General features: G+C 33.5%; 3 protein-coding genes and 1 pseudogene across 5 annotated transcripts; 2 read left to right on the top strand and 2 right to left on the bottom strand.

Annotated features, from left to right (window-relative positions):
• Window positions 1-392: 392 nt before the first annotated feature.
• Window positions 393-1,466, bottom strand: LOC122293567 (annotated as a pseudogene).
• Window positions 1,467-18,046: 16,580 nt separating this feature from the next.
• LOC122294153 (two-component response regulator-like PRR37) lies at window positions 18,047-25,964 on the top strand. 2 transcript variants are annotated; one of them, XM_043102651.1, is made up of 11 exons: window positions 18,047-18,204; window positions 19,144-19,598; window positions 19,743-19,904; window positions 20,031-20,164; window positions 20,347-20,496; window positions 23,193-23,376; window positions 23,477-23,906; window positions 24,000-24,027; window positions 24,353-25,105; window positions 25,405-25,478; window positions 25,594-25,964. In XM_043102651.1, the coding sequence occupies exons 2-11, from the start codon at window positions 19,238-19,240 to the stop codon at window positions 25,670-25,672; spliced, it is 2,355 nt and encodes a 784-aa protein (XP_042958585.1). In that variant the 5' UTR covers window positions 18,047-18,204; window positions 19,144-19,237; the 3' UTR covers window positions 25,673-25,964. The 2 variants fall into 2 exon arrangements, with proteins under 2 accessions (XP_042958585.1, XP_042958586.1); XM_043102652.1 differs by lacking the exon at window positions 18,047-18,204 and having other exon boundaries at window positions 18,233-19,598.
• An 8,921-nt stretch (window positions 25,965-34,885) lies between these two features.
• LOC122294834 (probable serine/threonine-protein kinase PBL5) lies at window positions 34,886-39,142 on the top strand. Of its 2 annotated transcripts, XM_043103822.1 has the most exons (6): window positions 34,886-35,168; window positions 35,518-35,573; window positions 36,004-36,278; window positions 36,590-36,779; window positions 36,893-37,284; window positions 38,563-39,142. In XM_043103822.1, the coding sequence occupies exons 3-6, from the start codon at window positions 36,261-36,263 to the stop codon at window positions 38,872-38,874; spliced, it is 912 nt and encodes a 303-aa protein (XP_042959756.1). In that variant the 5' UTR covers window positions 34,886-35,168; window positions 35,518-35,573; window positions 36,004-36,260; the 3' UTR covers window positions 38,875-39,142. The 2 variants fall into 2 exon arrangements, with proteins under 2 accessions (XP_042959756.1, XP_042959754.1); XM_043103820.1 differs by lacking the exon at window positions 35,518-35,573.
• Window positions 39,143-39,445: 303 nt separating this feature from the next.
• Window positions 39,446-50,016, bottom strand: LOC122294833. The gene is made up of 3 exons (XM_043103819.1): window positions 49,003-50,016; window positions 47,984-48,529; window positions 39,446-39,960 (listed from the first exon to the last, which is right to left on the bottom strand). The coding sequence occupies exons 1-3, from the start codon at window positions 49,915-49,917 to the stop codon at window positions 39,859-39,861; spliced, it is 1,563 nt and encodes a 520-aa protein (XP_042959753.1). The 5' UTR covers window positions 49,918-50,016; the 3' UTR covers window positions 39,446-39,858.
• Between the last annotated feature and the right edge of the window lie 19,700 nt (window positions 50,017-69,716).

The raw sequence follows: 69,716 nt of genomic DNA, 5'->3' as shown, positions 1-69,716 counted from the left end.
CAGTTCAGCGTGAAAACCCACTACCAGTAGAGAACCCAGCGCATCGTAAGCCTGCACTAACATCCCCACAATAGATCTCACCCCTCACTCTGTAACACACCGAGTAATGATTGATAAAATAAAACACTGCAATGACTCACTTCGAGGAGAGCACCTACAAAGAATAGAGGAAGAAGACGAGGATAAATAAGGAAATAAGATTTGATTACTTTCGGCATGAAATATTGTAGAGCCCTGCCTCCTTTGATGTCTTAACAATACTGTCCCACATATGGGGCCTAGACTAAAAGCTCACTGAAACAATTGAAATAAGAATTACTTTAAAGGGCCCAAGCCCATTAACCCAATACAGCTACATCCAATCAAACAAAGACGTAAACCTGTAATGAAAATTAACTAAATAAACGCGTAAGGTGGCCCATGGCCCAACAAGCATATAAACCCAAACTAGTTGATGATGCCTTGTAAACGTTCTCGGACTGTGACAAACCTCTCCCTTCAGAACACATAGCCCGCAAGGTGCAGATATGTTTCTTGAACAAGATACTGACCTCAATTGTTAAGATCCTGACATCGGTTATCCCACCACCTGAGTAAAAAACGAGGATTTTCTTTTTACAGAACCTAGTCATATTCCCAAATTCCATGGCTCCAACACAAGCAACTTCTACTTTCTCGATGAAATTCAAAAGTCTAACATTCTTATTCAGTTGTGCCCTATGTGAAACCCCTTGCAAACAAGCAAATACTAAGGCAATGCTGTTTGTGCTAGTTTCACCACCTTTCTGGTGAATCCTATAGTGCCAGGTCACGATACCACGGGCAGCTTCTAATTCCATGGTCTTTCTATCTGGACATATCAGCACAGAAGTCATCAATCCAAGAGATCCAGACCCAGTTAAGAAATCCTTCTGGACATCACCTAGCTTCATAGTTCCTGCATGTCCATACATAACCTCCTTCACTCTTTAGAGCATGAGCCACCATATCATCAATGAGTCTGTATTCATACCATATACTAGTAGCCTCATACTTTGAATTCCACTGGCCTCATAAATCTCTTGAAATATGTCCTTGAATCTTTCATCATATTTCTTTAGAATTTTATTTTTTGAGCCAAGATATAGTGGCCATTTTTTTTCACGTACAAGGTTCTTAGAAGCCTCAGCAAAAGCACGCATAGACTCCTCAGTGTTGTACATTAACAATGCCACTATCCCGGCACCCGTAAAGTTGAAAACCTCGAACTCCTCTAAATTTTCACGAGAACTCCTCAAGACAGGAGGCCCACCTGCATATTCAATCCTTGGGTTCTCACTTAAGCCTTTTCTGTCATAACCACTGTAAGGTTCATACTGGTCAAGTCCTTGCCCAGCAGCCCGAATGAGAGAAGTCTCACCCTCTTCAGCTTTTGTATCAACATCAATTTCGTTGCCAGGTGTTAACTTGAAATTACTTTTGTCCATCACCTGAAATAAAAATGTCAGGAAGTTCTATTCTAGTAGATCAGTGTCTTCAAGAGATAGGTTCTACTGCTCCAGTTTCTGAGCCCCATGTATGGGGTGAAATAGGGAGTACAGTTGGATCGGGTCCTTAAAATTGTAGAAGAAACCAAGCTCGAATTGTGTATTCAACTCTTTTGCAAAGCTTTAAAACTCATTCCGTATGCTCACAGAGAAGAGGCAAACCCAGCAATGGATTAGAAATATAACCAGGCACGCTTCTTGTAGCTGAACCCGCTGCCTCTTTATTGACCATTACTACAAGTGCTTAACCTTTTTTCTTAGCACTCTTTAATGTTGTTCTTATGAACTGCGTACTGAACTGTTTGTATGTTATGGTTTCTTCCTTATTATTAGTTCAGATGTGAATATTTAAAGTATAATTCATGCATGGCTGTTGTATGTTATTTTGTATTAAACTTTGGACAGCACTTTATGTACTGAGTTGTTATTGGAGCTATGAGTCTATTCCTGATTTTGTACATGAATATTTGAATCAAGGATTGACACCACATTTGATGAAGATCCCTTTTTTATCTAGTACCCTGATGACTAGCAGCCATGATAATGTTGGACTCCAAGCAACACAATTGACAGGTGAAAAAAGGCCACCTAGTAAGAAAACACAATGAGGTGTGTCTTTCACCGTAGAGGAGGACAATCTCCTCGTGTCAGCTTGGCTCAATATTAGCATGGATGCTATCCGGGGGCCAGATAAAAAATATTCACAAATGTGGGAGAGAATTAGTGATTATTACAATGAGTATAAAAAACCTAGTATGGCAAATCATTCTGGAGGGTCATTGACCAATCGATAGTCGGTGATCCAAAAATGCACAAAAAAGTTTTGTGCTGCTGTGGCCCAAGTAGAATCATTGCATCCAAGTGGTGCAACAGAGTAAGACAAGGTATGAGTTTCTAACTAAACTTTGGTTCTGAATTTTTTTACTGAAATTCTATTATCACATTCTTACTACATTCGCATATTTAAATTGAAAGAGCCAAAATCATGTATAGAGAGACTGAGAAGGCCACATACAACATGGAACATTGTTGGTGTCTATTAAGACACCAACCAAAATGGCAATAGCATGTTTCCATATTTTCAACAAGGAGGAAACCACATGGGAAACGCGCTGCTATTGCAGACTCGACTCCACTAGGAGACGACACTTTAGATGACAACGTAGAGGTCATTTCTGAGAGACCTCCAGGCAAGAAGGTTGCAAAAGAAAGTGAGAGAAAGAGGAAGGTTGGAGAAACTTATGATGCTGAATTTGCTGAGGCCTTAAATGGCATGAGAAATGACAGAGCCATATACATTTCTGAGAGAAGACAAGAGATTAGCAAGAGTAATTCTGTGGCACACGATTTACTAGTGGAGAAAAAGAGGAAGAATGATATGTTAAAAAGGAAGATCAATATGAAGTTAATGAAATTAGATCTTGCTGGGATGAATAGAATGCAACAAGAGTATTTCTTGAATATTCAAAAAGAGATTTTTGAGGAATCACGGAAGCGATTTTCATCTACATCTCCACCTCCATCTCCATCTTTTGATTTTGAAGATGTGTAGCCATCTTTGTTTCAACTTGTTATTATCTACTTAATATTATTTTGTTAATAGAAACACAATTGGTTTTAGTAGTTGGGCAGCCACATGTGGTGTTAAATACATGTGGCTGGGCAGCAACTATTGCTAGCTATTTTGTGGCTTTTTGTTGGACTATTATGTAGGGCTGTTGGACAGACTTTATGTTAGAGATGCTGTTATTTTGTAGGGCTGTTGGGTTGTTATTATGCATGTAGATGCACACAAGTTATTGTTGGAGTTAGAATATTGTCAAAAATCTGATGTTGTCGATGCACACAAGTTGGGTTGTTATTTTGAATAGCATTAAGTTGTCACATGTAAATGTTGGGTTGCTATTTTATTATATGTTGTTAGGCTGTGATTTTCTCATATGTTATTTTATTATATTTTGAGTTTATTATATTATAGATATGAAATTATTATGGATTATACATATGAAATTTTTATTTATATATGAGATTTTGTCATCTATATACATATAAGATTATTATATTATATATTGTTAGATTATGAATATGAAAAGGAATGGGATTATTGGAGGTTATATTATATTAGAAAAATAAAATAAAAAAGTAATTAAAAAATAAAAATTATAAAATAATAATATTTTATTATTATAGAGAATGTGAAAGCTAATCCAATGTAGATTTTAAGAGCATTGGCATTGATTTGGTCAAATTCATTTTTAAATTTGGCCAATAACAATCCTTTTTTACATTTGCCTACTCTATTAAAATTCAATCCCCACATTAGATTAGCTATTCATTCTCTATATGATAATAAAATATTATTAAATTAATAAATTTTTTATTTAATTTATTTTCTCACATTTTGTAATTCTACCAATTAAATGTTAATAATAATTATATTCTAATTAGATTAATATTAAAAAAAAGTATTATTAAATGTTAATAATAATAATTATATTATATTACAATAATATTATTATATTATAATCAAATCAATATTAAAAAAGTATTATTAAATGTTAATAATAACTATATTCTAATTAAATTAATATTAGAAAAAGTGTTATTAAATGTTAATAATAATTATATTATATTAAATTAATATTACAAAAAAGTATTATTAAATGTTAATAGCAATTATATTCTAATTAAATTAATATTAAAAAAGTATTATTAAATGTTAATAGTAATTATATTCTAATTAAACTAATATTTAAAAAAGTATTATTAAATGTTAATAATAATTATATTCTAATTAAATTAATATTAAAAAAAGTATTATTAAATGTTAATAATAATAATAATTATATTATATTATATTAATATTACAAAAAAGTATTATTAAATGCTAATAGTAATTATCTTCTAATTAAATTAATATTAAAAAAAGTATTGTTAGATGTTAATAATAATTATATTATATTCAATTAATATTAAAAAATATTATTAAATGTTAATAAAAATTATATTCTAAATGTTAAATGTTAATTATATTAATTAATTTAATTTATTTGTTTGGAATAAATTAATATTTTAATATTTGATGAATGAATAGTGGTCTTCCATCTTTAGCTAACCACTATAGCAAAAGTCCAAATTATTTTAGATTTGCCTAATCCAATGTGAATGATTTTTGAGTCAAATTATGTAAAATTTGGCCAAGCATCACATTTGGCCAAGCCAATGTGGATGCTCTAAGAGTTAAGTGATTAGCTAAAAAATAAAAAGTTACATATTCTTCAAATTTTGAAGATTAGGATAGCCAATCCAATGTCAATGCTCTAAGGTACAACTTCCTACTATCTTATATCATATTTTCATTCGTAAACAAAGAAGAATATCCTTCAAACATATTAGAGTTTCACTATCATTTTGAGCCTTTTGAAAATTACCCAGTTTACTACACTTTTTGGCAAAATAAAATAAGTAAAAATAATTATTCATCAGTACTAGACGTAATTTTTAAATATATTGTTTGACACTCTTCCATTTTGTTTAAATAAAATATATATTGAAGAAAAAATTAACTTTCATGTGTTTGAATCCTTGATAGGGTCAGTACAAGGTAAGCCGGTGTAGAAAAAATGTGCCGATCGACAATCAGGCATTCTCCATATATCATTTTATGTATGCATTCTCAGTGAACTATTTATTGGTAGAGTGAACTCTTTTATATGTGTATTTTCTATTTTATATATATTTTATATATATATATATATATATTAATAATTGTAGTAGTGATTATATATAATCAATTATTTAAATTTATAAAATTTAGTATAAATAGCGGTCCACTGGCACTCATTACGCCGGTTATATGCTTGTACATATAAAAGTGGAGTAATATGACTCCAACGTGGCATTCTATTTATAAAAGTAAGTTATTCTTGGCAATAATTGAAATAAAAAATAGAATCTCGAGGTGTTATGTTTATGAAGCAGTAATTCTTTTAAAAGTAATGTTTTATGGTAAACTATTGTAACTTTTAAATTTCTTTTCTTTTCTTACGTATAAAGATATAAACCGATTCAAGATTCCATCCAAAGATATTATTTTAACCTTTATATTATGGGCTTTGCTACATGCAGTCAGAAAATATAGTCGGCGTGCAATCGGCTATAAGGAATGAATAAAAAGAAATTATAAAAAAATTATTTTATATTCAGGAGGACCTATATGAATAAAAAAAGGTTATAAAAATATTTTTTTTTTCATGTAGATCCCGTATTAATTCACTTTTTTCTCCACGACTGCACGCCAACTGCATTTCCCGACTGCAAAAAATATTTCTCTTATATTATTTCATCAAAATAAACCGCCTTATAAACCGTTTTGAATTTCTCCACTATGAAACCCTGTCTCTCTCTAGATCTCTCTCCCTCACACTGCAACACAATTGGTCTTTTGTGACAGAGAAGAACGTCACAAAAAATGACTAAAATGTCACTAAAATCATTTGGTGACAGTTTGAAACCGTCACCTAATGTGCGTCACAGAAAATAATTGGTGACAGTTTACTATTCAACCGTCACAAAAAATATTTTTAGTGACGGTTGGAGATCTTCCGTTTGATGTCACGTTCGAACGTGGGATTTTTTGTGACAGTTGAAATCTGTCACAAAATATAACGTTCGAACGTCCAACAGAGAGTTCGAACGTTAACCCAACTGATTGACATTCGAATGAGAAAATTTGACGTTCGTTGGTTATAGATCGAACGTATCATATTTACGTTGGAACGTCAAACAAAACGTTCGAACGTAAATCCTTTAAACATTCGAACGTTATGTTCATTTTGAGAGTAAATATGTTCGAACGTTGGGTTGAACATTCGAACGTTATTTCGTAATTTTGTGTAATTACATTCGAACGTTAGTTCTAACGTGAACCAACATTCGAACGTTTGTTATATACATTCGAACGTATAGATCAAAAATACTATTTTCATAAAATTAAAAAATATACAAATGTTATCATCATATTACAGCATCAAATAATAAAATAACAATATTTTATATAGTTGTAAAATTAGATATTAAAAGTTATATACAATGAGAAAACTGAATTGATTTTATTTCTTCTTCTTTCCTCGCCCACCGCGATTCTACTGTAGTGACATAACACGCCCTATCTGGACTCTCATCTCCCTCTGCACTTGTTCTTAAACTTCACTGCACATTCTTTCCTTCTGGTCTATATGTTACTCCTGCAAACGTATCTCTAAATTAGACTGTTGCTCTAAGAGAGACTCCAACTCTTGTTGTCTTAATCTCATATACTCATTTGATAAAAAATAAATGATGCAAAATAAGTAACATTTAAAAGAAATAAAAATAAAAATTAAATTAATGAAATGTTGCTTAATTTAATAAATTATTCCCAACATATTCAATAAAAGTTCACAAATTTATTCAAAATGATATCATATATTTCCACAATATATAAACATATTCACAACTAAATTTACAATATTTTACATATTCCCAACAATTTTAATAAATAATGTAATATACAAATTCACAATATATAAACATATTTCCCATAGACTAAACTAATTCACAAATCAAATATACATATGCACAATAATAACTAATTCACAAATACCAAAACATAGTAAAAAAAAATAACCACAACATATGTTTCAAATCCACGTACACAATTGTAAAACATATTCATTTTAATCTATAAATATACACAAATATTTATATTTTCATTTTAAAAATAAGCATACACACAACACAATTTTTCATTTTAATTCATCATATTACATAATTCATATCACCAATATTTGCTTTTAATTCATCAACATAAAAAATTCAATTCCTTCTAATTCATCAATAATATCCAATTCAAAACATATTCACAATATATACAATCAAAATTCACTACTCAACTCACAATATTATACCCATATCTAATCCTTCAAAATCTACAATCAACTCACATTATACACATCAAAATATTCATCATTATCCACAACAAAAGCACAACAAAATATATAAACATCTTAATAAAGTTTAGAAATATACCTATCACTCACAATATCCTCTTACAAATCACAAGTTTTGAACAAGTCACAAAACCAATCCTTCAAAAAAATCACAACACTAGTTAGTTAAAGACATATATATAAAAAAACACAAAATAAATATCATAAAATTGCAAAACATTTAAAGGAAAGAAAAGTTTTTCCTTACCAAAATCAATGGAGAGAGCAAAAATATTAATCATCTCTCACTCTACTCTCTCTCTCTAACCATCTCTCACTCTAACACGCACACTTTCTCTCTAACCCACAACCCTCTCTCACTCTCACTCTCTCTTTCACGCACGGGAGAAGAAGAAGAAATTATTCTGCTTCCTCCTGTGCGTTTCTTCATTAAAATCAATCTGATTTGATATGACGTTCGAACGTTTAAAAATAACGTTCAAACATTTAAAAAGTAACATTCGAATGTTAAATTTTAACGTTCGAACGTTATTTAAAAATGAGTGGAAAATTTCTCGCATTTTTTCACGTTCGAACGTACATGCATATACGTTCGAACGTTTAAAAAGTAACATTCGAATGTTAAATTTTAACGTTCGAACGTTATTTAAAAATAAGTGAAAAATTTCTCGCATTTTTTCACGTTCGAACGTATATAAAAGAAATATACTCTATTATTATAAATAATATATAATAATATATATAGTATATTAACTATATATAATATTAACTATATACTATAATATATACTATATATATTAACTATATAATATTAATATATTAAAATGACTATAGATATAATATATAATGAATATATATACTATATATATTATATAATATATACTAGACTATATATAGTATAGTATATAGCACTAGACTATATATATAATATATATTATATACTTAACTAGTATATAATATAGTGTATTATATACTACAGTTAACTTATCTAATTTTAATATTAAATCATTGCGTTTCAAATTCAATCTCTTTAAATTTGTAATAATTATTCACAAATGATGCATTATTTTATTTAAAAACTACATAAAATTTAAATTATAGTCATATTTACGAAATATTATATCTAATGTTCGAACTTCACCCACTAACGTTCGAATGTATGTGAAAGAAATGTACTCTATTATTATAAATAATATATAATAATATATATAGTATATCAACTATATATAATATTAACTATATACTATAATATATACTATATATATTAACTATATAATATTAATATATTAACTATATAATATAATATATGTAATGATTATAGATATAATATATAATGAATATATATATACTATATATATTATAAAATATATACTAGACTATATATAGTATAGTATATAGCATTAGACTATATATATAATATATATTATATACTTAATTAGTATATAATATAGTGTATTATATACTACAGTTAACTTATCCAATTTTAATATTAAATCATTGCACTTCAAATTTCAATCTCTTTAAATTTGTAATAATTGTTCACAAATGATGCATTATTTTATTTAAAAACTACATAAAATTTAAATTATAGTCATATTTACGAAATATTATATCTAACGTTCGAACTTCACCTACTAACGTTCGAACGTCACTGATTAACATTCGAACATTACTGATTAACGTTCGAACGTCACTCAACATTCGAACGTCACTGATTAACGTTTGAACGTTGGCACCAAAAAATATTACGTTTGCACGTAAAAATCTTTAATGTTCGAACGTTCATGTAACGTTCGAACGTAAATTTTCCTACATTCGAATGTTAGACGAATTCTCATCTAGATTTAGTGACGGTTTGTATAAACCGTCACAAAAACTGATTTTTTGTGAGAGTTTAGGGACTGTCACTAATTTTAAAGCGTCACTAAATCTTAATTTTATTGTAGTGTCATACACTTGGAAGTGTTATATTTATGGAGCGGTAATCCTTTTAAAAACAATGTTTCATTATGAACTATTGTAACTTTTAAATTTCTTTTATTTTCTTACCTATAAAGATATAAACCGATTCAAGACTCCACCCAAATGCACTATTTCTACTTTTATATTATTTCGTCAAAGTAAACTACCCTATAAACACTTTCAAATTTCTCCACTATAAAACCCCATCTCTCTGTAGATCTATCTCCCTCTCATATACAGCATACACAATAATCTGCACCTTGCATGGGTTATAGGCCAGTAAATATAAAATGGCACCCTTTAAAAATTTATATTTTTCGCATGCTTTTTAAAATTCTTTAAAATTTCTATATACATAAAAATGTCTCTTTGATTTTTTTCTTTAGTCCTAAAATTTTTTATAATCCTTATATATTATCTATTTTCTATGGCCCCTTCAAGTTTATATTAAAACTAAGTTTATAAGAAATAATAACCTTATTAATATGGATTATAATTTTTTTATTATTATATAATATTAGGCTTCTTAAGATACAATACAAAGTGAAATAAATAAAAGAAAAATCATTTAGTGCTGATGATTTATATGAAAAATAATTTAGAAGTTTTATGATCTAGACTTAATTGAGCAAGATTTTTTTTTTTTTAAATTTAAGATCTCAATTGTAGTATTATTATATGCTTAATATAAAATATCTAGATTTCATATTAAACTTAATAAACTAGAATGAAAGATGAGCTTCTTACTTGATGGTTTCAATGAAGAAATAAATTCTAAAAATTTCATTTCAAAAATAATAATGGATGAGTTTTATTTTATGAAACACTGTCGTCAGAAATCTGAAAACAAATCTTAAGTTTTGTTTTAAGAATTTTGTTTCTACATGTATATATCAAATTATTGAGATCTAATATATATATATATAAATATACATATTTATAGTTTAATGATTTTACACGAAATTAAAATTAAGATTTATCTCTTTTTATTTTACATAAATATGTCACACATTAGAAAAATTGGCCTCCCCTCAATAAAATTCTTGGTTCTGCCATTGTAGATGAAACAATAGACAAAATGCAAATCCCATCCCAAAACCAAAGAAAGATACTGCTAATTAGTCTATAAGCACCCTATTAGAAAGAAAATCTAGATAAGAATGGAACTATGGACATGAATCTTCTATTCATTCAGCATGTTGTGCTAGTATAGGTGTGCTGTGTCATTCCCTTGCCTTCCCACATTAATGATATCAACCATCTAAAAACAGTGAACAAACGTTGAACCTCCATTACCAAAGACTCATGAGATGTAAAATTTCTAACTTGAGAATTTATGGCTTCAACAATCATCCAAGTGTCCCCTTCCAGTTGTAACTTTGTAAATCCCAAGTATAAAATCATCTGTAACCCTCTTAATGCTACTAAAGTTTCAATATCATCCATTGAAAACTCCTCAACTTCCTTCCTATTTGAAGCAGACAAAACAACCCCTTTTTCATCTCTAAGGATATTTCCACTCACGCGGCTCCCATCTCCCTAAAGAGAGCTCCATCAAAATTCAGTTTTACATAGTCAATTGGTGGCGATTTCCATGACAAAATCTTTTCATTTTTCACCGCTTCTCTATATTACTTTATAAAATTAAAGCTAGCTACATGTTCAATACAATGATCAACACATACTTCAATGGAGCCATCTGTTGTCTCAAATAATTAGTTAAACTCAAATTTTTTTAGACTTGTAGTATTCTGTCATGTGACTCAACTCTAAAAAATTAAAGCTCACATAGACTAGGTTTTGTCACAAGTACATGCAAATTCATCATGTTTACATTGACACTCTTGGACCATTTATGGAAGAAATAGATACAAGAGACCTTAAATGATTCGGACATGACTGAATATTTTGTAAAGAAGAAGAGAAATGCTTACAAAATATGCGGTATATATAAAACGTACTACGTGGTACGTAGTTTAAAAAAAAAATTGTCTTCCCCAACCATGTCCAAGACTGGCGCCATTCCAACTTTAATATTTCTCTTTGCTCGTCCATTTAAGTCCTATTCTTCAAGTCTTAGAAAATGTTGCAAGAATTGTAAACTGCTTCTTTATTTGAAAAATCCAAATTTTAGTTCCACCATTTTTGGCTTTTCTTCTTTTCTGGATGTATGTTGACTTTCCTTCCATTCGATAGACATCATTATTTTTCCTATATATTCAAGTCATTTTAATCTAAAAAAGTTAAACTCATCTCAATAAAACTTATAAAATATTACTATTTATAACTTAACTCATCACAACATCCAAAGGCAGCCTTACTCGTAAACTCCCAAAAAAGTATATGTCATCCCATCCGCTTTAATACTCAAAGCACTATGTGGAATGGGTGTCAAGTCTAAATATACCTAAAGGATTAACAATACACTATCTCAAATGGGCTTATTAATTTTCTAAAGAACTTCACAAATCTTCCTTTTTTTCAACTTATTGTCATTGCTAACAAGAAAATAATCTTCAAGTACTACAGCACAAAAAAATTACCAATGTAAAAAAATACCTTACAATGGAGGTTGCCCTCTTAAGCTTGACAGGGTCATAAACTCTCTGAAAATGCTATAATGTCTATTTAACATTAATGCTTAAAGGACCAATATGAAGAATGGCTTGCAAGTCTAGCATACCTCAAGAGTTCTATCTCAGATGAGCTCAACTATGTTGTAGGGCCTCGCAGTGGGGCCTTGCACCCCACTGCCATCCGCCAGATGAGGGGGGCGGGTGGCCTCGTTTGCATCTAGTGCCCCCCCAATGGGGGCGGAGGTGGGGGCAGGGGCCGAGATAGGCTCAACCCTGGCCTTCAAAACCCCCTGCCCCACCCCTCCATATATAAAAATAAATAATATATATTTATATATAATATACATATATTGTAAATTTATAATTAAAAAGAATACTCCAATCATCAAAACGATGCTGTTTTGTCATTAACAAAATAGCATTGTTTTGATGACTGGGATTTTTTTTTTTAAACAACTCATATCAAAACAACCCCTTTTTGTTAACCCTTACCCCACTCCCATGACCCCCACTTTTCTTTCAGTCTTAGAATCTCCTATCCCTCTCATCTCTCTAACCCTCACAATCACCATTCTCTCTCCCGCTCTGTATTTCATCTAATACATTTGTCGTACGCCTTCAGCACTCAATCCATTCTCCAAAACTGTGCAAATGGACTCTTATGGTAAAATGTGAGGTTTGTTGCGTTGGTGCAAGTAGTGATTGTAATTTAAGACCCCAAATATAGATGTACTTTCTAACTATTATCTATATATACATACATATATTACATTACTACGTCATTTTTTTAATTTGTCATGGATTTTGAAATTTAAAGATTTTCTTATAAAAATATATAAATATAGACTCTTCAATTTCCTCACCTCCCTTCTCTTCATGGTTCAGAAATTGGAAATTTTTGCACATAAAGAAGTCGATCTCACAGAATATTTGCTAATTATAAATGCATAGACTATAAATAATGTTTACCCAAAAGGTCACATTGATTCTTGAGAATGTTAATGTTTCAACGAATAGTTTATCCATGAGTTTTAAAGAGTATTAACCAATTTCAATATTATAAATAACATATAAAAAGCATATGCATGCTTTTCTATATCAACTCATCAAGGATTATCATTGCAACTCACTATATGGATTTTCAAATCTAATTAATTTGAGTTTATTAATTTGGAGTTTTCCAAAATCCTAAATTAATTCATGATTTTAGATTGGAACCCTTAATTAATTTGGAACTATTGAAACCTCGATATGAAACCTTGAATTATCGAAACGCTGTTTTGGGGTGTTCATATCAAAACCTTGATTAAATTAGGGTTTTTGATATGGAAACCCCAATCTGTTTTGGTGTTTTGATATGAAACCTTGATCTATTTGGAGTGATTTTGTATGGATTTAATTGTTGGTGTGATGTTTGCTTCATTTTAAATTTTTGTCAGTTTTGGAAAATTGAAAATCCATCAGATTTTAGTGCTAGCTTTTCTACCTTTACCCCAACACTTAACCCTACCGGATCTACAGACGCTATCCCTATCCCTATAGATGCTAGCCCTACAAAACCTTGCCTTGCCTCCTTTCCCCCACAAAGCAAGAAACATGTTTCAATATTTTAGACCCACTTGATCAAATTAGAGAGTTGTGACCCCAATAACCCCCAAACTAAGTATAACCATTATGGGAAAGTGTATAGATGTTACTATAAAAGACATGGTATATCCCAATTAAAAGTACACTTAAAAAAACAATGCAAAAAAAGTCCAATATTAAATCATTACAAGATAAGAGTTAATTTAGACTAGAGATTGGAATTAAAAAAATGGCAGATGAAAGTAGTGGGGGTGCAATATTGAAGGGGTATGCTAAGTATGTTTTCGAGGAGTGTAGGAGATACTTAGCTCATATGGTCATCATGGATGAGCTACATTTTCAATTTGTGGAGAAGAAATGGTTCCAAGTATATTCTAAGTAATTAGAACCTAAGTTTAATCTTCCTTCTCGCCACACAGTGGCAAAGGATATAAAAAACATTATATGTCAAAAAAAAGAGTTGTTAGGGGGCCAATTGGCGAGTCAAATAGTTTGCATCACACCGATACTTGGACATCCATCTAAAATTTTAATTATATGTTTTTTACTGTGCATTTTGTTGATTGTGATTGGACATTACACAAAAAAAAATTAAATTTTATCAAATATTCAATCACAATGGTGAGACGATTGAGAAGGCCTTGGAGGCCACAATAAAGAGTGGGGGTTAGCTAGAGTTCTGACAATTATAATTGATAATGCCTTGTCTAATATTGTCGTATTGAGATATCTTAAGACTTATCTTAGAGAGGCAAATAAGATAATTTTGGGTAGTGAGTGTTTGCATATGAGATGTGTTGTACATATTCTGAATCTAATTTTCACTGATGATTTGAAAGATCTCGATGACTTGATTACCCGGGTCAAAACTGCTATGAGATTTGTGAGATTTTCTCCTGCTAGATTGGAGAAATTCAATGTTGATAAGAGGTCTGCGGGCATAACATCCAAGAAGGGCCTATGTACTAGTGTTCCTACAAAAAGGAACTCACCATTTTTTATGTTGGAGGCGGCCCAAGAATATAAGTCGGCATTTACATTATTGAGTGATGAAAACATTCAATATATTATATATTTTGATGAGCACAGAGGATTAGCAAAGTCTATTGATAATGATTGAGAGGTTGTTGCTACTTTTGAGACTTTTTTACAAGGTTACAATGAGGCTATATAGTTTTTTGTACCCTACATCTCCTCATTTATGTTAGCAAATATGTAGTGTAAAAGAAAAATTGGATGACATGTGCGTGAATGACCATATTAGGATGCGGGAGATGGCATTGATGATGAGGGTGAAGTATGACAAGTATTGAGGATATTTCAGTAAGTCTAATATTTTGTTAAATGTGGCTGTTGCTCTTGACCCATAATTTAAGATTGATGGCATAGTATATGGATTGATAATTGTGCACGGGAATGCATGGGCGAAACTTAAGGGTTAGGGAAACCCTTGCTAGATTGTTTGATGAGTTTACAACCTTTAGGGTGGTAATATTCTAGCACCTATACCTACCCCCCACCTCCTACGAAAAGACGTAGGTTGAACTAGAGTGAGAGGTTGAAGCACAACCCCATATATAGTCTGTCATTCAACAGAGGCTCACTCAGAGGTGGACAAATACTTGGCAATGGATCTTCAACCATTTGCACAAAATTTTTATATATTAGTTTGGTGGAAAACCAATGTTGTGAAGTATCGTTTCCTTGGAGAGATAGCCTGCATTTTGGTCATCCGTAGTCTTAGAATTGACCTTTAGTATCAGAGGGTGCATATTGGATCGATTTCAGAGTTCATTATCTATTACCACTATGGAAACATTGATTTACACTTAGAATTGGATCAATGGGACCCAATTCATGTTCTAGATGTTCTTGACTTTGAGGAGGCCGACGAGAAGGAGGGGAGTGATTAGCCTGGATCTGTTAATCGTGGATTTCATTTTATTATTTTTATTTATTTGTATCCATTTAATCGGTATTAATTTCAAATTTAATTATTATAGTGATACATGAGATGACGTCTACGACTACCTCCGCTGCAGTATGACTTTGTGTTTGTTGGATCCACCATTGCCATTTGTCATTAGTTTGCACAATTTTTCCCTTAATTGCTTTTTGAATTTATATAATTTTTGGTATCTAATTATTTTGCTTGTATTTTTTCTAGCTTTTGTAATCTCAATGTCATATGGAGAATCGTAATCCTAATGACCCAATGATCTATTCTCATCTTGATCCTAATGACCCAATCTCATCTTGGTTAGTACTTTGAATGTTTGTAATTTTTACATTTCTAATATATGTTTTTATTTTTAATTTTTGTTTCACGTTTATAATTCTAATTTGTTTTCTTTTTAAATTATTAATGTTTCAGGTTTTATGATTTCGATTTTCAAAATCTCACAATAATCAGCACAACTCATTAACTTTTCTACCACCATAGCCAACCCAAATTCCATTAAATTGTTATTTTTTTGTTAATTTACTTAATTAACTGTTGTAATGTTGCTACAATAATACAATTTATAATATTTTTAGATGAATTTGTAATTTTATAATATTTTTCTATTAATTTGTATAATTGTAATAGCGTAATTATAATTATTAATTAATAGTTGCAACTTAGTAGTATATACTGGTGCCGGTGGGGTAGGGGGTGGGCGCTACTCGTTCATGGGGGTGGGTTCCTAGGGGAAACCACCAACCACTGCCCATGCGGGGGTGGGGGCGGGGTGGGGGCCACCCCCTTTGTAGGGTGTAGGTAGCACTCCTATTGTGTTGCGCTCGAACTTGATTAACAAAAAAAAAATTGTTTATTTTCTTTTGATTAGTGTAAAAATTTTATATTTTACAATAAGGTTTTACAATTTAACATTCAACCAATTAGTTTTGATTGAAAGAATTATTATAATGTAGCTTTTTATAATACAAACGAACAAACGCTTTTAAATTAAAAAAGTAATTAACATATTAAATAAGAGTCTAATTCTTTTCTTGATTTTCTCTCTATATAGTTTTCTTGAATAAAATCTAAATCTTCATATGCTAGGCCACCTCTCCTCCCAATCTTTCGCCTTATCCTTCTGCAACTCCAAAACTTTACACAGTGCTAGGATCGGCGGTACATAAGATAAATCTAATAAATTAAACCATATATATATAGATAGATAGATAACCTAATAAGTCATAAGTTCTAATTGCAACTATAATTATACATATACTATAGTGTACTAGTCATAAATATAACATAAGTATATATTTACTTATTTTTTTAATTTTTGAAAGGATAAGTATATATTTATAGTGTACAATTTATTATACATATATTACAATATGAAAATATAATAATATGCAACTATAAATGATAAGTAATAGTTATAAATTACAACATTTGTTATCATTTATGTAGAATAACACCATATTTTGTCTAAGGTCAATGATATGATTCCTTGACTAAAGAAAAATACTATTAACTTGCATTATATGTATTATATTATCATCTTTTAGTTAAAGCTAAAGTCAATAAGCTATTGTCCCTATAACAAACATAAAATATGCTAAATAAAGTAAACTATAAATAAATTAATAATATATAATTATATATAGAATGTAGCTAACATGTAATAAATATGAACATATACAATAATCCATATATTACGAGCTTTATAATAAACTCAAATGGGCTAAGTGAAATTTATATAAGCTCGGTGCATCAGATTAAATCGCCTAAATCAAACCGAGTCGATTTTATGTGAATGACCGTTTTAATATTCTAATCAATATTAATGTGTGTGATTGTCCCGTTTATTAAATCAATCGAGTTCAAATCAAGTATATACTAATTGAGCTGAAATTCGAGTTGTTCATGAATTGCTCTATTGATTTGCAGCAATCTCACTTTTCTTTTACTAAAAATTCTTTTAAAAAAAGAATAAAAAAAGGTTCAATAGTAATAAAATCGGCTGTATGGGATTTTTTTACATGGGAAGCAAATGCACCAATGTATTACCAAATCGAGTAATATCCAATGACAAAGATCTAAGGACAGAATCGTGAATTGCCTGTCTGGCCCTACGACAAGACAAGGGTACTCTTGTCATGTATCGAGATAAAGACAGACGCGACTAGGACTAGCAAAACTACCTGAACCTCGAAGGACGCCGTCTCTATTTTCCAGCTCCTTCAACAAGAAGGGACCTTTAGCCACGTGTCGAATCCCAGATCTGGAAGGATCGTATAAGATTCGTCTCACTCCTCTTACGGTTCGAGGTTTCGATTTTGTCCAGCTCATACAAAAGGATGGCCCTGATTTTTCCCCGTTGGATGGTCCTACATCATACGTGGACTTCAGAACCGCTTCAGACCTCCATTTGTTACACGTCAGCATCCCCACGAAATAATATCTTCCCCCAATCTCTCTCTCTCTCTCTCTCTCTCTCTCTCTCTCTCCTCGGTCTCTGCCTCTTAGCTTCTTCCGAACTTCTTAGCCAGTCAAGCCTTTTATTCTGATAAATCGAACTTTCCGGGGTGGTTTGCTGATGCTCATCTGTAAAAGCTTCGAAGGTGTGGTTTTTCCGGTGACGTTTTTATAGTTAACGTCGGAATATTCTTTTACTGTATTTTTTTTTCCTTCTTTTGAAATTTTAATGTTGTCCTCGAGAAAAAAAAAAAAATTGTTTACTTTTTAGTGGTAGTGCTCTGTTTAGAGGCTGAGAAAATGTGGAAAATTATTAGATAATTTAGGGCTTTCGAATCTTCAAGTTACCCCTTCATGGGATCTGAGAAAGTAAGAGACTTCAATCTAGTATGGTTGTTTCGATGAGTTTTTGAAAAACCCAGGCGTAAACTGATTTCTCGTAAGATCTTATTTTCTGTTACTTTGCTTCAGATTTGAGAATCTCCTCTCTTCTTCCACCCTGCCTCGAATTGGGAATTCAAAAAATGATTATTGCTTCTTGTCAGAATATTCGAAAATTAATGTAGATGTTTACTTGGACCGCTTGACCATCTATATCTTTTTTCAGCTTCCACTCCTAATGAGTAATTTAGGGCTTTTAAAGGATTTTGGTGGCGGCAGAGCGAGGGTCTGGGTTGACTTAAAACTTTTCACTGAGATATTTCTCTGAGATATACAAGGGTCGATGGTTGTTTATTACAAACTTTATTTGTTTGGTTTTTACTGTCCTTTTCATTTCCAGAGCTATTAAGGTTCAGAAATCACTCTTGTTAACATGTTCTTCTAGATTGTTGTAGTTTTATATTTTTGATAAATCATCATAAGCTGGTTGCCTTAGATTGATTTCCCTTGTTTTGGTTACATTGGTAATTTCTGGATTGTTGTAATATGGGAGCCGGTTTAGGTTTATATGTCAATTTTTTGTTGGACTAGGATGGATGGGGAAGTGGTTATAATTTCTACTTTCTCGGGGATCTTTCATGATGAACCATGTCATGAATCGTCTCTTTGGTTAAGATTGAGTTTAAAGGGGTTTGTGCTTGCAGAGGTTCATTTTCGAAGACAAAATGTATGGCTTCCTTGCTACAGTACACAAGGGTATGATTCCTAATTACTTTCCTGTTTGAATTCGGTTGGTTGATGGGGGCTGTTCCAGCAAACAATGATGATGTTCGGGGTAGAGGGTTGGTTGAACAAAATAGCCATATAAGTTGTGATCAAATGCAAGTGACTAATGAGGTAGTTGGTGAAGGCCAAGGTTTGCAATCGTTAGAGGAAGATGAGTTGAGAATTAATGGGGTAAGTCAAGAAGTAAGCAATGGGCCCAGGGCTTTGATTCAGGTTCACGATGGGTCTCAGATACTGCAACAACAGCCTCAAGGACCTATTATATGTTGGGAGAGGTTTCTTCCTATCAGATCTTTGAAGGTTCTGCTAGTGGAAAATGATGATTCTACACGCCAGGTTGTCAGTGCCCTGCTTCGAAACTGCAGCTATGAAGGTTGTCATTTGCTTTTCCTGCTATGGTGAAGTTGTTTTGTCTCTGGCTAGACTGATGCTTCATCCAATGAACAATGAAGTTGTGTTTCAATCTGATGGTTAGGTTTTCCTTTATACTGCCTAATTCTTTTTCTGGTCTTTGCAGTCACTGCTGTTGCTAATGGTATCCAAGCATGGAAAATCTTAGAAGATCCAACTAATCATATAGATCTCATCCTAACAGAGGTTGTCATGCCTGTTTTATCTGGAATTGGACTTTTATGCAAGATTATGAGTCACAAAAGTCTAAAGAATATTCCTGTGATTAGTAAGTATCATGTAATAGTATTTTAGCCTCTTTATTATTGCACTTTTGAAAACATAAGGCTTGTTTGGTATAACTACTGCTGATTGGGTGCGTTTATTTGTCACACCTGATGACGGACCTATGCAGTGATGTCATCCCATGATTCAATGGGTATAGTCTTTAAGTGTCTCTCAAAAGGTGCAGTTGATTTTTTAGCAAAACCAATTCGGAAAAATGAACTTAAAAACCTCTGGCAGCATGTTTGGAGGAGATGCCACAGCGTAAGTTGCTACCTCTGCTTCAAATTTATAGTTATTTGTCGTAAATTTATGTGAGTTTTCCTCAGTTCATTTCTAGTGTGTACTTGAATATTTTAGTGGGGCAATTTATTATCATGTGGCTCACTCTGGAGCAACTGGTGTCGATGTTCCTCAACTTGAATCTGTTTCTCACCCTTTCTCAGTCTAGTGGCAGCGGGAGTGAAAGTGGGACACAAACAAGAAAATCAGAAAGTGATGATGGGTCTGATAATAATTCTGGCAGCAGTGATGAGCATGATAATGGAAGTAATGGACTAAGTCGGGATGGAAGCGACAATGGAAGTGGAACTCAGGTAGCAATGTATAAGTCAGTTAAAATTATCTACCTATGTCCCCTTTGACACATTCCTTTTAAGTTTTGGCTGATTTTATTGATGAGTGCATAATGTCAGTATAAATGTACTCTCAAAATCACTTGTAGCATATACCACCAAAGCAAAGTCATATATTGATATTAGCAAATAATGATATGCCTCCATGATAATGGATTTTCAAATTTGAAGAGCTGTGTTTGAACATCACCAAGAAAAAAACTTTGTATGCCTAAGAATTAAACAGAGATTGGACAGGTTAGGAATGTTCCGTACATTCGTAACTTGTGCCTGGTAAGAGATTGGACATCATAAAAATTTTGCTCGTATCATTGAATCATATAAATAGCTTGACATCACAGTGTTTTATAAAACTGAAAGTAAGAACATAATGACGTAAAGCATAAACTAGTGCTATGTGGCAATAACACTTATTGCACAGTCTAAGACTGGTAAAAATCTGCTCCTGGCATTCCTGTTCAATGTCCACATAATCATCGCCTGGGACATCAAAAGATAGGACATACAAAGGTGAGTTGAAGACTCAGTAAATAACACATCATACTATACACATAACTTATCCTTAGACTTTACCTTGGAAGTGTTCATCATAATTATATGTAGATACAGCATTTGGATCATTCAATAGAAACATATGCAGAATTCAAGAAGCAATCATGAGAATTCATGTAACATGGATACATGAGTGATAGACTCTATGTATCGAATATATTCTATGCATGACTTGTTAATCTTGTCTTTCACTTGCATAATGGCCATCATAATTTCTGTGGGCATCGTTCCAAATTTCATTGACCACATAAATCATAACATGACATATGGTGGGCTACACTTGAGATTGTGATGTGCACAATCACCCAAAACATAACATAAGGTTAAGTATTAAAGCTTTCTTATTTTTTATTTTTTCATCAGTAAGCATTAAAGCTTTCTTGTTGCTCACATGGCTTCTCATATCTTATCATAATGCATGTGAACATGTTATTGACTTCATGATGTTCATGGGATGTCATATTTATGTGTGTCATATTCATATGCATGGTATAGTACTAAACGTGGCATATTAACATACATAAGCATGGTTATCGTGACATGGCATCCATTCAAGACAAACAACTAAATAAGTATATCATAAATAATTGCATCCACAAGCAACGTTATCATAATTCAACCAAAATTCATTAAAAGTGACTAACAATTGACATTTATATAGCATATAAGTAACAACACTTGTTCAAGCAAATAATAACATTTATAGCATACATAAGGTTATGATCGTGCCACTTACATTGCGCCCTCAAGGTTGTTATAAAAGATCCTCCTTTGCAACCTAGGAAAACACCCGTAGCTATTGCTATCAATATTTCTTCTTAAAAGAAGACTCAAAACGTCCTCTATCCTACTTTGGCACACTTGGACATGTCTGGTTTTCCTTGGTTTCTATTTGTATTTTCAAAGAAATTAACTCAATTCATCCATGACTAATCACATCATACATATGTGCGAAGCATGACACATCGTAATTGTATAGGCTGTGTGAATATTCTTTTTCTTCCAGTGTCACATTCCTTGACTTCAACCATGGGAACTTGAGTCGTTGCTTAAGATGACTCATTGGGCACAACATATGGTCTCTAGGGACTTGGAAGTCATATTAGATCTGGATAGCCACTGTGAGTGGCTGTCATGGTGTATACAGCGCTGTATTCTTCCTACTCTTTGCCTCCATCATTCTCATGACACTTTATTTAATGAGAATGCATATGATCAAGTTTACAAGATGTGATAAGTCATAAATACGATCTCTGAAATCATAATCTTAGGAAATCAGACTTGGACAGCTTGCATAAAAATGTGACAGCAGGCTCAAACCGTGGTAGCCTCTTAATCCTAAGATCTTGGTAGCATCTTAATGAGGAATTTCCTAATTATTGCAGCTCTGGTTCTAGGTGATTTCCAGGTAATACTTCAGCCCCTAAATCAGAAAAAACTTCCCTAATTTATTCATATACCAGCAGGCTCAAAGGGTGGGGTTTTTTTACCTTTTTGTCAAGTCAATGCAGCTGTGACAGATTAGGAAACTTCTGTGGGTTGCTTCGGCAAATTTTCTCATTGAAATCATGCCTTAAATGACTGTTACTAGAAGAAAGCGAAATTTGTCAGACTCGGTAAAATCAAATCAGGAATCAAGTTGCACAAATATGCAATACAATAAATACATAAACCTAAAATAGTTGGGCCCGTGAGTCTTAACTTCAAAAGCTCCCAACTTATGGTCCCAAAGGGCCTGGGGGTGACACAAATTACACAATGCAATCTGGGTAAAGGTACAACACAAAATGGATCCTATGCATCTTTGAGCCACCTTCCATGCCTCAGCAGTATCAGTGTGTGGTAGAAAATAAGAATTTCCATGTCAGTAGAAAGAGGAAAGATCATTAATTATGATAGCAAAAATGATGGAAGTCCTAAATGACTTGATTTGACCTGGCATTTGTCTGCTTCAGGGTTAGGATATGTTTTGGGCTTAGATCATCATTTGCAACAATTTACCTCTCAATGTCAAAACTAAAAAACTTGAGCTGAGCAGATAATGAACAAAGATTCCTGAACACAAGACACTGACATCGTTAAAAATACTAATACTCTTTTTGCAGAGTTCGTGGACCAAAAGGGCAGCTGAAGTTGAAAGTCCCCAACCAATGTCACCTCCAGATCAAATAGCTGATGGTCCTGATAGCACCTGTGCCCAGGTGATTCATACAAAGCCTGAAAAATTTAGCAACAGGTGGGTGCATGTTACTGAAACAAAAGAGTACCCTGAACAGGATGAGCAACATGGTATGCCTTAATGATATCTATCTGTCTCCATTAGGTTTTTTTAATTATATTTGGTTGAATATTAGCTATTAATACTGGAGTCTGCATTTAATTTTTGTAGACAATGTTGCATTTGGTAAAAACATGGAAACAGGAGTATCTAAAGATCCAGATTCAAGACATGAATTTCAACATGAGATGTTGTCTATCCATCCAAGTAGTAGAAGCCAGAATATTTTGCCTAACGTAGACAGTAAGCCATTTGATAGCGATAAGTCAAAGCACAACAGTGAGAATGCTATCAGCAAGCCAGAAAACCCATCTTCCAATATGGTTAGTGCAGTTGTCAATTCTACTTATCCCGAGGCTGAAAGCAGAGACTTTGACACTCCAAATGGCCTTTCTGATGTGTCACAAACCAAAGCACATTATGATTCTAGACAACTGCCGTCCCTTGTACTAACTTTGAAGAGGATGAGAGAGGATGTTGAAAATGTTGCACATGATGACCGCAATGTTCTTAGACATTCAGATCTGTCAGCATTCTCAAAGTAAGAAGGGAACCCTGGAGAAATACTATTTGTGCTGATGACATATTACATTTCAACAATTGTTTTACTATTTCTTTTTTCTTCACCATGCAGATACAATACTGCCTCTTCTGTTAATAGGGTAATGTTCTGTAGCACCTTAGATGGCGAATGCCTTGTATTGTGAACAATACCTCATCTTATCAGTGCAATTGAAGTCTGTTCCCAATCATTGTGCACCACATTGTGATGTGGAGGGGTGTGTTGCTAATCCATGGAAAAAAGGAAACCAGTACTTTACAGAAATTCTTCAATCTTTTGCAGTGAAATAATAAGAGAATCTCCATATCATAATGTGGCTCACAGGTTGGCAGGCAGCTGCTGGTAAAATTGGACTCTGAAAAGTTGAGTGAGAGGAACAAAACCTATATTTCTGGCCAGGTTTAATGATTTTCACTTTTGGTCAGGCTCATACAGGGAATGTTGGGAGCTGTTCTCCATTTGATGATAATTCAGCCATGCAGAATACGGAGGCAACACACAATTTTCATTCTCATTCAAGTGGCAATCTGCCAAATCAGCATTCTAATGGGAGTAGCAACAACAATGATTTGGCCTCCAAAGATAAATGTGTTATTCCCAAACTAGAAGTCTACGATGAGAAGCCAGAGTCCATGTCAGCATTCAAATCTTTTCATTCCTCCACATTCCAATCTGTGCAGAATACACCTGGGAAGGCAACTAATGTGGAAGTTAGCAAGGTTCAAGCCGAAACAAGAGGCTCAAAACAGCAGGTCCAGGTCCAGCACCACCACCACCACCATCACCATTATCATCATCATGTTCACAACTTGCAGCAGCATCAACTACAGCAAGACCACAGTGATGTCTCCCAGAAGAATATGGCTGGAGCTTCTCAACAATGTGGATCATCGAATGCGTTAGGAGGGCCTGTTGAAAGTAATGCAGGAAACTATAGTGTGAATGGAAGCGCTTCCGGAAGTAACTTTGGCAGCAATGGACAGAACGGAAGCAGCACTGCCTTGAATGCTGGAGTAACAAACGTAGAAAGTGAAAATGGGGCAGCTGGAAACATTGGAGCTGGGGCAATTAGTGGGAAAAATAGTGGGAATGGATCAGATGAAGAACGAGTGGCACACAGAGAGGCTGCACTATACAAATTTCGTCAGAAAAGGAAGGAGAGATGCTTTGAAAAGAGGGTAATTCATTTTTCCCTGTGCGTTTTGTGGGGGAGCAAAATAGAGCCCGCACTGTATCCTACCGTTAACATATCAAATCAACATTATCAAAAAAAAAAAAAGAATACCGGAGCAAAAGGAAGTCCTGACCTTTTTCAGCCTAGGAGTTTCTTGTTTAGAAATAATATATGATGTTGGGGGAGCTCCTGACAAATGAAACAGTAATAGACAACATGACAATTATATCTCGCTGTCATTTTGTAGGTCTAGCTTTTTACAGGATATATGAAACCTAGTCTTCATTGTCTGTTGTTTTCCAGGTTCGATACCAAAGCAGGAAAAAACTGGCAGAACAACGGCCCCGTATCAGGGGACAATTTGTTAAACAAACAAGGTATGATACCTCAAGTTTGGGTTCAAATTGCAATCCATTATCATTTTTTTCTTTGCCAATATCATTTTTATGAATCTGGGGAGGGCATTAGTTCTAATTTTCTTTTCTTTAACAGTTCTGACAATAAGGCAGGACTAGACTGTCAGAGCAAAGACCATGTATCTGGGGATAATTCTTCTGACAGTTTACAATAACAAGAGCTGGAGGGCAGATTTCTAACCCTTGTTTTGGACAATCATTCTAGGTTTGTGTACATGAGACTATCACTAGATTGGAATGTAAGGAAATGAGTGTTAGATTGGCTCTAGAAGGTTTTTTTGGGTTGCGGTATTACTTATCTTTGTGAAAATGAACATTTGATTGAGAACTTAAGAACGTGCTTGCAGCCTTTATTTTGTGTTTGTGTAATTTGATGGATTTCTGGGAAGGGTTACCCTTTTATGCAGGTTAAACTTTCCACGAAATAAAGCTGTTTTTAGAGTACAAGAGATTCGAATATTTTCAATCTTATAATTTGTCATTATCCATGCCCTTTTAAAATGAATTAACCGTTATATCCTACATTGATTTGATATTACTTAATGTCTGACAGTATTTAGATTATTCTACAGGTAAAAATGAGTATAAATATATGATTTAAAAGAAAATAATTGATATTATTCTGAATGATTTTGGAGAAAGTAAATCAATTTGGATATGTATCAATCCCATAGGTTGAAGTATATGATAATTGGTTTGTTGTTGAATTCGTTTTAGTGCAAGTTATACTTTGAACATTAGATTGTTACTATTTTTTATTGAAAAAATATAGTTGCAAGCATAATTATGTATTAATTTATATATCAATATGATGTGATTAGTTAAAAAATGGATTTTATTAAAAATTATGTTAATTTAAATTTTAAGTATAAATAAATCAGTATTGATATACAAATTAATACGCGACCGTATTTGTATATTACAAAACTCTTTTTCATCATCTCATTACCAACAAAACAATTGATTTGAAGGCCAAGCTCATGCTCTTCCTTTGACTCTTGCCGCATTAGATCATTCCAAAAAAAGAAAAAAGAAAAAAGAAAAACGCAATGTGATTTGAGTTTGATGGATGTTGAAGTATGATTGTTTTCAAATCAATCTTAGGACTCGTTATCCCTTTGCATTCAGTGAATGATCTGATCATTATCTCCTAGATTGATTTAATATTATATTTTTAATAATAATTACTTCTCATTTGTGATTTTATTATATGATATATAATTAAATTGAAATTATTAAAAAAATCATATATCCTGTTGAATGAGAGCTATATTATATATGTAATTAGATTTCAAATTATTAAGGGTAAATAATATAGCTTTTATAACCAATTAAGTTAATAGTAACGTTATATATAATTGTAGAGTAAGCAAGCGTTGTGCAGTGATTTTAAAAAAAATAAGGTTTATTATTAAAAAATTAATTTCTTTTTACGTGAGTCTCATATTTATTTACTTTTTTCAAAATAATTAAATAGTGCTTACACATTCACGACTATAATTATCATTTATATTAAGTTAATAGTCTTCATTTGAAGTTAGTAGTGTCAATTATTTTCTTAATCTAAGTATTTTTAATTTTGAAGCTAATCATTTGTAAAAATATTAAAAAGTTCTATAAGAATTTAAAGATAGTCTCTAATACTAATACATGCCTTTTTTTTTTTTTTTTTTTTTGGGAAAATTTTTTCATCTCATATTTTTAATATTATAGGGACACGTGTAAGAGAGTGATTTGCTGCGCAAGCTGCCTGGGCAGTTGGCGGACTTGATTGTGGCCCCCACGACAAGAATGTTTGGCTGTAGCATGTAATGTTCGCACGTAAGACATAATTGTGGGAAAGAACAGAAATCAGCATAGCATACGTGTTCTGCACTATTGTACCAGGTTTTCTTATGTTTATGGAGCCCATTCTTGCCTCTTGGTACCATCCTGTTACTTCTCTTTCACCTATATTTATTTTGAAATGAATATTTACAGTTTTAAAACCAATAAATTTTATATATTCTCTTTAAAAGGAAATAGATAAATTTAGAATTAAATAAAAAATAATATTTTTTTAATTTTTTTTAAAAATAAATATGTGAGACTTATATATTTTAAAATAATATATAATATTAAATATAAATTGACAAATCACCAAATACCGTTTCACAAGAATAGTACAGAAGACTGCACGATATCTGTTCATTGCCATTACACATCATTTCTGTCTTTACATTAGCGTTGCTGGACGGCGACCGACACATCAAAATGCATTCATTTTATTAGAGGGGGGAGGTGGTCTCCAAGGCGTACGGATTGACATTGTGGCTGAAAAAGTCAAAAGATTCGAACAAGGAAGTTCAGTCGTATGGGGCAATCAAATTCACAACTTTAACTTAGAGTGATCATATGAGGCTTATGAGCTTCTTCTCATTTTGGAATATTTGATTTCAGTTATAGCTACTACTTAAAAGGACGAGTTTATAACTACAGTATCTTTAAAATATTCAGCTGATTCAAAGTCTTATCTATGACCTAAAAGTCAAGTTTTACTATCATAAATGATTTCAATTTACGTACCAACTCAAACTTCCAATCTCGAAGGATGTATTAATATTACTATGTGATTTTTTCTCACTTTGTTTTTATTTCTCTTTCCTTTTCTGCTCTTTAACCAATTATGAGTTACAAAACTAATTATTCTCGTTGTGGAATGTCTGATTTGAGCTTCAACTACTACTTAAAGGGCGAGCTTATCACCACAACATCTTCAAAGTATTTAATTGGTCTAAAATTCTATCTATCCTATAATATTTTTTGAATCAAACTCTCATTCTCGAATGATGCATTAATATTACTATCTAATTTATTCTCACTTTATTTTTTCTTTCTTTTTCCTTTTATGCTCTCTAACCGCTACAAAGCTAATCTCGTGAGGTTCTTGTCAGCTTTCTGCTCTCTAGCCAATGATTTTCATTGGAAAAGTGGCAATCCACAAGTACTAAATATGATTATTCGGATTTATAGGTTGGATTCTTATAAAGTAGAGTGTGACCAAACACAATTTTTTCAATTAAATATGTCAACTGCTTCAATCTTGACCTGATCTATATTTATCATTATCTACATAAACAGGTGGATTCCCAAAACATAACCTGTTTCAACCCATTAATATCAATAGGTTGAGTTGACTCAAATTTTTGTTGTGATATTATTAAAACTAACTCATATTTTATAATCATAAATCATATCGAATCTTATTCTCAATCAAGTATCAAAATATTAGGTTTCCACCACTTCTTACTCTCAAATCGACAAGATTAGAATTTAACAATATAGTTGAATAGCCCACAATGATATTTTCAACATTGATACAGTTCTCAAATACTCATCAATAAAATAAATAACAAATAAATCATATAACTATGAATAAAAAAAAAGTGATACAGATACTTACATAGTTTGATATAAAAGTCTATGTTCACATATCGTTTGAGGGTGAGATCCACTAACATTCTTGGAAAGACTTTCCTTGTTGAGATGTCTCTTCCCATTCTCTTGATAGAAGTAATATTTCTTTTCTTTTGTTATTTATTTATTTATTTATTTATTCCTCCATCTCTAGTGGGGCAGAATGTAGCAGGGAGGTGCAAGTAATGAGTGGATGCTTTTGGGTGGTCGTAAGAGGGAGGGGCTGATCAGAAAGTGATACATCAGCGCTAACTCTGGAAAAGGTGTGTTTTGGCCGATGGCCGGCAATCTCTAGAAAAGTTTATAAATGTTTCGAAATTATTTAAAAAAAAAAATCTAATTCTTTGTATAAATTTTAATAAAAAAAATCAATAAAAAAATATGTGAAAAAAATCATATTCATTCTAATAGTGTTTCAAATTTATCCATATGCTTTTCACAAATTCAAATAAACAATATCAGAAACAACCATAAGTTATACAAACATCGCGTGACTTTATATAGTACATCATATTATAAAATAGATATAACAGATTATATGAAATTACGTCAGTTTATAAATTTACTTTTATAAAATTTTTATATTTATAAAACCGCGTTTGTGGAGCAATGTTGGAGAAAACAGGATTGCAGATAGGTTCCTAGTGGGGAACACCATGGATTTTCCTTGTGCACACATTATTCTAGTCCATAGATTGCACCTCTAATTCATTCACCGAATTTGACTTACTTACTCTTGGCCTGCTAATCAAGTTAGATGAAACAGTGTCTGTTTCGGTTCTCTGCTTCCCATCTCCTTCCAAAACTACCCAACTAGAAAGCAATTTGGGAACCTTCTAGGCAAGGGCATGCATGAAAATCAAAGTTTTGTAGGTGGGTACCTGAAAGTGAATGAAAATTTCTTAAATTTAGTGTCTAAGTTCTAGAACATAAAGATAGAGAGAAATATAAAAATGTTATAACCATAAAAAGATTCTATAAAAATAAATTTATAAACTGACATGGTTTTATATAATACGTTACATTTAACGTAGTATTATATCAAGCCATGTCAGTTTGTGAATTTACTTTTATATGATTTCTTTGTAGCTAAATCATTTCTCCGTGAGATATATGAAGAAAATATTATAATATTTATTACTCATTTAAATTTATCTAAGAAACTCGTATAAATAATATGAAATTCATTTTATGTGTTTATCTCTAACTTACCACAAAACATATGCCTTATTAGAGTTCAGACAAAGATCATAGAATTAACATGTCTAGTGAACCTATCCAATACAAATCTAACATTTAGAGTTCTAAAGAGAAGAAATTCAACATAGAAGTGCTGGCTATAAGAATTTAACAAACCCATCCATCAATTAAGAAGGCTTTTCATTGAGAAATCAAGAAGAAAAAAATGATAAAAATTGGCATGGAGATATAAAGAAGTATAGTGGGGGCTTCATTGACATCATCATGAAGTGTTGAGTTGCATCCATACCTTTCTTTGTCCAGCTGAAACTGAACCACCTTTTACAAGCCTAAAGTATATGAATGAGATCATGATTACCATCTACAATTGGCTCATAATCCCCCAAATAATCCTTATAATTACCTCAGCTTTGGGTCATTCAAGATAGCATCTTCAGCCTAATCATAATTATTAATTAGATTGATGCTTTTTGCTTTTGAAAAGCTATGAAGAATGGGGGGGAACCGTTCAGATGCATCTCTTTTTCTCGGTGTCTCTTTCAGTTTAGTTTTCAATTTGACACGAATGTTTCTAATTTTTATTAGGACTTGCATATGTTTCTGTGACAGGTGTATAAATATATGTATTCATGTGGGGATCATAACCATCCAAGTGTAGGAGCTTTTATGGTTTCTGACCAACATACATTAAAAATAATAGAATAATAAATTGGCATGTGAGGCTTGAAATAAATATGGGAGAAAATAAAAAACCTTAGAGATCATAAAATTGATATGAACAAATAAGGAAATATATAATGAAATTAAAAAAAAAAAAAATCTATTTAAAAGCCTTATTTTTTTACACATCCAACACACTCCTAATGTCAAATATTCTAAAAATTTATTGATTTTTCGATTTTTTTTTTTTTGCCCCACTATAAATGGTGTGCTAACACGCTAATTTATGTTTAGCAAAACTCGGAAAAGAAATATGATAAAAAAAAGAAAAAAAAAAGAAATTCAATGAAGATGTCATTAAGAAAGTTGAATAGATATTTCCCTTGTTTTGATTAGTTTTAATTTTCATAAATTGTCTTACTATGAGTAATGTGATCTATCTTACTATAATTAATAGTTTTTTCAATGTAAAATGCTAGAGCCACCGACATTTGGGTCCGGATTCAGTCCAAATAATGTTTTTTTTTTTAATTTTTAATTTAGTGATTAAGGAAATGTTTTTTTTTTAGTGATGTTGTAAATATATTTTTTTTAAATATTTTAGAATATAGAAAAAATGAATGGAAAAAAATAAAAATAAAAAAGGTTTTTTTATTCTTGCCGGGACTGGTCTCGTGCTACATCCTCAGTTGATGTAAAACGGCTCATTTTCAAGTTATAAAAAAGCAATATTATGTATATTCCTTAACAATTTGGAAATTACAATGCAGGCTTAACAATTTTATCTTTAAAATTTTTAAAACTATAAAATTATCATTCCTAAAATTATAAATTTTTTATTTAATAAAGAGCATGTAGATACAATTTCCACTTCTCTTTATAAAGAGACTGAGTTTTGAGGGAGAGGGAAGTTACATTTTTTCATTTTTAATTGTCTCTATCGAGTTAGTTAAGCTATGTCACATTTCAAATATTGAGCTATGAAAATTATTTTTACAATTTTAAAGTTTGTAAGTCTCGTATTTTTATTTTAAATGAGTTGACAAATTTGAAATTCACATAAAAAATATTTTTTTAATAATAAAATATTTTTAAAAAATTACCTTAAGCTTGCATATTTTAAAATTGTATTTAATATTATTCAAAATTTAATATTATTTTTTAGCCTTTAAATCAGCTTTTCTTTTCTATTTTTTAAGGTTCTTTCATATTTAAATATATATATATATATATATCGTTGGAATTTATTGGAAATGAAAATTTAAATTAAATTAAATTTTTTTAATTTTAATAAATAATGAGTCCTAAAATTTTTATTTTCGAGAGCGCAACAAGATAGACAGGCACGTCTGCTTCTGCTTATAGTCACAGGCGTTGACTTTGAAGGATTTAGTAATTTACACCTAGAGCGAAGATTGTCTACGATCATAGACATCTAGAGCCTCCAAGTGTTGAGTGGTTATTGGTAGTTATCATCACACTTATGAAAGACGCGTGGATCACCGTTCGAGTTTCTGAGTTGGCTTGGCTATATGCCTCCAACGCGTAAGTGGGTTGTGGGGCCCAAATACTCCCAATGGCATCATCGTGGGGCCCATTGAATTGCTCGAGATATTGACCCTTCGTTTCCTTACCCCATTAAAATCAGAAAAATTAAACTATTATTTCCCCATAATAAATATAATTTTTTTTTATTTTTTTAATTAAATATATGTTGAATGAATGATGAGCAGTTAATTTTTTTTTCACAACTAATTTTAAGCAAAGATATTTTTATAAAGTAATTGCTATAAAAATAAAATAGATAATATTTAATTAATATAACTTATAAATTGTTTTGAATTTTTGATATTTCTAAATTAAGATAAAATGTAAATTGCTTTGTATGGCATCCATTCAACATTTAATTTAACCTAAGAAATTCACTCGCATAGTCATCAATGTTGATCGATATCTCTTTAACTTCTAGCATGAGCTTAAAGTTCTTAACAGAAAAAGATATATCATTTTTTTAAGAAAAACTGTTATCATTAATTAATCAAAAAAATTTATATTCACAACTAGATACATGCAAAAATATCTTCACATCAACCATTACTTAATAAACTAATTAATGCATTTGGAGTTCCACTAGTACACTATTTTCTTTTGTGACTAATCTAGTCTTTCTTATTGTTGATACTCTTTACAGACAAACGTCTAAGAGGCAATACCCTATCTAAAACAGAGACTTAATCTCATACTTCATAAAAAAAGAGGACTCAAACAAATAAATGTTCAAGAGATGAACTTTTTTTTGTTTTTTTTTTTTAAACTAAACAACAAGGAAATCAGCAAAATGGATGCGAAAAATAATGACTTACAATTTGGATTAACTTCAGTAGACTTTGAAATTTGTGATGGCATTGAAGACAACACACTTGTCTCTTTCTAGTATAAAAGTCAAATTTAATGATAGCAATTCCGGTGATCTCGTGGGTGTAACGAGAAAAATTGTTAGAAGGGATGGCACATGAGAACCACATGTAGTTGTGAGCGGTGCATGAGGACCACGTGCGGTGATTTTGCAAAACTGCTACTATTTTCTAAATGATTTACAACCTGCTAGTCTTCTTGTACTGCATGTTTGAATTGCTAAAAAACTATAAATCTATCTTTTTTGACCTTAAAGGAAACAAAATAAATTAAAAACAAAAAAATTATTTTGACAGACAAAGTAGATAGATAGAAAAAAGAGAGGAAGATGGAGAATCCTTGGCAGAAAATCAAATCTGAAGACTTTGTATGAGAGAGTTTGCTTTTTACGAAAGAGAAATCAACCAACGCTAACCTAAATTTATATTAAATATTATAAAAAATTTCACATAGAAAATAATAAATACTTTAAAATATATTTTATATATTTATATCTCACACTTTGGAATATGAAGATCTTATCAACTCGAGTCTTGAGGAATATTTTTCCTAGATTCTAATGCCATAGAAATAGATTTGTGGCCGAGGAGATAAGAACATGGCAAGAATGGAAAGAGTTTCACAGCATTTATAACTACACAATTATACTTTATGGATAATAGTAAATGGTTATTAGATCTTGAGTTGTAACATTAAATATTCAATAAATACTGTATAATTCACTTTATCTACAATTTTCGTATTCTAAATCTTAGAATTTAGATAAAAATTATGGGACCTTCTTAAGTTCTAACCATTAAACATATACTCTAAGATACAAATCCTCTATTCTGGACAATCTAAGATACAAATATTCTAATTTAACGTTAAGAGGCATTTTGGAATGAGAAATACTCTCAACCAATTTTATCTTATCTCATTTTATTATTATAATTTTTTAAAATTTTTATATAAAATATAATAAATAATTTAATTTTTCAAATAACTAAACAACAATAATATTAAAAAATAAGATTAGAATAATATTTTATTAAACTTTTTAATTTTTAAATAAAATCATTTTATTTTATCTCACTTTTCAAACAACAATCTTGATGAGAAATATTTTAATCACAAAAAAATTTATAAAAATAAATTTATAAAAATTTTAATAATATATTAAAAATATTTTTAATTTTACAGTCAAACATATTATATAAAAATCATGTAAATTTATAAATTTTTATAACATTGTTTAATAAATATATTTGATTAAAATATCACTCAATTTTCCTACCCATTCATCCCATAATTTCCCAAAGAGAAATGTTACACATCATCCCACACCATATATTTTATATATTAAAATAATATTTTTTATTTTTTTTATTTTTTATTTTATTTTATTCTTATTAAACTAATTAAATTATTCTATTTATCATCTACATATTACATATTTATTATAAAAAAATAAAAAAAAAATTAAAATAAATGTGGTGTGTGAAGTGTGAGGATGATAAGAAAAATTTTTCTTCCCGAAATGACTGAACACTCCCTACAAATTGACAGGCGGCTGAACTTGATTAGAAGGAATTTGTCAGGAATATTACAGTTGCTGACACGACAATGAAACCCATGGATATAAAGTCACAGAGGGAAGACAAAAGCAAAAGCATTGCACAAGCTGGAGCTCTCTCCCTCTCTTCTCTCTCTCTCCCTCTCTCTCTGCTCTGCGTCTGAATATCAAGTCTTTCTTCTGCATTTGATTGTTGGAGTGTTTGGGTCTCTGTTTTGTGCTCAGTCTTTTCTGTAAATTGCTGAGATATAGAGAAGCTGTAATGGGTTGTTTTCGCTGCACGGGGGAATCAAGCAAAAAGTCAGAGCACCAAAACAACAATTATAGTAACAAAAAGAATAAGCCTGACGAGCGAGCCGCTTCAGGTAATATTGCATACCTTTTTGATCGTTTTTTTTTTTTCACAAAACATTGAGATAAAGATTACTTCTATTTCAATTTTCTGATTCTTATGTATGTGTATATATATAATAAAAAACATGAGATTTTTGCTTTTGATTTTCTCTTTATATGGGATTGTTGTAAATATTAAATTGATATTTTCGTCGGTGATAATCTGTGCCCAACCTTGTTTCATATCAAATCCGATGAGAATCCTCGCCAATTCGTTTCGTCTATTATGACGGAATTAGATATTTTCAAATTTTTAATCATAATTTTGACGTTGTCGGTGAACCGGTTAGAGAAGGCTGAATTTTGGTCTTTTCTTGATAGGTATGTATAAAACAGTGGCAAAAGGCTGAATTTTGGTCTTGGCGAGATGGTTTGAGGTTTAAAGTTTTTTTCCCCTTTCATTCTTATTTTGGTATAGATTTAATGTGCTTTCTAGTAGTTGTAAGTGATAATTTCTGTTTGTATAGTTTACGCTAATTATCTCTTTTGCTTCTTTGCTTGCTTGCATGCTTGGAATGGTCCAACCCATAATCCAAAAATCTCCTTCGGTGTTGGGTTTTGTCATTTTGTGTTCTTCTGTTTGCTTTTAGATTTTGGTGACTGTGGTTTTTTCCCATCCTTTCTTTTTGAAAGAATGATAAGAAAATGATTTCTTGGCCTCTGCTCACCATGTGCCTTATTTGATGTCACCTCTCTCTCTCTCTCTCTCTCTCTCTCTCTCTCTCTCTCTCTCTCTCTCTCTCTCTCTCTCTCTCCTGTTCAATTCACGTGTTTGACATGCTTATGTCTTTTGCATATTTGTGTAAGGTGCATTGAAAGTCAACGCGAATGTGAATGTAAAGAAGCAGTCTGATCATGATGGGAAAGAGCAATTAGAGTCTAAGGATGACCAATTAGCTTTGGATGTAAAGGGTTTGAATTTGAAGGAGATTTCAAAGGATGGACGAACCAATGGCGACCTGGCAAAGAAATTCACCTTTGATGAACTAGCTGCTGTAACTGGCAATTTCCAGTCAGACTGCTGTCTTGGTGAAGGAGGTTTTGGAAAAGTTTACAAAGGGCACATGGAGAAAATCAATCAGGTTGGTTAGAGTTACTCTAATTTTAGTAGTCCTTTATGAAGAAGTAAAAAAAAAAAAAAAAAGTACAGTCAGCAACCCTGAAATCCAACTAAACAAATTATAATACTTGGAAAATAGTATAACAAGGCACTTATAGTTGCCCAGAGCAGCATCACTAAATAAAACTGGTTGCAAATATGCTAATGAGTGAAAATTTACAAATTTGATCTGCTCGCTAAGATCCTACTTATATGGTATTGTGCTTTTATTATATGGGGTTAGTCTAGGGCTAAGACCTAAATTTTGTTGCCCTTCTATTTGTTTTGATGTAGAATGTAGCCATCAAGCAGCTTGACCTTAATGGATGCCAAGGAATCAGGGAATTCGTTGTTGAAGTTTTGACGCTAAGCCTTGTTGACCACCCTAATCTTGTAAGATTGATTGGTTTTTGTGCTGAGGGAGATCAGAGGCTATTGGTTTACGAGTACATGCCGTTAGGATCTTTGGAAAACCACTTGCATGGTACTTGTTCTTCTCGACACATCTCTAGTCTGGCATCATCATTCTAACTTTTCAAATTCTGTGCCATCTCTGCAAATTATGTCATTTTTTTCACCCATGACTTCTGGTGGCAGATCTTCCACCTGATAGGAAAGTACTTGATTGGAATTTGAGAATGAAAATTGCAGCTGGTGCAGCAAGGGGCTTGGAGTATTTGCATGATAAAATGAAACCCTCTGTTATATACCGTGATCTAAAGTGCTCAAACATTCTGCTTGGTGAAGGGTATCACCCAAAGCTATCTGATTTTGGATTGGCCAAAGTAGGGCCCAGTGGGGATAAGACCCATGTTTCCACAAGGGTTATGGGCACATATGGCTACTGCGCACCAGATTATGCAATGACAGGCCAGCTGACGGTTAAATCAGATATTTACAGTTTTGGGGTTGTTCTTTTGGAGCTCATTACTGGTAGGAAAGCAATTGATAATACCAAAACTGCTAAGGAGCAAAATCTGGTTGCATGGGTAAGATAGCTTTATAATGCACAACTTTCTGTTGCTATTAGTGTTGGTTGAATTGCAGCAGTTGTGGTTGTTGTCCTTGTTGATTAGTGTGCTAAGAAATTTTAGTTTATGAGGAGAGACTTAGTTTGTATATTTGAATAGTTTTCATTGCTTTATCTTTTTTTATCACTTTCTTGAGTGCCTTTAGCTCCATGTTAACTGCTAAAGAGCCAGCACTTGAGGTGTACAAGGATCAGAATAGCTGGTGGTCAAGGTGACAAACTAGGAGTAGTTTCAGCAACTAGTTTTTTAATATTTATTTAAAATAATGCAACTCTAGCTTTTTTAAGAGCATAATCTTCAATTGAGCGGCCCAGTTTCGTGTAACCTGCTTTTTTCCCTTATGGCTTGTTAAGCAGTTTCTTTGTGTATGAGCTCTGCATTGTGTTGAAACTAGCTGATTGAAAATGCTGATCTTTGAAAGTTGCGAATTTGTAGAAGTGTAAAATGCAGTGAAACATATTGATTCAGGTTTCCTCGTGCACACTTCCTGGAAGTCTAAAATGCTGTGAACATATTGAATGAGGTTTCTTTTGGGACTTCCTGTGCATTATAGCCCCATTATTATATTGTTTTATTGGCATCCGGAAGAAAGTCCTAACTAATCCTGGGGGTGCACAAACCCTCAATAAAGAGTTTCTTGCAAGTACACTTAGGGTAATTCAATGAAAAATTCTCCTAGTCCATTAGCCCCTAGAAAATTGTTCGCATTGAACTTTAGACCTGGAGGGAGCATGCCCACCAAAACTGAGGCCCTTACCACTTGAGCCAACCCCTAGGGGTTGCATTATAGCCTCCTAATTATGAATCATGCATGTTTACTTTTTTGGAAGTGTGTCTTTTGTCATTAGCTTTCTCAGGTAAAAATAGTGCCTCAATTTAACAACCTAGTCGAAATCAAGTAACTATGAACCATGAACTTAGTGCTGTTTCAGCTTGATTGTCATACAGCTTGACAATGTAGTGTGGCCAGGCTTGGGAAGCTACAAACTGTGTTAACATTGGGAAGAGTAAAAATCAGCGGATATAAAGAAAGTTTTGCTTGAATGTCTGAATTAGCCAAATAAATTACCTTAATCGCTCTTTTTTTTTTTGTGCCAAAACCCTGTCTTCAACTGTGCCAAAACTCATACATCTCCATATTAAAACCTCTTGTAGTTTTATATTATTATTTTTTCTTGGGGAGGAAATAAAATCATTGTCCAAAAATATAATCTTGTGTGTGGTATTTGTTTGCAGGCACGGCCTTTGTTCAAAGACCGGAAGAAGTTCTCGCAAATGGTTGATCCGCTGCTCCAAGGTCAATATCCCGTGAGAGGTTTGTACCAAGCTCTTGCTATTGCAGCAATGTGCCTCCAGGAGCAACCTGCCATGCGGCCTGTCATAGGTGATGTTGTCACTGCTCTAAATTACCTTGCTTCCCAAAAATATGATCCCCAAATCCATCCAGTCCAAAACTCTCAGAGGAGTCCATCACCTAATGCTAGAAGTGACAGTGATAGAAGACCAAGTGAAGGAAACGGACCAGATAGAGAGACTGAGTCAGACTAATTTGTGGATAAAGTTGACTCAGTACCTTTTTTGCACTGTTCATATGGTGTTCTTAGTTATCAAATTTTGCATCATAGAAGATAACCGGAACTGCTTTGAACCTTTATATTTACATACAGGGGAATCTCTGCCTTCTTCTCTCATTCCTTTCATTGATGTACATGTGAGCTCGGGTTCTTGTACTCATATGCCTCTTTGTAGGAATGGTTTTCCCATTTGCACAGTTTAGCCAAAATTTTCCTAATAATAAACTTCTCTTCTCATGATCTTTCTGTGGACCTCTTTTTCAGCCGTGTTATAAGTTATTGTCACTCTATTCAGGTTGTCTTGCATGGAGATGTGAAAAAGGACAATGCACAGAAACCTCTGAAACGTTTAACTAGGTCACTTGAATGGCAGGTGCAAAAACTTTCTAGCGAAAATTCGGTGAAAAGCCGAACTTAGTACTTATAACAGTGAAGAGTTGGAAAATAGGCTTCTTTCGGCAGATTTTGCGTGAAATATTTGCTAAAGATAAAGATTCGAAGAGGGTATAATCACACTCTGGTTTTCCTCCACCACCATGAGGCTATATAGAAATAGGTTTTTTGCAAGTAGATTATATGGATATAAGACTAGCTATAGACTTGCTTGTATCAGGATACATGAATCAAAAGGAAGAGGAGAGCAAAAAAATAAAGGGAGGAAGAAACAGCTAGACGGCTGTAGTTGTAGCTGTCCTATTTTGGGGATCCTTGATTTCAGAAAAGGTATTAGGTACTCCAAGAGTAGAGATAACATGTCATATAATTGAAAGCACTTAAATAAACACAATTTTTTTTTTTTTTTAACGACATGACATCTTGCATTAGATGAGAACGTGTCTCTATTTCGGAATTACCTAATAATTGCTCGTGATTTTGACTCAAAGTTGTTGCTGTTCTGTGGATTTACTGGTGCAACAACTCAAGCTGGAAAATCTGTTACTGTTCCTTGATGATGTTGCTACAACTGACTGATTTCACCGTTTCGACAATTGCCCACCCACAAGTACATCGTTGATCTCTTCTGTGATGGCAGAACTCTGCAACAATCTCTTCTCGGCGACTGCATAAGAATTTGGTACTTCAGTCAGTACAACCGTCAATCTTAATATTGTTTAATCATATGACATCTTATCATGGTGCAAAATGTTGTATCAAAATCAGAGAAAATGATTTTCTGTATTTTACTTGAAAAGAGAGATTTTGATTATTTTACATCATATTGACACAACATGCCATGAAGTGTTAATTTTATAAAGAGATTTTTATAAAAAAGAAATTTATAAATTGTCGTAATTTTTTTTTTTTGATGAAAATATGCTTCATTGCATTCACTTATAAACGAAATTACAACTGTGACTTATCAATACAGGAGAACCAGATTATAAGTCAACTAACGCAACTACTCAGGAGCTTTCCCATCAACAAATTTCTTTATGATAGACATTATCTAAACTTCTACATCGTCTCTCCTGACAACAGTCAAAAGAGAAAGTGCTCTGTCAAAACAGAGCTAAAACAACATTTCTTCTAAAGAAGAGAGGTACACTCAAACTCCATCCTCCCAAGGAGGAGGAGTACAACCACACTCTCTCCTCCCAAGGAGGAAGAGTACTAAACCCTACTTTCCTCCAAAAGAGGAGTAGGACAAAACACCCACCTTCCTCCAGAAGAGGAGTGAGACACTAGCTCATTTTTATTATTTATAAAAACTAAAACAGACTAAAAAAATACAAAAACTTAAAAAAAGCTGATAATGGGCTGTAGAGCCAATGGGCCTAGCCTAAGCCAAAACCCAGCTTGTGTGCACGTGGGGGCCCAACCCGTTAGGGTTGCATCGCTTCCTTCTACTGCCGCCACCCACTTTGCCTGTTATCCTTCTGCACATGAGCCGGGCACTCCACCACGATGCATGGACAGCGCCACGGAGCCTAGGTGAATGCACGGCAACCATGGAGAGACAGCCCATAAAAGCACGTGCCGAAACAGAGCAACAAGCTCCATCGCCATCTACCTCTTCCATGGATGCCATCTCGTCCCGGCCAAGACCCACCATCCTCGGCTTAGACCCATAACCCACAGCTCGTATCGAAACCAGAGCAGCCCCGCCTCGCCTCAAACCACTTCTCCAGCTCCCTCGCCGTTTGCCTTCCTTCCTCGCCGTTACCATCCACCCACTACGCCGAAAGTCCACCTAATGATCCCCGAAGTAGGACATCCATAAACTTTCTTACCCTCAGGACAGCCTATGAACACCTGTACCAAACAGAGCATCACCGGAGATCTCGGGACAACCCATGAACGCCCGAACCAAAACAGAGCATCAAGCTCCGTCTCTATCTGCCTCTCCCACAAACATCGTCTCACACCACCTTTCTCCCACCGTCTCCTCTTCATTTTTTCTGCAGAAGCGGCGCAGACGAGCACCCGGGGCCCTTTATTTACAAAACTGACACAAACACACCAGACTAAACTAGAAAAGTAGGAAAGCAAAAGAAAAACAAACAAAGGAACATGAAAATAAAGAGAGGGGAGGGAGGGAGGAATCGAGGCTCCCACCTCCCTCTGGGAAGGATTTACTGTTTGGCTTTCTCTAAATTTTCGTAATTTGATATGATATCTCATATATATAAATTGATATATGATATTATGATATGATTTCTTTATAGACTAAACATTTCTTGTAAATAAATACTCTCTTCTTGTGAGGATGAGGTTTTCTCTCTAGTTCCTTGGGAACGTGGAGGTTAGTTTTTTAGGCAATAGGGCTGAAGAGAGTGTGAGTAGAGAGATTGAGATTTCTAAACTATGTGAAGGGCTGAAATTGATTGATGAAGAAAAGCAGGTGGTATATGTTCTTGAGGAAGACTTTGAACTGTCATCTGAGAATAGTAGAAGATGTTTAGTGGCATGCGTTGTATCAGACAAGGAGGTGAATAGAGGTACTTTCAAATCAACAATGAACAAACTCTGGTAGGCTAAGGGTTGCATGGGGTTTAAAGAAGTGGGATGGAATCGATTTTTGATTGAATTTAGAGGGGAAGATCAGAAGAACAAGATTCTAATGGGATGCCCATGGTCTTTTGATAAGTTCTTAGTTAGCCTTCTTGAGTGTGGAGTAACTGCTCCTAAAGATATTTAGTCTTCTTTTGAATCTTTCTGGATATAGTTCCACGGCATGCCTTTTGCTAACATGAATAGGTGTACCGGTGACAATTTGGGAGCCACAATTGGAAAAGTTTTGATGGTGGATACAGATGATAGCGGGTCTAGATAAGGGAAGTTGCAAAGAGTGCAAGTTTTAGTTGATATCTCAAAGCCTCTTGCAATAGGTTGGTTTTTAAGCATTGGTGATAAAAGGTTTTGGATTTCTTTCAAATACTAAAGACTTCCAACTTTGTTTCCAGTGTGGAACAATTAAGCATGCAGACCAGAAGTGTTCAAAGTTAGGAAACTAGAAGAAATATGTAGATAGTTAGTTGTGTCAGTATGGCCCTTGGCTACATGCAAGTCCTTTGTCCAAAACAATAGGTTTCCATAGATCACAGATTCAAAGGAGGGTGTAAAACCAGTAGCTCGATTTAGTGAGACAGGTTAGGGAAGCTTCGATGAGGAGGTGGTTGACAGGGATAAACATGGGAAGAATCTTTTGGTTGTTGAAGTTTCGGGTGCAGTTTCAACTAATCCCTTAACTTTAGGTAACCATGACATGACTGGGTCTGGATTTGGAAAGATTCCTAATAAGGAAAGTTTGTTGAATCCTACCTTATCTCAAAAGGAATATTTGGCTAAAAAGGAGAACATTGTTGATATGGCTCTTTAGGATAATGATGAAACATTTGATGCCGAAATGATAGGAAACAGAAAAAGAGTTGACTCTTTAAAACAAATAGACCAATTATTTGAAGTAAAGTTATGGTAGGTTCTCGGCAGGATAAAGATGGAGAGGTTTACTCCAAGATTCTTGGTGATATTTCCAACAATTTCAATCGGGTGTAAGATGGTTTCTTAGATGAATCTACTAGAAGAATTATTCAGGTTTGTTCTTAGCCTTTCTCTTCATGTTCCAAATCAATTAAGAATAGATAGAAGAATTCTTCTAACTAGAAAAGAAGGGCTAGGAGTAGTAACTTGAATCCTACCAATGACAATATGGATTTATCAATGTCCATGTTGGTCAATGGAGGTCCAAAGAAAAGAAGGATGGAGGCTGTGGAAATGGAGGTAAAGGGAGTTAAAAAACTAAAACAACAGGTTGGTTCTAAGATGAGTAATTATAATGGATTGGTAGTAGATGCTTAACAACCTTGCCAATACCAATGGATTTTTTAAGTTGAAACTAGGGAGGACTTGGAAACTCTTGGACAGTTCGTGAGCTTCACTTACTGGTGAAAGAAAAGTATCTCAAAGTGGTTTTCGTTATGAGACCAAATGTAGGAGGAATAAGGTAGAGATCACTCGAAATAAGTGGGGTTTTGAACACAACTTTGTGGTGGGTTGCTTAGGAAGAGGAGGGGGTATTGCTATGTTATAGAGACAATAACTTAATGCTAAATTCCAGAACTATTCACAGAGTCATATCTCAGTAGTCTTTACAGAAGTAGTTTCAAACTAGAGGTGGTTGTTAACTGGTTTTTATAGAAATCCAGAAGTGGCAAAGAGAGTTGAAAGCTAGAACTTACTAAGATTTCTCAAACCTCCAGTGGCTATGCCTTGGCTTTGCATGAGCATTTTAATGAAATACTAACTCAAGAGGAGAAAGTGGGAGTTGTCGCTAGACCTTATACTCAGATGGAATTATTTCGAGAAGCATTGGGGGATTGTGCTATGAGTGACTTGGGTTTCAGAGGCTCAAGATTTACTTGGTATAATACTAGAGAGGGGAGGGAATTCACTAAAGAAAGATTGGATAGGGTTGTAGGGAATAGTGAATGGAATTTGTTATGGAAAACTTTGAATATTCATGTTCTTCCTGTTCTGAATTCTGATCATAATCCTATACATTTCTTGTTACAATGATGAAAAGGCTGCCAATAGAGAGAAAAATATTCAGATATGAAGCAAATTGGTCAAGATAGGAGAATTGCTTAGAAATTGTTAAATTAGCTTGGAGTTCAACAGTTTCTTATACCAACAAAATAGATTTTATTAAGAAAGAATTAAACAGTTGTAAAGCACATCTAGTCAAGTAGAGTAAAGCTAATCTGGGTGACAGAAGAAAGATAATTAATCAAAAGAGAGACATGATCAAGGAGATGCAGAGTATTAGTTAAGGTAATTTTAATAAAACAATCAGAGGTTTGCAAGAGGATGTGGATGGCTATCTGGAAGATGAGGATCTAAAATGGAGATAGAGAGAAAAAATGAAGTGGTTAAGAGATGGGGACATAAATACTAGATATTTTCACTCACATGCAAATCAAAGGAAGCAGTCGAATACCATCCATTTTGTCTTCACTAGTGATGGGTCTTGGTCCAAAAGACATGAAGATATTAGCAATCTATTTTAGCAATTTTATCAAGATCTATTCACCAATTCTCAACCTACTAAGATCTTAGAAAGTCTTGAATATCTTGGGAGGTTAGTCACTGATGATATGATCAGGCACTTAACTAGGGATTTTTCCTCTGAGGAGATCACAACTGCTATAATGGAGATGAATTCTTTGGGATCGTCAGGGTCTGATGGATTTCCTGCTACATTCTACCAAGAACATTAGAAGATTATTGGCAGTGAGGTGGTTTAGGCTGTTAAAGCCATTTTGAATTCAAATTGTGGTATAGCAAATCTAAATGATTCTTTTATAACACTAATCGCAATGAAAGCTAAGCCTAAGCTAGTTTCAGACTATAGACCAATAAGTCTTTGCAATGTTTTCTACAAAATTATTGCAAAGGTTTTGGCCAATAGACCGAAGCACATTCTTCCAGACCTAATCTCTCAAGCTCATAGTGCATTCATTCCAGGTAGACTTATTTCAAATAATGTCATTGTTGCCTATGAAGCCTTATATTCTATCTAGCTTTGGTCTCAAGTTAAATATGAGCAAGGCTTATGATATAGTAGAATGGTATTTTTTGGAGCTGTCATGGAAAAGATGGGATTTGAGGTGGATTGGCCTTATTATATAGTGTGTTAGCACTGTTAATTATTCCATTTTAATAAATGGGGTCCCTTAGAGCAGTTTCAAACCTTTAAGAGGAATTAGACAAGGGGATCATCTCTCCACTTATCTTTTTATTATATATTCTAAAGCTGAAGCGCTTAATTCTATTTTGAATAATGCTGAGGAAAAAAGAATAATTTCAAGAATTCTAGTGGCAAGTGATTCATTACATATTAACCACTTCTTTTTTTGCAGATGATAGTCTACTCTTTTATAAGGCTAACCCTCTTGAGTGGAGTAGGGCTTTTTATCTTCTTCAATCCTATAAATTTGCTTCAGGTTAAAGGATGAACATGGAGAAAGCTTAAATTTTCTTCAGCAAAAATAACAGATTAGAAGTGAAGGACCTTATTCTTGCTGCAACAGGAGTTAGAGCTTCTTAGTCATATGAGAAATATTTGGGTGTTGGTAGAAACATATCCAAAGCCTTCAATTCAATTCTAGAAAAGATCAAAGGCAAGTTGAGCAATTGGAAAGTGAAGTTTTTATCTCATGCAGGAAAAGAAATTCTCCTTAAATCTGTAGTTTAAGCCATTCCAACATACAACATGGGTTATTCAAAATTCCTAAAGTGTTGTTGAAAGAAATCAATGTAGTAATGCAAAAATTCTTGTGGGAGCAAGCTACTAATAGATCTAAAATTCGTTGGCTACATTGGTAGCAATTAGGGAAAGGAAAATAGATTGGTGGCTTGAGATTTTAAGAATTTCAACTTAGCCTTACTAGTAAAGCAGAGATGGAGACTTATTCAGCAACCTAATTAACTGGCCTAAAAGGTTCTTAAGGCTAAGTACTTTCCTCAAATTGACTTTCTTGATGCCAAGCTTGGTAACAATGCTTCATTTATTTGGAAGAGCATTATGGCTGCTAAGAATTTGCTGTCTGATGTCCTGATATGGAAGATAGGAAGTGGTGAATCTGTGAAGATTTGGTATGATAAATGGATGCTTATTCCAACTACATTCAAGATTCAATCACCCATGAGGGGTTTTGGAGGAGAATGCAAGGGTTAAAGACCTTATTGACCCTAACACTAAGCAATGGAATATGAATTTACTGAAGGAGGTATTCTTAGACCATGAGGTTGACAATATTTTAAGAATTCCCATTAGTATATGCATCAGTTTTGTTAAATTGGCATGGAGATATATTGCAGATGGAAAGTTCTATGTTAAAAGTGCTTACCATATTCAATGTGAATTAGTATCAAGATTTAAGGGACAATCTTCGAGCACTATGCTGATAACAGAAATCTGGTCTAAGATATGGAAGTTACAATTAACAAATGCAATACATAATTTTCTATGGAGAGCTAGCTTGGAACCTATTCCTACTAAACTTAATATTTTTAAAAGAAAGGTAGTGGACTCATCACATTGCCCTAATTGCTTGTTTGAACCTGAATTTGTTTTGCATGCTTTATAGAGTTGTAAAGTTGCTTAAGATATCTGGGTTTCTAGCTCGAGGAGATTGCATAAATGCAATGTGGAGATGCCTTCTTTTCACGATTTGTTTTTTCACTTTTTCACTACTATGCTATCTGAAGCCTTAGTTGAAATAGTAGTGATAGCACACCAAATTTGGAAAAGAAGGAACTTGGTAGTTTTTAAAGGTAAGTTTACTTCTCATGAGAATATGGTACTTTAGGCTCATTACGTAATGGAAGGTTATAGATGTGCAGTGATAGAGACCCAAGCTCAAGTAGAAAACATTAGAACACATGTGCAGACCTGTGAAGCTTTATCTCCTGATATATTCAAGATTAATTGGGATACCACCATTGACAAACATCAGTGTAAAGTTGGAGTAGGGGTGATTGTTAGAGATTGTGATGGTCGAGTTATAGCTACATGTAAATCTTCAAGAGACCTGTTTCTTAATGCACATCTAGGGGAGTTCATTGCATTATGTAAATTAAAGCTACCCTGCTGTGTATTGAATTGGGGCTGCAAAAAGTGGTTTTTGAATGTGATGCTCTCTCTATAGTTAAGGCTACCAATAATATTGATGAGGGATGGAATTCAGATAGCTTGATCATCAGGGATGTCAAAATTCTTTTACAAAGAGTCAATGAGTGGTCTATTAGGCATGTTCCTAGGGACATAAATAATGTAGCACATGTTCTAGCCAAGGATGCTTTATTTTACTCTGAGGAGTGCATTAGAGCACTCTTAACGGAATATACAAATGCAAAAAAAGAGTCCCATTTAACTATTACAAAAGTTGGTTGCAATGGAATAGGCAAAGTCATAAAGTTTGACTTTTAGCTACAATATTTGTTAAAGTAAAGTCAAATTTGGTTTAAACTGTTTAAGGAGCAAATGTTTAGTTTATTATTTTTTGGTAACACTCTCTCTCTTCCCTCGACATTTTCTCATAAAATTGCCCAGTTTCTTTGACTTTTACTGTAGCAATCAATGTCAACAGGGGTTATTAGCATTATATTGAATTTATTCTTTGGCATTTATATTAAATTTTAGATGAGTTTAATTAGACATTTGTGGTTATTAATATTAAATGATCATTACAAATATAATTTTTTAACCAATAATTTAATTAGAGTATGATTACTAATTAATTTATAATCAGTAGAATGGTAAAATATGATAAAAATAAATATATTAAATTAATATTATTTTATTATTATATAAAGAATGAATGGATAATCCAATGTAGGAATTTATGTGAATAAAATAACCAAAAGCCAAATTCATCTCACATTCATCAAAAGTGTCCTTTAACTTTGACTAATCCATTGAGGATATTGCTCTTATGTTAGAGGATATTCTTTCGTATATTTGTCATTTGGTTTGATGCTTATTAATGAGATTAGACTTTTCTTAAAAAAAAAGAAAAAAAAAAGCTTCCTTAAATAATGAAAGGAAAGGAAATCAGAAATAAGAAAAGAAAACACCGAACCTTTTGCCAACGTTGAGGATCTGGTCTTTTCAAAACTACGATGGAATCAATCTTCTCTGGTGAGTCCATCTTCCATCGACAGGTAGGGTTTCGAGATTTCTGATTAGGAGAGTAAACCCCAATAATCTGCTTCTTTGATCGATCATATCGAGAGACTCTCATATAGAAAACGAAGGGCTTCTGACAAGGATGTTTGGTCACAGGCCTAGTGTTGAAGGCATATGCTGTATAATCTGCTTTTCTGTACCAATTAAGAAAGGTCCTTGTGGGCATTTCCAGTTCTCTGGGAGAGATCACTCCTCTTAAGATTTGAACCACGTAACCCCATGAGACTGAGATGGACCAATATCGTTTCTTGTCATAGCAGATTGATTGTTGCATTATGTTAGCCGAATCAAGCCTGATGGATTGCATTAGATGTTGGAGAGCTTTCACTCTAGTCGTGCGTGGGAATATTGGTTCCACTACATCAAGGTGGTGAAGTGAAACCAATGGTGTTATAGGATGGGCTCCAAGAAGCCCTAAGAGGTCTCCATACACATCATACTGCATGCACAAACACGTACGTACAATTATGAATTATATAGGGTCACATTAGTCTCTATATATTTTTAATTGTTATGAAATAACTACATGCGGTTGATATGTCATGTTTTCAATGATTATCTATTTCTGTGTTTGATATATAAAATTATTTAAAAAGTAATGTTACGTACAGTCGTAAAGTGAGCAAGCACAGTGCAATTGTTTTGAAAAGAGTGAGGCCTACTATTAAAAAATTATTATTGTTTCATATGGATTATGTATCTATTCATTTTTTTTAAAAGTGATTGTGCAATATTTGTACAATCATGACTGTAACTATAATTTCTCTTATTTAAAATGTGTCACATGTATGAATAAAAATGATAAATTAAGTATGAAGAATAGAATTACTCTACATAAGGATCGAGAAATGTTGTGTAAGGGGTTGGAAAAATCAAAGACGAAAGAGTAGCATTATTTTCCGTATTAATTACTTGATGAAAACCAGGTTCTCTAGTCAGTGGCACCCCTAGTTCAGCCATGCAAGCTTGAATCCTATCATCGCTACCATATAATCCTGGATACCGCTGAATGCATTGATCTTGCATCTTCGCCAACTGCTCCGCCAAAGGATAGCTAATGGCGAATCCTCCGCCACCATACGCCATAGCATATGAGAAGTATATGTTTTGAACATGACTCTCTGATGAACTCCCAATATAATAGAACTGCCTGTGATCATACTTAGAAAGTATTCTCACTACATTGTCAACGATGAAAACCGTGTCATCATCACCCATAACAAACCACCTCACATCCTTCATGCCGAGCCTCAACGTCTCAGAAACTACTCTTGAGATCCTTAATGCGGATCTATGTCCTTGACGATTTGTGTACTTGAATTTTTCTGTGTCTCTAGAAATCCGAATCTCCGGCAGCCCTTCGTTTCTTTGAGTTCTCACTCTTTTGTCTAGCCAAACCACCCCTCTGGTTTCCTTAGGCTTCCACCATACTTTTATGTATTCCTTTCTCTTTTCCCACAGATTGGATGAGGCAGCAATCCCAAAAACAATGTGTTTGAGCTCTGTGTCATATCGTTGGGGCTTTCGTGGAAGTGCTAAATGAGATTCCATGGTTTCATTATCTTCTACCTGTTCATCAAGCTGGAGGTTAGCTGCAGACACGTTGGTCAGAGCTTCAAGGTGTTCTTGAATGGAGGCATCTAAATTGGTGGAACAGCTATAGCGATTGCTGGTGAGAAGGTTGAAAGAATAGATTATATAGAACATGGAGATGAGGAGTAAGAACCAAGTGATCAGGGAGGTTCTAAAGCCTAATTGTTGTCTTATTCGATCCCAACGTGTTTGCTTTCTGTCAGAATTCTCGGCTTTGATGCTCTTGCCTCCCATGGTTTCAATTCAAGGTGTGGACATGGAGATCCGAGGAAAGAAAGCTGGGTCTGAGAATTGTGTGGATCTGAGAGAGACAAAGAAGAAAGGCAGATCGAGAAATTGGGAGAGATAGACGTAGAGACAATATTTTCCATCTTAATCAGTTTGTATTTTTTTAAGGTTTGTTGCAATTAACCGAATTTAATGCGAATTATAAGAAAGAATTAATCTTGGTTGAAAATGGTTTGGATATATTGTGTTTGAAGTTTTACAATTCTTAATTATTTTAAAAGTCATAATCAAATCTACACTATTTATTAAAAAAGAAACTGTGCTTCTACAGCTACAAAGAGATCTTATAAAAGTATACATATAAACTCATATGCCCTCTTATGATACATTAGAGAAGTGCAAGCCACGTCAATATATAGATTTACTTTTTTAAGATTTCTTTGTAGCTAAAGTATTTATAATCTAATTAAAAACAAAGCAGTTATTAAATATATAAATATATATTTAATATATATATATATATATATATCCTATCATATATAATCTCTATATCGAAGATTTTGATTCGTTATAAGAATCTTTTCCAAAATAAACTTTTTTATACTACTTCGATCTTAGAGTATATTTCTAGACATTTATGTTTTTGGACCTGATATTTTTTGTCGTAGTCCTCAAATAATGAAAAATTATCACGAAATATTTTTTGTGACAATTTGTAGCTTGACGTTCTATTAAATATAGGTTCGAACATGAGAAGCCTTTTGTCAGCATATCGATGTCTAGAAGTAAATTGCATGTTCATTATACGTCTAAACAAATCATAAAAAAAAAAAAAAACCTTTCTTTATAAGCTGTCGATGTGGTTAACACACTAGTACTTATATAACATAATTTGATTAAGAAGAGAAATTTTAAAATTTAAATCTTACCATTTTAGTGATCTAGGATTCTAGATGGTGTATTCTATACACGGACTTGAAAATAGAATAATTCATCTTAATACATTTAATATATTTTAGTTCAAACAAGATCACACTGACATTCATATATTTGGGCATTAAAAGCATATGTTAGCTAGATTGCTTGTGTTATTTACATTTTCACATAAATATTGATAGAATTCTAACATAAATACAATTTGATTGTATACATGGTTGTTCATATGTACTATAACACATATTTGAACATAAAATTATGCTTCTATAATGTCAGACTCAATTTACATTTGAACGACAATGTAAATATTTATCTTATTAGTGGAAAATAAAAGAATATATAATCTAAATTACCCTGAAATTGTGCCATAAAATTAGAAAAATGATAAAAATAATTATTTTCAAAATTGAGATTATTAAAAACCAAATCGTACACGATCATTTATTTTCCTTTTTTTTTTTTGTACTTTAGATGCAATATCATTTCCTCAATCCTTGTGATGTTATATATCGTAAACGCGTCTCAATCTCGAACTGCTAAGAAAATAGATTCTAAAATTCTTGTTGTCTTACATACCGTCATCTAGCTAGTTAATTTGTCGCTTAGCGTGCACAATTGATAGAACTCAAATGTTACATAAAGAAACCTAAATAAACATTATTAATGAATCATGTTATTTAAACAATTTGAAGTACTTAAAAAATGTAACCACTTCAAACTCCAGGTTTGAGAAAAATTTGAATTTCTTAGAAGTGATTTTGCATTGATGCATCTTATTTGGGCTATCAAAGTTATCATCGAACACTGCTTTGTTCCTTCTAGTCCAAATACATGCTAATATCACATATATTTCCTCAAGTTGTTCTTGGTTAAAACACTACTGTAGCTTGTCCCATAGTTGAAAGAATTCTCATTCTTCACACCTCCACTTCTGCAGTACACTTTGCCTCTCTCCCCAAATATCACTAGTTGCTGGACATGTTTAAAGCACATGCTGAATAGTCTCATATTTCCTCATTACAAGAAAAACCACCTATTGCAACAATTTTTATATTGTTGCTAAAACAATTGCCACAATAGGTCACCTTTTGCAATGATTTTAAAATCATCACAAGTTTTTACATTGAAAGTCGATTTAAAGTGGGCGGTCCCTTAATTTTTACATTTTCAGTGAAAAATATGATTATTGCAACGATTTAGTTTGTCGATAAAAGTAAAAGCATGTTTCAATGCTCAATGAATCGTTGGGATTAGGTCTTTTGGTGCCAAAATCGCATGAAATGTTTTATTTTTCCCCCCGACTTCTTTCCTTCTCCACTTCACTTTGTTCTTTCATTTTCCAAAATCGTACAGGACCCAGTCCAGATTACTTGCTTACTCCACCCATTTCTACCGATTTCATCTATATTTTCGATCACCACCCAAAACTTTCTCCTCCACCCCATTTTTCTCCCGTGGAAGCTACGGTCGAACTTGTGTCCTCCCCCTCCCCATACTATGCCGTTCGATTCATCCTTTGCGTAGTTGGATTTTTTCATAGAGTGGGAAAGTATCAGAGGTATATTTGAGACTTTTGGGTACCTTGGTTCACCACAGGTATGGCTGCAACTCATTTGAATATTTTATCCCTTTCATCTGTGCTTGTTGCTTTACAAAATTTAAGCTTTTTGCTTATAGACTAATCTCTAGCTGTACAGTTGTGAAATCATGTCCTTTTTTATTTGAAGGGGTTTTGCATGTATATCTGCGTTTTGTGGATGTGTTGATGTGGGTTATTAGATGTTGATAATTTTTGTTTGAATTTTTTAATTTGCACACAACATATTTGTCATTTTTTACATTAAATCCCTACTTTTTTAATCACCCATTTACATCATACCAAAAATCTCTTTTGTTCCATGAGTTAAAGTGAGTGGGAATTATATGCATATATAGCTATAAAAACTAAGTACTACTTGAGAAAAAAGGCCACGCCATTTATTTATTTGGTTAATTATTAATAGATTCTCATGTGCCATCTGTAGGGTTTCATGAACTATTATCAATATTTTTGTATTTTTATAATTTTTTTTGTCACCATTTCAACCTTAGATCCTCCTGCAGAAGTAAGCAATTCTGTAGGTTGTTTTTGTTTTATATGCAATGTTATTCAATTTAAGATAATTGAAATGACCACTCCATTCCTCACAATAACACAAGACCAACCTCTCTGCCTACCAATTTTTTTTTATAGTGAAATGTCTGATGATAATAGTTGATAGAGAAATGTCTATAGATGTTTATTGATGATTACCCAGCCTTCTATTTCCTTCAATGTTATTCTAGAATATGGTATTAAAACTTGTTTGTGATCTTGTTTTCAAAATTCTGAGGAATATCTATTAGGTGTATTTTGTATTTGTGTTTATAAAAGCAGTTCCCTATTAGAGTTAAGCTTTTTGTTTGTAGACTAATTTCTAGTTATGCAGTTGTGAAATCATGTCCTTTTTTATGCTTCAAGGGGTTTTGCATGTATATCTGCATGTTGTGGACGTGTTGATGTGGGTATTAGATGTTGATAATTTTTGTGATTGAATTTTTTAATTTGTACACCACAAATGTTCATTTTTTGCATTAAATCTCTATTTTATCAATCACCCATCGACATCATAGCATCTGGAATGTACATATATCATCCCCTTTTACCCCACAACAGATTGCATGTTCTATGCTTGCCTTCTTGTGTCTCTGATGTGGTTCTCAATAGCAATAATAAAGGTATTCCACACTTCTTCATAGAACCCCACGAATAATATATATATATATATATATATATAGATATATATATTTCAAAAGAGGAAAAAAATGAAGTACATGAACCATTATTCTTTCTAGCTAGCTAATAGTAATAAGAACATTTGAGATGAAATAGATTACTCTAATGGAGAATGGTTAGTTTCTTCTAGAAACTATAGGTGTGATCTTACCATGCTAATTACAATGCATGGAGAAAGAAAACTTATGAGCACCATTATTTATTTGTAATGGGACTATCAACTCATTGTTGATTTGCCTTTCTTTCATATGCTTGACAGATACTTGGAACATCTTGCAATTTCATTGAAGAATGAGAAATGGGCGCTTATTCAACCACTTCTATCATCTTCATATAGTGGATATGGCACCTTCAATCTGTGAGCATTGTTTTGTAGCATGCTATACATTGTAATTGTTCCTTTGGATGGTTGGATTAGCTTCTAGTGTTTGATATTCTATTAAATTTATTATTAGCTTCTGCTTCCTTTTTGTTGTCTTAGATCATGTTGTTAGGATATATGTGGTCAGCTCTAAATGGTGGGATGAGACTATATTGTGTTTGAGTTAAGGTTGGATGAAATATTTAATATAATATGCGTTGGGATGTAACGGTTAAAAAGAGAAGATATTATCTTTTAATCTTTTCTACTTAGTGTATTTATAATGTTTTGTAACAAACTTTTATTACAATCATTTATTTTTTGAGTGCAAATGAAGCATTTCTGTTGCAATACTTATCTGCGGTGATTAACTTATGTTGCAAATAAGCTTTTAGCGTTAGAATCCAAATTCGTCTAAAAAATTTTATTTGTGATGAAATTTTTTGATGGAAATGTATAATTGCCGTGAATAATGTTGGTCACAAAAAGTTCTTATAGTTCCCATAACCTTTTAGTATTAAAACACAATTGTTGGATATTTTTATTTGCGGCAATTTTTATAACATTTGCGACGAACAGTTATTGCCACAAAACTTTTCCCAACAATTCTGAATGAAATCGGAATACATATTTGCGGTGACTTTTCAACCAATTGTGACCAACTTAATCGCCAAAAATAAATTGCTATTTGCAATGATTTTTTATTTTCATTGATTAAGAGCAAAAGTAATTGTACAATAGAGACGAACTTGCAATGAATAAAAATAATAGAAAAGATAAGTTGCGGTGATTTTTGCCACTTTTTGTAACTATTTTTGGCGCTACAAAAAGTATTTTTTTAGTAGTGCCTGCAGCATATAGGACATAACACATTAGTCATAAGCTTATTCTAAAATATGTGATTTTCCTTGATGAGCAAAATCATATTGACTATCTTCTAAAGAAACTGCTTCACTGTCCTTGGTAGGTGCATTTTCCAAACCTTCTTCCACATCTATTTTTAATTCGGGCTACTTGAGCATTCACCTTGGGTTACAACTGTCATGCTTTTCTCTACATAGTAGGCACTTCTTACTGTGAACTTGTCATCTTTTTTATAATCCCATATTACCTTGTCTTTAATCTGTCTTTTGCTAAAAGGTATGCTACATATGTGACTAGTTTCATGATTTTTCTCAAAAATGAAAAAAACCAATTTTTCATTCCAGCAGTGTAATTCCTCGATTATCAGCTCCTTAACTTTTGTATTTTCTTCTTGGACTCTCATGGGAGATTTTACTTTGAAAGAAAGTGATTGGGGCAACCACTTTTGATTCCAAATAGAGATATTATGCCTATTGCCAACTCTCCATATCATGTCTTCATTTACTAAACTTTGTGCTGCCATCAAACTTCTCCACATAAAAGAAGGATTAGAACCAATCTTTGCTTCTAAAAATTGAGACCCTCTATAATATTTTTCTTTGAGTACTCTTGCCACAAGAGAGTGATGATCCTACTACAATCACCAACACTGCTTTACCAGTATTGCTTTATTGAATGACTCTATATCCCTAAACCCTATTCCACCCTTCATTTTATTCTCCCCTATCTTGTCACATCTCTTATAGCAAATCCCTCTTCTTTCTTTCGTGTTGTTCCACCGAAATTTTGAGAATAATGCATTTATCTCCTTGCATAACTTTTTGGAAGTAGAAACACATATATTCATGGTATAGGTTGAAATGGATTGCAACATAGCCTTTATCATGACCTCCTTTCCTGCAGTAGATAAAAGAAATTTTTCCAGTTGTGTATCTTCTTCCATATCGTCTCTTCAATCCCCTTGAAAGCTTGGTAGACAATTCCCTTGAAAACTTGGTATTTTTATCTACTAATTTTTGTCGGCAAACCTAGATACTTTCCATAGTCTCCACACAGTATTGCTCATGCTTCTTGTAATATTGCATTTTTTATAGATTCTTTTGTATTAGAGTTAAACAAGATTGAAGTTTTCTATTGATTCAGGACTTGACCAAAAGCCTTCTCATACACTTGCAGTACCTTTTGCTCTCCAATCTTCCTTCCTTACTTTACTGAAAATGACACAATCATCTATAAATAAAAGGTGCGTGAGCTTTATTCCACCCTTTACTGCTACCACTCCACTCATCATTCCCCTTTGTTCAGCTCTATTAAGTAGAGAGCTCAACCTGGCCTTTTGCACATAGTATGAAGAGGTAAGGTGACAGTAGATCACATTGCCTCAATCCTCTTGTTGGTCTAAACCTCTCACCAGGCCTATCATTCACCACTGTAGAATATGAAATAAATGTCACACACTTCATAACTGTCTTTATCTATTTATCAGCAAACCCCAACCTTTTCATGATATTTTTCAAGAATTCACATTCTATTCTGTCATAGGCCTTCGACGTATCTAGCTTCAATGCCAAACTGCCAGCTCTTCCTTTTTTCTTAGCTTCATTGAATGCAACAACTTGAAAGCCATTAATACATTGTCTATGATAGATCTCCCTGATACAAAGACATTTTGATAGCTAGATATAATATGAGATAAGAATTTCTTAAGCCTATTTGCCAAAATATTAGCTATAAGCTTGTACAAAACATTATATAAAGAAATTGGCCTATAATCATGTACTGAAAATAGAGTATTACTTTTAGGAACCAGAGCAATATTAGTATGATTTAAATTACAAGGCATATTCCCCCCATTCAAAAAATTTAGTGCAGCCATGCATACCTTGGGCCCCATTGAACACTAATGATCTTGAAAGAAACCAGCTCCAAATCCTTATGGTCCTAGAGATCATTTAAAAGAGCTCATTTTTTTAAGAGTGTCATAAACCTCTATAGAAGTGAAAGGTGCCTTCAAATCTAAGTTCATATCTTCTATTACTGTTTTGTCTATGGATTGAAGGCAAGCTTCCAATTCCTCTTTGCTTGGTCTTGTTGATGAAAAGATACCCAAGAAATGAGTTTTGAAAGCTTGTGTTATCTTTAACTCATCAACTCCCATGATGTCTTCTGAATCCCTTATCTTGTTTACTTTGCTCTGCTTCCTTATCTGTATTGCACATGCATGAAAAAATAGAGTAGTCCTGTAACCATGCCTACACCAGTGCACCTTTTCTCTTTGTCTCTACCTTGTATCCTCCATTTTAAGTAAACTACCTAGCTCTCTTTACAGCTTCTTGATTTCCTCAATATTATGTTGCCTTTCATCATATTGCATTAGCTTTAAAGTCTTAGTTTTTTTCTTTAATTTACTTTCTAATATTAGAAAATCTACCCTTATTCCATGCTGACAGTGCTGAACTACACTTTTGAAGACACATCTTGACATCATTTAATGTGACATCCATTGCATCTCTCTTCAACCATTCTTCTTGTACCAGTTTCTTACATTCCTCATTTGGACCACATGCTACTTCATACTTAAAAGACCTTCTATATTCCCCATTTTTATGGAGTTCATGCTAGCAAGTGAATAGTGAAGGTTTATAATTCGACTTTCTTGCCACAAGATTGTCTACTTGTACATTCTTAAACAATTCGAGCCATCTCCCATTTGCTATTCCCCTATCCAATCTTTCTTTAGTAAAAGTAGAATCATTGTGCCCATTACCCATTTGTGCCTAAACCAATCCATTTGTGCCTAAACCTATCCATTTGTGCCTCACATTTGTTCCTGCCCCCCACCTTTTCATCATGTGATGATATTTCATTAAAATCCTTGCATACCATCCATGCCATATGATTTTCAGGTTTCAAAGAGACAAGTAGATCCTATGTGCCTGGTCTTTTGTTCACATTAGGCTAGCCATAAAAACCTATGAATTGCCATTCCTCATTCCCCATATTCAACTTTAAACTTGCTTTAACGTGGTTTTTAAAATAGGATTGAATTGTTAATCTTACTTCCAATTTCCACAGCAACACTATACCACCACTCATCTCTATTGGATCCACCACAAAACATCCATCAAAATTAAGTTTCATTTTTAAGTAATTCCATTTCTTTGCATTTAACTTAGCTTCCATTAGACAAACAAAGTCAGGCTTCTTTTCCTGCACCATCAAGTGAAGATCCTGAACTGATTGGGGGTTCCCAAACCTTTGATAGCTCCAATTTAAGGTTTTCATGGCTCTTGGTGGGGTTGCCATGTGGCCTCCAGCAATCTATTTTCTTCCTTATGGCTCACTTCCTACATTCATCCTTTCTATTTCTTCTTGCTATCCTTATACACTATATCATCTTCTTCATCATGTAAAACTCTTCTGTTATTTTCTATTGAAGTGGTAATTATAGAACTCATGGCTTTGCACCTAGCCCGTCTCTTCCATTTGCCTTTTGCCTTAACTCCATCTTTTCCTCTCAACTTAGGATTAATATATGAACCTGCTTCTATCGCATCATCAACAACTACTAATGTTGTTTGTTTAGCCCACTCTTCTCTCCCATTCTCTTCTGATTGGATTTGCATAGCCTCTTCTTTATCCAGGCCCAAGCCTAACTCCTTTCTCTCTCCCCCTTCTATTGTTAAAAGTAGATATCACATTCATTTGTGTCATACTATCTCCATATCCTCAACAACCACTCTCATCTTATCAACCAGATTTAAATCCTCAGACTAATCCTTTTCAGAATTTGAATGTGATAAGATCTCAATATTTTCTCCTACCCCTCTATCAGTTTTAGTTTCCACTCTGCTTTCCATCTCCTTCCTCAACCTTTCCTCACCTCCATTGCTGCTTGTCCAACCTGTGCAACTTTTACTTGACTTTGATTTTCGAACCACACTAGTATACTTTGATTGCGCCTCATGACAATAGGATCTCTTAACCATGTCCCAAACTATTGACCTTCCACTGAGTTCTTCTTTGAGGCACTTGTTTTAAACAAACATCCATTTGCATTATGAACCAAATAGCCAAAAGCAAAGCATAATCTCAGGAGTTTCTCATATTTTATTGGGGGCCACACATTTTTACCATTAACTCGAAGAGTTCTTCCCCTTGCCAATGCCTTGTGTAACAAAATTTCAATCTTAATTCTCAGAAACTGTCCCCAACCAATTCCATCCCTTGGTAAATCCACTTCAATCACTCTTCCAATTGACTTTCCAAACTAATCCCCACCTTCCTTATTCATATAAGCTAATGGCAGGTTATGAATTTGATCCCAAAACTCTTATCTATCAAAATTTATCTTGCTTGGCTGAGTAAAACCATCAAATTCCTTAAACACAAACAAATACTTATCAAATAGCCAAGGTCTACCCGCCATCACCCTCAATTTATTTGCATGCATTGCAAATTATATAGTAAATAAATTTTCACCACACTCTTTGAATTCTACAGGCTTGCTTACTCTCCAGATCTTTGCCATAGTTGAAGCTAACACATATTTGCCAATAGTACTATCCATGCATAATTTTCCCGCCAAACTATGTTCTCCCTTCCTTTATGTTTCTATCACACCCTCTCCTTGAATCTCCAGAATATTAGTTTCCTCTTTTGTGAACGTCAATCTGCTCTACTTATCTTTTAGATCATCCATCCTTGCCTTACTATCACTATCCCTTGACAGACTAGCTATGTCAATACCAGAGATTATCCTAGGTTATCGACCCCATAATTCTACCTCATTTCTCAAGAGAAAACGGAGAAGAGACTTACCATCACTTTGTGGGGGCCTAACCCTTTAGACATCATAAACAAGAAGATCGATAAGGTCTTCACATAGCTTGAGGAGTTAGCAAGCAACTAGGAGTGTAAAAAAAGAATCGATAAACTGGTAAACCGGACTGGACCGGACCAAACCAAACCGGTGGCATCGGTCTGGTCCCGAGGTTGGTTCGGTCTGGTATCGGTTTTAGTTTTCTTAAAATCGGTTCGGTTTCAATTTTCTTTTTCTAAGACCGGACTGGATCAATTTATATATATTTTAATGTTTTATATTGCATATAATATTTATATATAATATATAACTATATATAAAATAGTTTTGTATTATATGATAAATTACTAATTAATATAATATTAAATTTTAAAATCTTATATCATTTTACTTATTGTATTAATACTTATACTAATACTATATCACTATATATTATAATATACTATAATTTATCATTATAATATATCATTATAGTCTATAATATAATTATAATATATATTATAATATACTACAATATATTATCACTATAGTATTATATACTATATTATATAATATATAATATAGTACATTAAAATCGGTAAAATCGGATCGAAAATCGGTAAAACCGGAGTACCGGTTTAGGAGGTTAATTGATGCGTAATCGGTTTTGAAAAATGCAAAACTGGTACATACCAATTCGATCCTAAATTTTGTCCAAAACCTGACCGAACTGGACCGGTTACACCCCTACAAGCAACACATAATTCTGAGTTGCACATTCCTCTTATCATTTATGTGTAATTTTGTCGTTATTGTATATTGTACTTCATACATGATGGATAAAGTAGTTATATTTATTTATCTATCTCATTTTTTGTCTCTCTTAGAATTGTTTATTTTCTCTTAAGCATGTTATTTTTCTTTTTATTATATATATAACTTGACAATAATGTAGCATAAATTAACGTTCTAATGTAACACTATAGCATGTTTGGATGTAATATATGTTACGCTTGAAAGTTATTGTATGATATTCAAATATGAAGGCACCTTATTTGTGCAAAAAGGATAAATCTCCCTCTCAACCTCTGGTCACCTGTTACGATTTTCTTTTATTTTATTTTTATAATTTTCAAAATTTATTTAATATTTTTAAGATTATAAAATCTTTTTTTAATTATTTATAATGTTTTTAAAATAAAGTTGATGACATGTAAGGGATAGAAGTAAGTTTTTATTAGTTGACAGGTGTCCTTGTTGCCACATGCCTTACTGAATGTAACGAGAGTGGGAATAGAAGTATCTAATTATAATTTTTTCATAATTTAAGTATCAATATTATGAATGTAAAAAATCGAGGTACCTATTTTCAATTTGGTACAATTGTTTCGCCTTTTAAGCGAGCATGATTTTCTGCAAAATATATACAATATAAGCAAGATTTTGTATACCCAGCTACTCTTTACCTTTTGTGATCATAATACAATATCAAATGTTTTTATTATTTGATTAGTCTGATTTATTTAGACTTATCCTTAGATTGACACTTCTAGTGCGCTTTAAGAAAAGTGAACATTTATTACAAATTATTTACAACGAGATTAGATTCATTTTGGCATAAAATAACTTGCTACAAATAAGCAATTTTCTTATAGTACACAGGACATGAAGAGACAAGGAGCATTCCCCTATAGGTAGAGACGAAGCTAGAACATATTTTCAAGAGGGGTTGAAACATGTAAGTGAAAACTTATTAAAAATATAAATATATCCAACTAGTGTGAAGAAACTACAAATAGAAGGAAAAAAAAAAAAAAATACAGTTAGCTTCTTTATGTATTCCATTTTTCAACTTAGCTAACCATCAAAACGGAACTTAATGTTCTCCCTTTCTGAAAGGATTTTCTTTCTTTAATTGAGGAACAAAGAATATTATAGTGAAAGTCTTGTCAAATAGTGTTATAAATTTTTAGCTCCAAAATCAAATAGCCATAAAGGATATCCATGCCTCTTGATAGCCCTCAAGGAACCCCACCCCCACAAATACCATCACCAAAATCACTCCCCTAGAAGACCAACTTGGTGATCTTGAAAGAGCATGATGATCGAAACAAATCAGTGGCCAAAAGGCAATAAAAATCCTATGAAGTTGGCGCCGCAACGTAAAAAGATTTTAGCCAGGACTTCAAGTGGCAATAGAGGCTATGACTCTAACAATTGCCTTTGAAACCCTAGAAAAGACTCAGAACAACTATGTGTGATTCTCATGTGACAATGGAGGTTGTAACTAACAATCGGGCTAGAAACCCTAGATGAGACTCGAAAAACTTCTTGGGTAGCTTAGGAGACTCATCAAAACACAAAGGAGGCTAGAACAATAGAAGGATTCCTTGAATATCGGAGGTGTTGGAGATAATAGCAAATAATAATATATAGCAAATCAAGAATTTGATTTGATATTATTGTTGGAATAATCCAGTTTGTTATTGTGGAAATCTTGAAAGATGCTCTTGTGCCATTTTGAAGAATTTAGCTGAGCGCCAACAAGGTGATTATGTAATGAAATTCTTAGTTGGCTTGCATGATTCTTATTCAGCATTACGTAGTCAGCTGCTGCTTCAATCTCCATTACCTTCGATGAGCAAGGTATTTTCTCTGTTACTACAAGAAGAAAGCCAAAGATCATTAAGCAATACTGTTGGTATGTCCCTTGACTCACATGCCATGTTTGCTACACAATCTCAAAGGCAACATTTACTAAATGTTAGCAAATTTCAAAAACCAAGAGGCAAAACAGATGCAATATGTTCCCACTGTGGATATTCTGGTCACTTAGTAGATAAGTGCTTCCAACTCATTGGTTATCCTCCTGGCTGGAAGGGTCCTCGAGGCAAAAGATCCATCTCAGCTTATCCTGGAAATGAAACTTCACGGTTACCTATTGCAATAATGTTTCATCTATGGAGCAGGATGCAAGTAATCCCACCAACATTTTCTCCCAAGAGCAAATTCAAAACTTAATTACTCTTGCCAATAGCTTGTCAAATTCAAACATCACTTCTACTCCAGTTGCTAATATTGCAACAACCTCAGGTATTTCTTTAACCTGCAATACAACACCTAATTCACAAAATTCTTCTACTTGGATTTTGGATACCGGGGCAACAGATCATATGATCTGCTGTCCTGATTTTTTTACCTCCATAAAACTGCCTATTGAGTCTTGCAAAGTCCACCTTCCAAATGGCCAATTTGTTCCAGTTATATTCACTGGAAATGTCATTCTTTCAACTGACATAACCTTGTATAATGCACTTTATGTTCCTGCATTCAATATCAATCTTATTTCTGCTTCAAGATTGACAAAAGATAACCCAATTGGTTTGTTCTTCTTCCAATCTAAATGTGTCTTGCAGGATCTCAACAAATGGAAGATGATTGGGCTTGGTGAAGTCAAGTCAGGTTTATACCATTTACAACATTTACCTGATGTTACAAAAACTGAGAAGTCTAATTCGATCAGTTCATCTTCTATTTATGCTAAAGCTTGTAATGCCACTTCTGATATATGGCATCTTAGGCTAGGACATCTTCCAAACTCTAGAATAAAAGTCATCAATTCTTTTGATTCCTCTGTAACAGCTTCAAATAATCACATATGTGAAGTTTGTCCATTAGCTAAACAAAAGAAACTTCCATTTTCTGTATCAACTACTCATTCAAGTAAAGCCTTTCAGTTGGTGCATTTTGATATTTGGGGCCCCTTTTCCACAACATCTTATTCTGGCTATTCATATTTTCTTACTGTTGTGGATGACTATTTAAGATTTATTTGGTTATATCTTATGAAATCAAAATCAGATACTCGAGTTCTGATTAACAACTTCATTGTCTATGTTCAAAATCAATTCAACACACAAGTCCAAACCATTCGGTCTAACAATGGTCTAAAATTCAATATGCCAGATTTCTATCAAAAATATGGCATCATACATCAATCATCTTGTGTAAAAACTCCTCAACAAAATGGTAGAGTTGAAAGGAAGCATCAACATTTACTCAATGTTGCAAGAGCTCTTTTATTTCAGTCAAAATTACCCTTAACATACTGTTCTGAATGTGTGTTAACTGCCACACATATAATCAATAGAACCCCATCATTAATTCTAAATAATCAAACACCATATTTTCTGCTGTTTCATACTTTACCAAATTACAATTACTTCAAAGTATTTGGTTGCTTATGCTTTGCAAATACTCTTACCAATCATCGAGGTAAATTCCATCCTAGAGCTGTTAAATGTATTTTTTTAGGTTATCCACCTAACATTAAAGGATACAAAGTTCTAGCCTTAAACACTTTAAAAATGTTTGTATCCAGAAATGTTACTTTCTATGAATCAGCTTTTCCATCTATTCCTGATCATGCTCATCTCCCTTATGTCTTTCCAAAATTTCCTCAAGTATATGATCATACAACACCAAATACAGTATCAAATAATTCTTCTCCCAATTCTGATGTTATCAATTTTGTCCCAATCGATTCCAATCCTTCACATACTGACTTAACAAACCTGAGAAGGTATGAAAGAATTAGACATCCTCCCACTTATTTGCAGGATTACTATTGTGGCAACTTGACTTATTCAGCTGCACAATTATCTCCTAGTTGCTCTTCTGGTAAGCCTTACTCAATCCTTTCTTTTCTTTCTGATTCCAAATTATCTCATAAACATAAAGCCTTTGTATGTGCTGTTTCCACTATATCTGAGCCCAAAACCTTCAAACAAGTCATCTCTCAACCTGAATGGAAACATGCTATGGCAGAAGAAATAAAAGCTCTTGAGATTAATAAAACTTGGGATCTTGCCATCTTACCTCCAAACAAAATTGCCATAGGATGCAAATGGGTTTACCGGGTTAAGTTCAAAGCTGATGGCAGTGTTGAAAGATACAAAACTAGATTAGTAGCTAAGGGATATACTCAACAAGAAGGACCAGATTTTTTTGATACCTATTCTCCTGTAGCTAAAATGACAACAGTTAGAGTGCTATTATTAATTCTTAATCCAGTTTGTTAGTCAAGTTAGTTAGTTAGTTAGTATCAGAATACTCTACTTGAATGTATTTTAAGTTCTATAAATAGGATACTTTGTACAGATTAATTAGTAAGTCAATATTCATTCGGTTAATGAGAAGAAGCAAACATTCTTTCACATCCTCTGTTTTTAGCAATTTCACAATTATCTTGATTTACCTCATCTTATCTCTATGTAATTTAGCTATAAATAGAACCAATGTTTTGTATTCAATAACAATTGAGAATAGCACAAATGTAGCCTTCTAAGTCTCTCTCTCTCTCTCTCTCTCTCTCTCTCTCTCTCTCTCTCTCCTTCATTTTCTTTTTTATTATATTTATTTTTCTATCATGGTATTAAATCCCTTGACTAACGGTAGTTAGAGTCAGCTAGACTTGATCCTATGCACTATTTTTTTTTTAAAAAAAAAATTCTTTTGCTAACTTTATACCTTACAAAATTTTCATCAATTTTAAATTATGTTTTGTCTCAAATCTATGTATTTTTAGTATTTTTATTAGTTGTGAACCTTTTTATTGGGTTTTGGTCTATTGTAAACATTGTTTGGAGCCTCAAACCCATTTTTTGCCTTTTGTTTTTGGTCCTATAATTAACAAGGCCATATGTAGATCATTGTCAGCTCAATCTTTCAGCCAATTATTAGCATTTTATTGGCTTTGGTCCATTATTATTTATGTTGAAGTTGGTAGTCACTTCATTAGCAACACCATTTTCATCATCTCATTAACGATCAATTAACATATATGAAGATTAAACTCTAATTTCAAACTCATGATTTCAAATTTCTCCACCTTTTGTTTGAGGAGGGATGTTGGAGATAATATTAAATCAAGAATTTGACTCAATATCATCTTGATTTGATTTTCATAATAATCAAGGTATTTACCTTATCTTATCTCTATGTAATTTTTCTATAAAAGGGATCAATGCTTTATAATCAATAAGAATAAAGAGTAGAAAAGATGTAGTATTCAAAGTCGCTCCTCATTCTCTCTTTTCCATATTCTTTTCTATTTCATTATATTTTATTTTTCTATCAAGAGGACTTAAAAGGACATAGTATCGATGTTCCAACAAACGTTTGTGATCTCCAATGCCACTAAACTAGATTATCCAATATGTATGCTAGTGTTGGGCTTCTCAAGATAACAGATTATACATCCATACAGGGTGATCAGCCAAAACTGGTAATATTGTTAGACTTCCCCTCGATCTCAATTGTAATAAAGGCCAGCATGTGATGTGAGGGGTGTTTATGATTTCCTTTTGGGTTCCTTTAACTGGCCCTTTACATTAAACCGTTATATTGGGTTGGGCTTAACTGATTAATTTTAGTCAATTAAGAAAAACGTAATCAAAAGTGAGTAGTTTCTTGTGTTGACATTCGAGAATCAACTAATTTTCTTGATCTTGGGAGCTTGCTTTCCTCGAACAGACCGGATCAAGTGTAAGTGTGTGTGGGTTAGGTGTGTGCATGTGACCTAAGCACCCGCTGAACCCGATTAGGCTAACCTGAACTGACCCGTATTTTATCGGATATTACTTGAGTGGATCTCCAACCTGACTAAATAACAGGTTTATTAATTGGTGTCAACTCGTCCGAAATTCCTCAAACCCTAGCCAGTAGCCGCCCACTCAGCCTTCTTTGCTCACTCAGCCTCAAGCCCTCTGGCGACTAGCTCCACGTCCTTCTGGCCAATATGGACGCCAACGAAAATGGCACCGTCGAGTTCGACTAACTCGTCCAGGCCATCTTGCCCGATATGAACACCAAATTCCCTATTTGGCTAATAACTGGTGCGCGACATAAACAAGCATGAACAAAAAGAAGAAATTCACAAAAGAGGAAAACACAATGAAATAGAAAATGGTGAACAAAAAATTTTGGGGTTGCTATGCAGAGAAGAGAAGAGAAGAGAAAAATGCAAAAACGGAAAATAGCCTTTATATACTGCATGCAGAGAATTCTTTTATTAAATTTTGCCATCATCTCTTCCTACCAAAATCATCTTGCAACAACCACCATAAATTAAATTCCTAAGCAGTTGTCCACCATTAGTATAGTCACCTCCTTTCCAAAATCAGAGTCGGATCTGGGCCCCCAAGCTGAGAGAGAAGACAAAAAGCAGAGCTTTTTAAGTTTGCTATGTAGAGAAGAGAAGAGAAGAGAAGAGAAGAGAAGAGGCTAGATGCTGTCGTTAGACGCCTCCGTTTACAGATATGCTTCTTTGCCTTTAGCATAGTGTTGCTCAAGCTAGACACCGCCGTTTACAGATCTGCTGTTGCCGCCGCTGCTGCTAGTGTAGGGCAGATTGAGGCTTGGGGATGCCTCACCTTCTCAGCTCGAGATCTTCTCCTCCTTCTATCCCAAGACCACTTCTCTCTCTTCCTCTCCCATGGTCTATAAATCTTTGAATGATTTGAATCAATTTATGTTTCTAGAAGCATGGATAACGACCGTGGTTTTAAAGTTGGGTCATACGGGTTTGACCTAGTTTGCTTTTGTTCGAGTTGAGTCGGTTCATGTTGGCTCATTGAATAAGATCCATCGGGGTCGGGTCGGGTTCAAAACCGACTTTACAATGCCAGGTTGTAGGCCTAGTGTGGGTTCTTTTTATTTTTGAGTTGCAAATATCATAGGGAGATAGATTCATAAAAGGGAGGTCTTGATCGATAGAGGACATAGTAAAGATTAGGGAGACAATATTGGCAGGGATGAGCAACTGTGGTAGTTGCTGAAGAACTACAAGGTTGGTGACAAGCCGTTTTAGAATTTACTCACCATTGCATGACCAATGACATTGAAAAAGTCATTAAATCTATTGATTTAATTCTAATTGACAAAAATTCCCTTAGATTTTCGTCAGAGATTCTAAGGGAGAGAAACAAATAAAATAAATCTTATAGCATTTATTACTATCGATTTGGATTTTTTGAACATTTCTTAAACCAAATGCTCAATATGAAGTATTTTAATATCAACTTTACAAATCTACCTATCTTGCGACCTCAAGGTCAATAAAAACTAAGGCGTACATCTTGATTTGCTCTAATCTACTTCTTTCTTTCTTTTTCTCGACAAATTGTAAGCTTGATTGATAAAAGGTCCTTAATACGCTTTCCATTATGAGATTTTAGTAGACATTGTGGAATTTTTTATCAAGGGTATGCTTCATACAGATTGTCGGATGCTACCCATTGCGCAATGGAATGCGCGCACTAATTATGAGAAAAATGTATTTTTACTGCCTACTGGTCTCAAAACTTTGAAGTAAGAATTGTTCCTTCGATTATCCAATCTGATGCTTGTTAAGGTTGCATTAAGGTTATGATGACTACTTGGAAATCCCCTTCTATGATAATCTTCTTGAAATGTTTCGAGTGTGCTTCCTATACTCTTATAAATGTTGTCATGGCTTCACCTTGGTTCGGGTTGATATAGCCTGAGTACTCAGTTACTACAAATTCAATTGATCCATCATGTGCTCTACAAATTGCAGCCGAAGTACTTCTAGTAGGTCTCACTGCTACAATATCAAATGTGATTGATAAATGTTATAGAGGAGGGGGGACCAACTGGATGATACTATTCAAAAGTTTCCGTTCCCATGCATTACAATAATCTCTATATGACTTGAGGACTGTGGAGACCAAATGATCAATGACTACATTAGAGGACTCATGAATGATCTGGTTTCTGTAAAATCAAAGGTTATCCATAACTAGCACAACAAATAATTGGAATTTATGTATGTCCTTTGCCATAATATTCAAGTTGTTTGCAGGGTTAAGGATTACCAGAATCCAGCTAGTAATGTCTTGACGTGCTCAGGAGATATATCTTAGGGCTATGATGATTGTCTCCAAAGGATTCAGAAGTAAGAACGTTTCATAAATAAGTGAGAGGTTGTTTCTTCTTCCATTTGACAAATGGGACAAAAAACTTGGTCCTCATTTATTGAGATACAGGTTCTTAGAAGGGATTTAGTAGGCAAAATGTTATTTAGCATTTTTCAAAGGAAAAGTTTAAGACGATCTTAAATTTTTAAGGACCATAACTTTTTCTAAATTGGAAAGGGATGTAAGGAATTAGGACCACTGAGTTGAGCTGTTATTGTTGCATATGCAGATTTGACAGAGAGTTTCCCAGAAGAAGATGTAGCAATTTAAGGCTATCCCTGATATGGTGGACCTGTGACGCCCCCAAATCCCCACGCACGAACACGGGAAAATCGAGACGTCCGGATGATGACATCACGGGTCATCATCCTATCGACGTGTGCCAAGTGTGTGAAAAAGCGACGAATGTACACGAGAAATACGATGCGAAAAGCAAGTCAATAACTAAGTACCAGAATTTTTCTTGTTTAATACAAAACTATTTAAAACATACATAAATAAATATTACAAGACACAAATATAATTTTGAACTAAATACAAAACATAACATCAGCACCCTGGCGGAGCCGCATCTTTGGGCTCAGCCTCCTCTTCCTCATCCTCGATCTCTGCACCAAAATCTATGGAACCAAAAATGGTGCCGCAGGTAAGTAAAATCCAAACACCACCAGATAAAAATATATAGAACTCAGACAATATGCATGGAGTGATGCCAATGCGCAAAACCCATAAAATCATATTTTTCCACACACGCCAAAAACTCATTTGGCCCACAAAAACATATCCTTAAAACCAAGTCTCGCCATTATCCCAGATAATGGCCCAAACCACCATTTTCCCAGAAAATGGATCAAAAGCCTCGAAAACCAACATTGCCATTTTTCCAGAAAATGGCCCACATCCGAAAACCATAAAAACAATCCGGTTATGCATGCACCATGATCTCCCCTAGGGATCACCCGCACACCCTAGCTCTGTGCTACACCGTAGGTAACGACTACGCATGTGACACCTAAACGAGCGATGCCC

The sequence above is a fragment of the Carya illinoinensis genome, chromosome 14 (assembly GCF_018687715.1).
Source record: "Carya illinoinensis cultivar Pawnee chromosome 14, C.illinoinensisPawnee_v1, whole genome shotgun sequence".
Classification (NCBI taxonomy): domain Eukaryota; kingdom Viridiplantae; phylum Streptophyta; class Magnoliopsida; order Fagales; family Juglandaceae; genus Carya; species Carya illinoinensis.
Note: the sequence above shows the minus strand (reverse complement) of the source record. Positions and strands in the feature narration are given on the sequence as shown.

Excerpts from the sequence above, each read along its gene's own strand:
- LOC122294833 (XM_043103819.1), bottom strand. The coding sequence starts at position 49,917 with ATGGGAGGCAAGAGCATCAAAGCCGAGAATTCTGACAGAAAGCAAACA. Across the intron at positions 48,530-49,002 it reads GAGAACCTGGTTTTCATCAA|TATGATGTGTATGGAGACCT; the intron begins GTAATTAATACG and ends TTGTGCATGCAG. Across the intron at positions 39,961-47,983 it reads ATCCTCAACGTTGGCAAAAG|TCGCCGAGAAGAGATTGTTG; the intron begins GTTCGGTGTTTT and ends ATTCTTATGCAG.
- LOC122294834 (XM_043103820.1), top strand. The coding sequence starts at position 35,066 with ATGGGTTGTTTTCGCTGCACGGGGGAATCAAGCAAAAAGTCAGAGCAC. Across the intron at positions 35,169-36,003 it reads TGACGAGCGAGCCGCTTCAG|GTGCATTGAAAGTCAACGCG; the intron begins GTAATATTGCAT and ends TATTTGTGTAAG. Across the intron at positions 36,780-36,892 it reads TTTGGAAAACCACTTGCATG|ATCTTCCACCTGATAGGAAA; the intron begins GTACTTGTTCTT and ends TTCTGGTGGCAG.
- LOC122294153 (XM_043102651.1), top strand. The coding sequence starts at position 19,238 with ATGGGGGCTGTTCCAGCAAACAATGATGATGTTCGGGGTAGAGGGTTG. Across the intron at positions 19,599-19,742 it reads TCGAAACTGCAGCTATGAAG|TCACTGCTGTTGCTAATGGT; the intron begins GTTGTCATTTGC and ends TGGTCTTTGCAG. Across the intron at positions 25,106-25,404 it reads AGAGATGCTTTGAAAAGAGG|GTTCGATACCAAAGCAGGAA; the intron begins GTAATTCATTTT and ends GTTGTTTTCCAG.